The sequence below is a fragment of the Helianthus annuus genome, chromosome 5 (genome assembly GCF_002127325.2).
Source record: "Helianthus annuus cultivar XRQ/B chromosome 5, HanXRQr2.0-SUNRISE, whole genome shotgun sequence".
Taxonomy (NCBI): Eukaryota; Viridiplantae; Streptophyta; class Magnoliopsida; order Asterales; family Asteraceae; genus Helianthus; species Helianthus annuus.
Window position 1 is genome coordinate 33,018,868 of NC_035437.2, and position 72,089 is coordinate 33,090,956.

Below are 72,089 nucleotides of genomic sequence, written 5' to 3' on the forward strand. Positions count from 1 at the left end.
TGTCCCGTTGCATGAGAACACAACCAAGACCAAGGTTCGAGGCATCGCCGTAGACAACGGAGTCATCGTTTTCGTTGGGTAAAACAAGAACGCGTGTATTGCAGAGCATATGCTTGAGAGTTTGAAAGGCAGTCTCTTGTTCAGTTCCCTAAACAAAAGGCTTGTCTTTATGCGTAAGAGAGGTAAGCGGCACAGCGATTTTCGAGAAGTCAGCGATGAACCGACGGTAATAGCCCACCAATCCGAGGAACGAACGAACTTCGGATGGTGATTTTGGAGTAACCCAACTCTTAACAGCTTCGATCTTCTCGGGGTCGACGTGTATACCTTGGCTATTAACGATATGACCGAGGAATTGAACCTCCTTTAGCCAAAATTCACACTTGGATAACTTGGCATAGAGTCGGTTCCCTTGGAGTAACTCGAGAACCAAACGTAGATGTTGCGCGTGTTCGGCTTTCAACTTCAAATAGATAAGGATGTCGTCGATGAATAGATGACGAAACGGTCAAGAAATGGTTTACACATACGATTCATCAAATCCATGAAAACTGCGGGTGCATTGGTTAAACCAAAGGGCATTACGACGAATTCATAATGGTCATATCGGGTTCGGAAAGCGGTTTTCGGTATATCTTCCTCCTGGATTCGTAACTGGTGATTGCCTGAGCGTAAATCGATCTTCGAAAAACACGTAGCACCTTGTAACTAATCAAACAAATCATCGATTCAGGGCAAGGGATAGCGATTCTTGATAGTTAGCATATTCAATTCCCTATAGTCGATGCACATCCGGAACGATTCGTCCTTCTTTTTGACGAAAGGGACAGGTACGCCCTAAGGAGAGGTGCTAGGGCGAATGAAGCCTTTGTTAAGCAATTCTTGGAGCTGACCCGAGAGTTCGCGCATTTCAGACAGAGCGAGGCGATAAGGAGCTTTAGCAACAGGATTGGCTCCAGGAACGAGATCAATATGAAAGTCGATATCACGACTCGGAGGTAAACCAGGTACATCATCAGGAAATACGTTAGGAAATTTTCAAACGACAGGAACATCTTTCACTCGTGTCTTTCCTTCCTTTTCCTTAGCTACTACGATGTTTGCCAAGAAAGCCCTGTATTCCTTGCGGAGATGCTTGCTCACTTGGATACATGACATAAGTTTAAGGCCTTTCGAAGGAGTTTCGCCATATACACAAAGTTGATCACCATTAGCGAGCGAGAAACGAATCATTTTATCAAAGCAAACGACTTCAGCATGATTTTCACGGAGAAAATCCATGCCTACTATGATGTCGAAACTACCAAGTTGCATTGGGATAAGATTGATAGGGAAGACGTGATTGTTGAGTTCAAGCATACAATCACGGAGAATGGAATTGACAGTGACGGTTCTTCCAGTGGCAACTTCAACGTCGAACGTTGTAGGGAGATGGGCGCGTTTATGCTTAAGGAGCTTCTCGAATTCAACCGATACAAAACAGTTATCTGCTCCAGTATCAAACAAACACGAAGCATATATACCATTGGCGAGAAAGGTACCATTAACCACATTGTTGTCTGCTTGAGCCTGGCGAGCGTTGATGTTGAAAGCACGTCCGCGGGCTGCTGTTGCTGTTGATGTTGTTGCGGCCGCTGCTATGGCTCTTGCTTCACCACTCTATTGGGGCACATGTTTGCAAAGTGGTTGGGATCTCCACATGCAAAGCAAGCTCTAGCATGAGCAGCGGGTGAAGGAGTTGCTTGTTGGCCCTGTGGAGCAGGAAGGAGAGCTTGTGGTGCAGGAGCTTGACCTTGAGCTAGAGCTTGGCGGGGACCGGTACAGCAATTAGCAGTAAAGTGGCCGTACAGGTTGCAGTGAACACAGAATCTGCAAGCAATCCCAGTAGGATGATGATAAGTACAGGTAGGGTAGAGCGGGTGAGGACCAATATATGCACGCTTGGCTGGCAGTGCATTGGTCACTGGGGCCGCTACTTGGCGGTTCTAGGGTTGCGATTGAGCAGTGATGGCATTCAATGGCGCGGCAGCTATACCTGCACAGTTCTTGCTACTGTTGTTATTGTTGTTCTTTCTCTTAAGGCGGGAGGACTTTGAAGCTTGCGGTGCGGCGACGGTTTTAGCGGTGGGAGCAGCGGTAACTTGGTGAAGATTCTTGGTGGCTTTATCAAAGTAACCAGCCCAAACTCGCTTTTCATTAATCTCGGCAGCGAGCAGGAAGGTTTCCTCAATAGTTGTCGTCTTCGCAGCTTGCACGAAATCAGCCACACAATCCGGTAAAGCATGGATGTATTTCTTGATTGTTATCTCAGGGGTCGTAACTTGGCCCGAACAAATGATACTCAGCTGCTTAAAACGGGCAGTTACCAGCGTTTTCGTCACGGTCTTGCTTGTTGTGCCAGAACTCGTCCTCTAGCTTCTGAAGCTCGTGGGGAGGGCAGAACTCCTTCATCATGATGTCCTTCAACTCATCCCACGTAAGCCCATAGGCTGCATCATTCCCACGCTTGTTTCTTTCGGCAGTCCACCAGTCCAGAGCCCTGGACTGGAAAACGCCAGTGGCGTTAACAGTGTGTAGGTCTTCAGGACAGCCGCTTTGGCGTAGGGTAACTTCAATAGAATTGAACCATTGAAACATGGCAGTTGGCCCATCTTCTCCAGTGAATTCTTTGGGTCCGCAGGCCTTAATGTCACACCCCTAAAATCCACATGCGAAGTATCACCGCTTGGAGGCGTGACTGACCAGGATCAAGCCACCAATCATATTGAACATAGCATGTAAATAAATATAAATCCAAACATAATATAATTGGTGTCCAAACAAAACGTAGTTTAAGTTGTAAGCGGAAGCAAAATGTTTAAAACCAAAGTAAAAGTTCAAATGTATCAAATGTTTGACATGGTATATGTCTATCCATGTCCCACAACGATCACGCCTCCTCGTGCAAGCTCCATAAGTACCTAACGACATGCAAGGCATGTAACAACGAGTCAACAACAAAGTTGAGCGAGTTCACAGTTGGTGTTCTTTGTTAAGTTGTTTTAAAAACCATAAGTTCGTTCATAAGTTATAGTTATCCCGTTTTTCCCTGTTTCCCAAACACATTCATAACTGGTGGGGGTTTCCCCATGTTAACCACTAGACCCGTTTACCATATCGACCACTGACTAAAATAAGTTGGTGCCCTGACGTCAATGCCTATCATCATTGACTAGTGCCCATATCCATTAGTTCACGCCCGTCCTCTGCGGCACGGTGTGAGGCTTGTCAAACCTAAATAGCGCTATCTAACTAATGACCCGCTCGCCATTGGCCTGAAGATTAAGTCGATATAAAAATGAGGGACTTAATGATAGAGTTTTGGTCTAGAATCCATGTTGTCACCCTTCAGTAAAGAGGGTGTGTACGTGTTCCAAACCAGGAGATCACGCAGTTTCCAATTAAATCCTTATCACATGTTGTCACCCTTCAATTAAGAGGGTGTGTACGTGTTCCAAACCAGGATATCACGCTATGTTAGTTTAAATCCTTTACCCATTCCCAACCCTTGGGAATCCCATGCCTTGTGAAAGTGTGAACTCACCTCGATTTGCTCGGTATGCTAAACTATGTGCTCACAAGTAATCAGTCAAGTCCTATAGTATACACGTATACACAATCAGTTTTCGTTCGTAATGACTCGCACGCAAAATCTAATGTCACATAGTGTGCTTAGGCAAACATTATCAAGTAACACATAACAGTTATCTCATGTTCATACAGTTCGTGTTCCACATAGTTGAGTTTTCAGTCTATTCTAACATGGGTTATCAAGTTAACATATTTAACAGAGTTTACATACTAACCGAATTAACATACTAACAGAGTAAAAGACTTAACAGAGTTAATATATCAGAACACTCACGAAATCACATGTGAAGAAAACACTTAGTGGCGAAAACCCCTTTTCTGGCGAAAACCCTTTGGGCGACGAAATCCCAAGGGTTTTCGTCGACTTGAAGCATGGCGAAAACACCCAGGCGGCGAAATCACTTTGGGTTTTCGTCGACTTGAGATATGGCGAAAACACCTAGTGTTTTCGCCTGGCCTCTGTGTTTTCGTTGGTCTCTGGGATTTCGTCTAACCCTAATCGACATCACAATCATTAACCAGATCAATTCATGAAATCATTCAATCATCATGCAATCATCAGCAAGTTGTTGTGATTATCAAGAACCCTAATCATCACTAATAGTTACTTAATTATATCATCATCTCTATCATACAGGAACATCAACCATAGTCAAATGATTGAATACAAATCATGAATTTATAGATTAACCCTAACTATTAACAGATTCATCATCTCCTCATGACAGAAGATCAGATCATCATCATTACGCTAAACTACATCATATTGCAATCTATCATCTATTCAGATAAATTAACGAAATCATACATATAGTCTTAATAATAACACAAGATCCCACTCTCCAACCATGAACATGCATTCCACAATCCACAAAACTTCTTTAATTGGATTTTCATAAACAAACACGCATCGATCTACCAAGGAATCACGTAACGATTAACAATAGTGCGAACTAACCGAGATGTAATAAGGATTCGGGCAATAGGCTGGGATGTCTCGGGAATGATGATGATGACACTGATTGCCGTCGCACAGAGAATTAAGGAGAGAGACCTTAGGGTTTTGCTAGTTACAGTTTTTGCGTGAAGGTTAATAACAAAACATCGAAATCGATCACTACTGGGCCGAAGCCCATTTGCTTTTCGCCGGCCTGCTCTTGACGAAAACACTAAGGTGTTTTCGTCCAAGAGTGTTTTCGTGGGTGGGAGGGGGGTGGTTTCGTGGGTGGGGATTTCGTCAGGTAGGGTGTTTGGTAAAGGATCCATGTTCTATTACTTATATAAATCATATTATTAATACAAAATATATACACATACACACATATAATGCACACCACGAATCTACAAACAACACTTTGTGAACAGGTATTAAGTCGAGTAGAGACCTTGAAAACTCGGGTTGTCACACTTAAACTGCTTGAAGCTAAAAGTAGCTTTAGGAGAATCAGTCCTAGACTTTTCAGAGGACTTGCTGGTGTTTTCATTCAGCTCGCTGACAATTTGCGGAATAACCTTAGCCACCTGCTTAGCGACTAGCGCAGCAATGCGTTTGTCCTCATGGTTTCGTCGTGCGGTGCGAGAAGTCTGAGAACCGAATGACGACATCGTCTGCAACAGACATCGTCACAGGACTCAAACACAATTTAATCGAATCTCACCTCACACACACTACTACTAAATAAAGCTCAGGAACACATCCAAACATATAAGCACATAGTCATGTAGGCACATAATCACACAGCTCACCGAAACCACATATTTCACTATTTTTTTGCACGTATTCACCTATCTTTCAAAGCTGCATAAAGCCATTTAGAGTAGCGAGTGCGATTAGTGAGTAGCGATTGCGAGGATTCCATGTTTTGTTAACGTTTTGGGATAAATGTGCAGTGCGAGTTGTGTGTGTTGATCAAAGAGAAAATACGCAGTCGTTGGAAACATCCAGCTTTTCGCTTTTTGCTTTTAAATCGTCATCCAAAACACATAAAAATCGAGGAGTATCCGCGTATAATCATGTAAAACCACATAAAACACACATAAAATTTCACGTAAAAGCGATAAATCACAGAGTCAGTGGTGGCGAAAATCCAGAATCGTAACACATAAAATCGAAAGGAGATTGTCTTGGCTGATAGACGTTGACTACCCAAAGTGATCCGACTATTCACAAGGACTTAGAGTGCACGCTTTGGCCTTCTGGACTGTGCTCTCGCCTCAATCCGGGCGATCGGCACGCATCCTTCCAGTTACAGCGTGACTCAAGTCGTTGGAGTCCGTCGAGACTTTGGTGAGAGTTTTGTAAAACCACAATAAAGAGCGGAACAAGTCATCAAGGTTCGGGTTTCACCCCTGTCTTAACAACTTTATTCCTGTTCGTGTGATAGAATCACCAGATAGAGAGAGGAATTGGCGTCGAAGTATGGATTTCACTCCTGATTCTACGCAAATTCTTGTTTTTATAGTCAAAGTCGCATCGAACAAGCGGTCTGATCGGGAGTTTGCGGTTTTCACACCTAGTCTCGATCTAATTACTCGTTCATTTTTGAAAATAGTGCGGTGTTCGTGTGAGAATAAGTTCGAGAAAGCGTAACATAAATAGGCTCGTGCAGAACCCCTACTCGGTTCGCACAAGTCGGTCTATTGGTACCTAGACTATAGACTAGGTCGTTTCAAAGACATCAACCTGGACTAGGTCGAGTCTTGCCTAATTCCCTATAGTTATGGCTCTGATACCAATCTGTCACACCCCAACCAATGGTGGAAACATCGGGGCATGGCACTGAGCGAAACAGATTGTCCAATAGAAATCCATAACTAAAATTACCGGATATTTAGCATTACGTCCCATACCGTAACATACCAAATAACTCAATTATTACACACATAATATACCATGGCAAACGTATTGTTTCGACAACTCAGAATTTAAATTGTTTGTTTCTAAACTCTTCTTAACTCGATTCCACATAGCAAGCATCCTAGCATCTCAAATACCTGTCACATGCGTTAAAATAAAAGTCAATACACATAGTGTAAAGGTGAGTATACAAGTTTAGTAGTATAATAGATAGCGAAATCGTTTACGCATAACCAGCATGTAACATGTAGCAAAGTGAAGCTAGTAGGTTATCGACAATGAAATATGCACAGACGTGACTGCGAGTTGTAGAGTGCGCAACACATATCACCACCGTGACACATGAAGAAATACCCTTAGCAACCCCCGTCCACGACAGGTGTTGAGTCCAAACTATAGTACTATCGTTTCTAAGGTGTCAGGCAACAATCACTGTGTAAACATAACATACAAGCTTTCATCGAGTAACACGTATAACATGCAGTAACGGTTAGCGTATAAAAGTGTTTGCATTGTGTGTCGATTGTGATTTGAATATAGGTAACGTATGTAACACCCAAAAGTACATAAAGCAAAAAGGGATCAAGTATACTCACAGATAGCGTTTAGTAAATAAACATCGTCTTGGATTGAAGGGAGAGCTGGAAAGTTAGCCTGATTACAGAACGATAGCATAATCGAAGAACGGTGCGTTAAATGGTGCGAGTGAACTGAGTGACGAAGGGCCAATCGATCGGATGACAATCCGTATGGATGGTCATTCGATCGGATGACGATCCGTACGGATAGTCATCCAGACGGATGGCCATTCGGTCGGATTGTCCTTCGTTTGGGATGGATGTGTTTGTGTATGATGGCTTTGAAGTTTTTGTTGTAGCATTTTAAAATCAGAGAAGTATCTCTACCTTTCAGGTCGTTCGGTCGAACGGTCGTCCGATCGGATGGTCGTTCGCTCGGATGGCGATCCGTTCCAAGTGAGACATTTTTAGAGAACAAGTTCACAGCAGAATAGTCATTCGACCGGATGGTCATCCGATCGGATGACTATTCGTCAGAAATTGATGATCTTTGATAATTTGTAAAAATGTTTAAGTGTTGAGTTTACAAGTCATCCGATCGGATTGTCATTCGATCGGATGGCAATTTGATCGGACGGCAGTCCGTTAGGTGACTTACTCGTTTTGAAATCTGAAAAATATCGTTAAGTTTAGAAAGTTTGCGGTTTGACCGAGACGGTATGACTACGTGTTAAACAACGGAAACCCCATCAGGTCCAAGTCATTCGATTGGTTGGGAATCACCCCGTTCGCTTAGTTGACTGTTCTTGATGGTTGTTCATGTTCAACCCGTGAATCGGTCGTCTTCTTCGATAGAAGTCCATTCTCAGTCCAACACTTCACAATAGAACGAGTAGAAGGTTTGAACGAGCTCGGATTCCATCGGTTTTTATGTAAAAAGTTGAGAATGATGAAGAAAAGTGGAAATCATTTGGAAAATGTTTAGATTATGGCGAAATCAGTGTTTAAACATGTTGAAATCACTTAGATCTGAGTTGTTCTTGGTGGGATAAGGTCGAATCTTGAAGTTCACAAGAACCCCATGATGACATCATCCTAGAACACCTCAAACCAGCCGAGTTCATGGTGAAAAATGAAGATTTGTTGGTAAAAATGATGAAGAAGTGTGTGTAGATGATAGAAGTACAAGATTTGAGTTGAAAACTTACAAGAATCGCGAGAAATCGAGAGAAAAGAGGGCTGGAACGTGCTGGTCGGACGAGAGAGCGGTCACATCACTGTTTATGATGTGGCAGGAGGTATTTATAGATGCCCAAAAGAGGAAAGCGGTGCAGTGACGGATCAGAGGGCAGTCCGATCGGATGGCCATCCGATCGGATGGTCATCCGGATGGATGACCATTCGATCGAACGTCTCCGGCGAGTTGAGTTTCGATGTTTCGTTTCGTGCGTTGAGCGTTGCGATGCGTTGCGAGTAAGCGATGCGATAGTATTAAACAATAGTTACACAATTATCCTAACTAACACATAACAACATAAGTAACCATACTTCTCGAGTTTGCGATAAGATTACGTTGCGATAGAGTTGCGATTGCGTTTTTGAATATTTACCACAAAACAAATATAAACATGCACAAGTAACACGTAAGTAGCACACACACGTAAAACAATATCCAGAACACATAATTCGGGTTGTGATGCGATAGCGATAAGATAGCGATAAGTCGATTGGCGATAAACTGCGATTGTTACATGTACTCCACATAATACAACCAAAACAACTTAATATAGAGTATCGATTACAAGTCAAGTAGTACAATCAATAATTAAGCAAGGAGTGACAGATCGCATTTAGCAATCTTCTCTTCCTTTGACTTTGACTTTGACTTGTACTTTGACTTTCAAAACACGGGGTGTTACAACAAATGCGTGCACCACTTTATGTATATGCACAAACATAATTGGCTACGATCCTCAAGGCATGTCGCTGTTCCATGCGAATTACCAGATTTGTATGTTGTACCGCTTATGAACTTGAACCAACCTTCATTTGCGATACCTGCACAAAGTTGTAACACACACGCAAATATTGTAGACAACAATTTACATTCAAAGTTAACATATTTATATGCCTCGCAAGGTCAAAAAATATGCGCATAGTACGCCAAATCAGTTTTAACTTACGTAACCAACAAAGGTTGCGGCAGGGTTAGAACTTGTCCATACGCGCAAGGGGCCAAATCCTCGGCACACAGGTCGGGAAAATAAAACTTGTTTAAAACCCTGCTCCAACAAAGGTAACAGGAGGTAGTACTTGTTTTGAAATTCTACAACTATTACAAGGGCCACATGCCCATCCACTTTGGACGCAGACAGGCTGGGTCTTTTCAAGCTCCTGAAGGTGCCTTCATCTTGTCCACCCACATCACTTTGAGTGGTTGGTGGTTCAAATAATGCCTTCAATCACGTAACAAAGACATCATTTTGCAGAGCTTCAACAACAAGATCCATAATCATGAGACGCTGATGGTCTTATGTAGTTTGCGCAACTTCTAATGCTCATTGCATGTTAACACCTTGCATCGCTGAGTATTGGTCATTCCATTCTATGCTCAAAGCTTCCACAACATGTGATACACATTCTTTATAGACTTCTTGGAGACCGTGTGGTGCACGACAATAGTCAACGCCGAGACGACAGTGTCCAATTTTACAGAATTGAGCACCGAGTTGGAAACCTACACATTTACATAAGGAAATTACACACAAGATAAATTATCACACCCGAGTCTAAGTACATTGCGTGATTTATTGGGGGCTGAGCACAAGAGATAAAAGGGATGGTGAAATCATCCAAACCAACCACATTTAGAGTTGCAGTAGATTTAGCCCTCTCTTTAACCGAAGACAACATAAAGTTAAGGGAAATTAGAGTTGATGTTGATGGAAAGAGGAAACGTGAGGATAACTGCTTCAGGGAGTCAAAGAAAGGGAGATTCAATTTGAACAAGAATCAACCTAGGTCTAATGATAATAGAACTGAATGTAAAACCTGTGGAAAAAGGCATTCAGGAAAATGCTGGTTTGAGCAACAAAAACTTGGTGGCATACGCAAGAAAGTTGGCCACAGATTTCACGAATACAAGGACATCAAGAACATTGTGTGCAATGAATGTGGCGAGAAAGGTCACATTAGAAACAACAGCACCAAGCGTACAACTAATAAAGGTCCTAAGACTGGGGAAGCCAAGAAGACAAACGTTAGAGCTTTCCAACTAACCGCAAAGGAGGCGGTAAAGGATGCGAATGTTATAACAGACACGTTTCTCGTTAACAACATTTTCGCATGAGTCTTATTTGATTCTGGAGCTGATAGAAGTTTTGTAGATGATAAATTTGGCAAACTATTAAATCTACCCTTAAGAACTCTAGATCTTTCATACGAGGTTGAAATGGCCGATGATACCATAGAGGTAGCCTCTAAGATTCTAGAGGGATGCGTCATATCCATCAAGGATCAATTCATTCCTATAAATCTTTTACCTATGACTCTTGCGGGATTCAATATAGTTTTAGGCATGAACTGGTTATCCCATAACCAGGCCCGTATTGCATGCGAAAAAAAGCTAATCAAAATTAAATCCCCATCTGGTGAGATACTCACCATTCACGGAGACCAACACTATAGGTTACATGAGAATGCATCACTCCTTAAGGCATATAAGTGTTTGAAAAGAGGATGTGGCATCTACATGGCACAGGTGACCGTGGATACACGAAGCCAAAGATAGAAGATATACCGATTATCTCCGAATATCCCGATGTGTTTCCAGACGATCTACCAGGCTTACCCCCAAAAGGCAAGTCGAGTTCTGAATCGACATCTTGCCTGGGTCAGCTCTTATAGCTAGAGATCCATATCGCCTTGCGCCAACGGAGATACATGAATTAAAGACACAACTCGAGGAGCTGTTAGAGAAAGGTTTTATTCAACCAAGTTCTTTTCCTTGGGGAGCTCCTATCTTGTTTCTCAAGAAGAAAGAGGGTTCAATGTGAATGTACATTGATTACTGTGAGTTAAACAAGATTACAATCAAGAATCGTTATCCCTTGCCAAGAATTGATGACTTATTCGATCAATTGTAGTGAGCAAATTGCTTCTCAAAGATTGACCTTTTGTCTAGTTATCACCAACTGAAGGTCAAAAGTGAAGATGTTCCAAAGACTGCTTTCAGAATAAGGTACGGTCATTATGAGTTCCTAGTTATGCCATTTGGACTCACTAATGCACCAGTAACTTTCATGGATCTTATGAATAGAGTCTTCAAACCATATCTGGATAAGTTTGTCATTGTCTTCATAGACGACATACTTATCTATTCAAGCTGTAGAGATGATCACGAGAAACACCTTAGACGTGTTCTAGAGTTGCTTAAGCAAGAGAAGCTTTATGCAAAATTCTCTAAGTGCGAGTTCTAGCTTAGAGAAGTCCAATTCTTAAGACATGTGATCAAGGAAACGTGGAATCCAAGTAGATCTAACAAAGATTGAAGCAATCATGAATGGGAAGCACCCACGACACCTTCTGAAATCCGGAGTTTTATGGGTTTGGCTGGTTATTATATAAGGTTTATTGAGAACTTCTCTAGAATAGCCGCTCCCCTAACTATGTTGACTCGTAAGAATGCCAAGTTTGATTGGGGATCAAAACAGAAGGAATCCTTTGAGATTCTAAAACAGAAACTATGCAATGCCCCTGTACTATCATTGCCTGATGGAGTCGAAGATTTCATGGTTTACTGTGATGCTTCGCACACATGACTGGGTTGCGTGTTAATGTAAAGAGGTAAGGTGATTGCCTATGCGTCACGACAACTCAAAGTACATGAAAAGAACCACACCACCCGTGACTTGAAATTGGGTGCAGTAGTATTCACATTAAAATTATGGAGGCACTATTTATATGGCACGAAGTGTATTATATACACAGACCATAAAAGCCTCCAACACATATTTAATCAGAAGGGTTTGAATATGCGCCAACGCCGATGGATTGAAACATTATCATCATGGCAAGGCTAATGTTGTTGCTGGCGCCTTGAGCCTTAAAGAAAGAACAAAATCGATAAGGGTTCATGCTAAGAGGATCGAGCTATGGACCAGTTTAAGTGAGAAATTGTTAGAAGCAAATGCTCCTAATAAAGGGTTAGGTGGAACTGTATAACAATTAGCACCTGGTAATGATGGAATTTTAAGGTTTAGTGATAGAATAGGGGTTCCTATTTTTGGGGGACTCAGAGATCTGATTATTGAGGAATCACATAACTCAAAATATTCGATACATCCTTGAGGAGATAAAATGTACCAGGATTTGAAGAGAAATTATTGGTGGATGGGCATGAAGAAGTCCATAGCCACCCACGTAGCTAAATGTTTGACATGTTTGCAAGTTAAAGCCGAACACTAGAAACCGTCAGGTCTGCTACAACAACTTAAAATAGCTATATGGAAATGAGAAATGGTAGCAATGGATAATTGACAGGGTACCATGGCTATTGCACTTGGTTAAGCAAGGAGTTGTTTGAACTAAAGACGAATAGTTGATGGCTCGTGAAACGTTATACCTTACCAAGGGCAGTGAGATGCAGCTAGGCGTCCACCACTATCTGTGTTGAAAAGACTATCGAAACTTGTTCAAGTGGGAGACTGTTGGATCAGTATGCCCAATAGTTGATATCAAACTCACACTCTTTCTCCCTCTTCTCTTTCTGCGCCACCGGCCACCCTAGCCGCCGCCGACCACCATCATCGCCGCCCGCCGTCGTCGCTCCATGTTGCCGTTACAAATCTGTGAAGACCGATTTTTCGGGTTGTATCGCGAGTAAAATTCAAGGGTGTTCGAGTTTCACAGGTGTTTGTGTCATTGGATCAAGCGACCAAAGTGACCTATTCATTAAACTAAGGTGTTACTATTTGGTTAGCCGCGTTCTTGTAAAGGATTTGTATAACACCCAATAGTTTGTGATTTGTTGTTTCTAACTTTCTATTTGTTTTGCATCTAGACTCCTGGTGGGCAATCTAAAGTTCTGTTTGGATTGATTCGTACGCACACTTCCACTATTTTGATTTATATTTTAAAACACGTGTAGAAAATCCTGAGAAAATTCAGAAGTTTCTATTATCAGGATGAATTAGAGAGCAAATGTAACTCAATAAAACAACCTATGGATATAGTATGAAATTTCTTGTTTTACTATAAGAAAACTAACAATTGGTTTTTTATCTTTCACGCATCAACATGTTGTATTATAACCTTCTGGGGTAGCCCAGTTGGCCAGCCTCACCCAGCCTCTTCTTGAGGTCACCGGTTCGATTCCCGGCAATGCCCTAATGGGGTGTTGGGGCTCTTCACCGTGGGTAATCACCGCCAGGCAGCTATGGGGCTAAGCTAGCTTGCGGAGTTGCAATACTCCGGCGGATGGGAGGTCCGTGCAACTACCCCCAGCATCAACATGTTGTATTATGTTAACATGATGAGGTTACATTTTGTTGATGGGGATGTTGATTGAACATATTATGTATTTTAGTAGAGTTTATCTTGTTAAATTCGAAATTTGTGTTACATGTTAAAAATGAAAGCTCGAAATTGTGTTGCATGTAAAAAATGGAAGCAATGATTCTTTTTAAGTTGAGCCAAACCAAACTGATCTAAGTTGGATCGGTTTAAACAAATCCGACTTCAAACCTCACTATTTAGCTCAATTTATAAATTTGAACCGAGCCAAGCTGGTTCATATTTAAACAATGCAAGTACCTATATTATTTTAATTTTGAAAGGTGAACATCCCTACATTATCATTAGTAACATTTATAACATGTGTAATGTATGCAACTATAATTAAACTAATGTATCGTTAGTTACGTGTAATCATCAATGCATACAATAGATTACTTGTATTTAACTTATTTACTCTGAGAAAGTTTATATGTCAAATAATGTAATCACCAATGCATACAATATCATTGAGGTTTCACTTGTTTACGATATCGCTAGTTGCTATCAAGTTGTTTTTCTATGACTTTTAGTAGAACTTGCACTTAATGACAAAATATCAGAGCATATATTTTTTTTTCATCTGGATGAGCGAACAATGTATATTACCAATGGTTCTTATTTGAACCCACTATATACTCACTCACGTATTAGGTCCTAATCAATAATGAGTATTTAACACGGCAACTACGAAAACGTACGCGAATGTGGCCGAGAGATAAAAATGTATTTGGGCCAAAGCATATTATGGGTCAAGAGAATGTTGTGAACGAAGTTAAAGATATGGGTCAGAAAAGAAATACGGTCGATCAAAGAGAAAGTGGGCCAAGGTAACCGGTTTAAAATTATATGTTCAACTGTTAAAGCATAAAAGAAAACCCAAAACTTCAAAATAAAAAAATAAAAAAAAAAGAGAGAGAAAAGAAAAACCAAAAACTTCAAGATTGTTCGTTTGGATTACTGTAGCATCCATCACATCGTTACAAGCTACAATAACTTTTTTTTTTATCTGTTTTTACTTTTGACTCTTTAACTTTTAGTTTTTACATTTTCATCCTAATTTTTCTAAAAACTTCATGAAATGTCATTTTAACCCCGTGTGTACGTGTGTCGGTAAAAATTCAAGTCGGTTTACGTTTTGATGTAAATTTTGTCGAGTAAAATCTAATACATTTTCGCGCATATTTTTATGTACGTTTTCAGTTGGTCTGCGTTTTAACGTAAAAGCTCTTTGGAAACAAGTCGGGTCAAATATAATACGTTTTCATTAAACATTATAAATTCACATTACCTTACGTTTCGACACAACTGCAACGCCCGGGAGAAATTTAATAGTGGGAATAAAAAATTGAACGATTTTCATTCTTTTGTGTGTGTGTTTGAACTAGGGCCGAAAGTTGTTTAAAAGTATAGGCAAAAGATCAAATACAAATAGTCTTATCGCACAAAACGACGAAAGGCATGGAAAGGTAAAAAAACACGGTGTCATTTTCGTAATTATTTACTCGTAGAGTAGTTATCAAAATTAACCTACAAATGATCTTGTATGGTAATTTTGATCTTGTAGGGTATCATAATTACTTTACAAATGATCTTGTAGGGTAATTTTATCTTGTAGGGTAATTTTGTAGAGCATTATAATTAGTCTACAAATGATTTTGTAGAGGAATTTTGATCTTTTAGGGTAATTTTGACCATATAGGGTAATTATGGGTAAAATAATTACGAAAATGACCACATTTTTTTTTACCTTTTTATGCTTTTTGTATGTTTTTTACGATAAGACTATTTGTACCGAAAGTTTACCCTAAAAGTATATAGCTGTACGGACGGTAGATAAGTAAGTCAAATTATTATTTTAAAGAAAAAAAGTTGTAATTTCATGGGAAAAATCTTAAGCCAGATTATAGTTAAAGAAGATTGGGCATATATTTTAATAATGCTTTAGGTTTTCTACGACAAATTTTAATAATTTTACTTTTTCATTCTTAGAGAATTTCAAAACGTTCACACTGATTGTTTCGACTTTGATTTATCATCATAATGACATTGACCAAACCATTAAAAAAATAATTACTAAAACTATATCTAAATTCTCCATAACCTTTTCTTATACTAGCAAAAGATATTCTGTAACACCTCTCCATCCTACATGGTGTAAACATTAGTTCTTTTAGATTAACTTGTTTTAGACTCAGTTCTGTTAGATTAACTTGTTTTAGACTCAAATTGTAGCGAACTTAAATGGGGCTGGACCTAAAAATAAGCTCGCTTAATAAACGAGGGTGGACCGAAGCTTTACCGGCAAGTTTAAAACAAGAATTCAAAACGAGCCGAACTCGAGTCCTCATGAGTTAAACGAGTCGATCTCAACTCGACTCACTTACACTTCTACTCCCCAACAAGGGCGGACCCACTATGGTCCGTGGGGTGGCGGGCACCCATTTTAAAAAAAAAAAAAATTAGTGTATTATTTAGACAAAAATTCTGATCACACCCCTTAATAATATAGTAGAAACCCTCCAATCACACCCTAGATAATAAATCCTGGGTTTGCCAATGCTTCCAACCCTACACTCTTAAGGCATGTAATTGAGGGGTCATGTCCTTGAGATGGGCAAGGGCTAGGGAGGAGGAAGCCTTGGGGGTGAGCCCCTTGGGGAATGGCGAGTCGAACATCTTGGGTCAGCCAGATTAGTTTATCTAGCAATTTATGTGGATTGAGTTTAAATTGGTTCTACCATGTGCGTTATAACTTGTACACGCTTTTAACTTTAAATCATCATAATTTAGTAACAGGGTAAAATAATAAAAAATATGCAATGTTTTAAAAACCGGTTCAAGACGACCGATAGTACTGGTTGAACCGTTCTGTAGAACCGGGCCTGGTACACCCAGTTGAACCGCCTGATACACCCGGTTAAACTGTTTTTGAGCCAAATCCGATATGGTATAAAAAACCGGTTTTAAAATTTTAAATATGTAATTTTTAATTTTAACAATATTATTCTATATATTTTTTACACTATTTTCTATGTCTTAGACCGTGGGGTATGGTGGGGCGGGGGTTTGGGGCATGAGTAGGGCATGGGTTAACACGTGTAATTTCAAAACTCAATTCTCAAACCCACTTTGGATGGGATATGGCAGGGCTTGGGTTGGGGCGTGGCTTGGCAGTTTATTAAAAAAAAATTACAAAAACTTAAAAAAAATACACATGGCCACCAAGCGAATAGGAGCCCGCCACATAGGGCCACTAGCCCGCCCCAAGCCCGGCTTAAAACTCCCGTCCCAAGGGGCCACGCCCAAACCCACACCCCAACCCAAGCCCCCGAGGTGGTGGCTTGGGCGTTTTCAGTCAACCCACGCCCCAACCCAAGCCCCACACCCTATAGTCTTTATATGCAATACTCTATAATTATTTTCCTTATAAGTTTGTTAAATTCATAAAATAACATATATATTCTATGAAAAAATAAATTTAAAATATGGTTATTGTTCTCGTTAGGTCCATTGTCCATGGCATCCATACTGGAGTCATTGGCTAGCCTTGGATCGAGCCTTCGAGCTTGTGTACGACTCTTAAGCGAAATGCATGTCCCCACAAAATCCGAAGAATGAAGCACCAAAGTATCAGTGGAAGGATCTACTAAAAAAATGAATTTTGACTAAATAGATTAAGAAGGATTACGATGATAACATGTGTCATTTTTTATAAGACCATGTGTAGTGGTATAACACTATAATGCCCCCACCATGAGGCGTTTTGCGCCATGTGGCGTCCTAGTCAGCAAGGGGGCATTATAGCAAAAGTGGTGTAGTGGTATAATGCCCCATAATGCCCCATTCAATCATTTTACAATCATTTCACATAAAAAAAAATAATATGATCTAGAGTCCATATTTTTCTTTAATTTTTTGGCGACGCATTTGCGCAAGGATCAACGCATCGCCTTGTAGGTGGTCGATAGGTTTGGACAAAAACTCGATGTCCTTTTCCATTTGCCTCGCCTCTTGCATCTCGTTAAATTTTTTTGTTTCGGTCATTCGTTCCTTCATAATTTCATAACGTTGGTGGCCGAGATCTCGAATGTCTTGGAGACGACGGTTCATCTCCTCGAAATCATCCTTTAACTCGAGATCGGAAGACGACTCGAGCGTTTTTTTCCCGACTCCCTTTCTTCTACCTCCGGGTCGGGCCAACTCTTCTTGAATGCCCTCGTCCACCGCCTCGTTTAAATCAACATTGCGGGCATCCGATGTCGGAGTTGACGGGTCAACGGAGGATGATGTTTTTGACCTTTTAGCCCGACGTCTACTACTAGACGTCATTGGGTTAACTACCGCCCACTTTGGACTTTTTCGAAGTAGCTCCCAACACTTGTAGTACGTGAAAGGGCCTTTTGTCCTCTCGAACTCCTCCAAACTCTTCGTTAAAACCCCCACGTCACCTTCACCGCTCGGGCGATTATCGTAGTTACGTTGGAAGACTTCTTGAAACCCATGACACTTGTTGTTGATGTCGGTCCATTTGCTAGAAATTGAGTCTTTGTCCCGATGTTCGCCTTGACCCCACGTGCTAAAGAAGAGTGCACGAACCCTATCCCAAAAAACCGGGCCCGTTTGAAAGTTTGCTACAAAAAAAAAATAATAAGTTGTTTGTTAAAAAATAAAATAACAAAGTAAGTAAAATAATATTTATATAAAATAGTTACCGGTCTCTTCGTCCTCCGAAATGTCGACATACGCCCGAGTCAACGCGTATTCCTCTTCCTTCGTCCATTTGATTATATTTTTTGTACGCCTCGGTGCGTCCTTATCTTTCTTCTTATGCGACCTTTTGTCGCGTTTCGATGTTTCTTGCACCGGTTCGGGTTGCGTCTCCGGTACGACTTCCACATCGGGTTCGGCTTCGGGTTGTGACGGTTGAGACCCGCCGGCTTGACCATAGCCGAAAGTTGGAGGAACAAACGGAGGGGCGCCACTTAAGTAAGCCGCGTAAGTTAAAAAGCTCGGGTCCATTTCTTGAAGGTTGAATGGGGTTTGCGGTTGGGTTGTGTTCGGGTTTGCGGGTCTAGCGGGGACACCAAAAGGAGGGCGGAAAGGATGCATGATTGTATAAAAATAAGAAGAAAGTGGGTTTTTTTTATAAAAGTTGGAAGAAAGTGGGAGAGATAGTGAGTTTTTGTATAAAAAATGGTGTGAATGTGGGGTAAATATATATAGTGGGAATTATTTTAAATTAAAAAAAAATAATAAAAGAATATTACCGTTTGAACAACGGTCGGATTTTTGGTGGCCCCACATGTTTAAGCGTTATTTTTAAAACGCCGGCCCCCTTTTTTTTCGAAAATAACGCCTGAAAACGCCCCCTGTAATGGGGGGTTGGGCGTTATAGGGCGTTTTCGGGCAATTTTAAAAAAAAAAAACGCCCCATTACGCTTGGTCTAAGTAGAAAGAAAAAACATTTTTTGTACTAAAACATTTTGTTCCTTATAAGTAAGAGTGTGAAAATAACATGTGACATCAATTTTATTTTCTAAAAAATACGTAAAAAAATTGAGTACAAAAAAATATAACACAAAAAATCTAGTACAAATAATATAACACAAAAAATATAGTACAAAAAATTCAGAAAAAAAAATTTTGAGACAAAAAATTTACAAAAAAAAATGTAGTATAAAAATCCAGCACAAAAAATGCTATACAACATAAAAATACAATACATTTTTGTGGGTTTTTTTAGTCGTCATATTTTATACAGCAATATGGTACTCAAATTAAAAATAAAAAGATGCTCGATTTTATTATGAAAATTTTATGAAAAATAATGTCGTATAAAAAAGTTATTAACTTTTAAAAAATGAGGATAAAGTATGCATGTTGAGTGAGAAAGTCAATAAATAGGATTTTCGCAAGATACTCTTAAACTATTCACATCCATTCTATCATTTTTTACCCTGTATTACACTAAAAAATACTACATTTTTCCCTCTCTCTTTTAATTAAATAATAATTTTTTATAATTTTATCATTACCTTTTCTCCAATCCACTCACAACCACTTTTAAAATATATTAATAAATTATAGGGGGTGAACAATGTCCCCTAAAATATACAGATGAATAGTAATATTTTCTCTCTCCTCCATTCACAATCACCTTTTATACTCTTTATATTATGAAAACTACACTCCTCTTTTTTCCTACATTTTCATCTTAACCATTGATTTAAAAAAATGAATGGTTAAGATTTCTTCTCATCCTACATAGGCAAAATAAACTTTTTATTTGATCTTACCTCTCACTATAAGATTGTTTCCGTGAAACTAGACCCATAAAATAAAGCGTCTTATATAAATATTGTAATATGTATTTAAATATAATAAACGGTTATAAAGTCGTGCATTACATGGGGTAGTATATAGAAATGATATAACTATATAGTTTTTAAAAAACTTTATACAACTGACGTATTTTTATTAGCATATGGCAATTCCAACAATTAACTTGAATTTTATCACATAACCCGATCTATATTAATAAGTAACACCCAAAATACCATAATAATTTGTGTATCACAAGCATTGAGTACTATATATATATATATATATATATATATATATATATAGAGGTTGGTTAACGTACGTTGCGTACAAGATTGAGTTACAACATGCGGGTTTTTTATAACATGCAATTTCATTTTTAATAGAACATGCGATTTTGTTTTAATACACCACGCGACTTTTTTCTATACCATGTGATTGTAGTTTATAACGTGCGAACTTCAAATCTCGTACACTCGTACGATAAGGCATATTGTACATTACACTTTAACTATATATACATATACATATACATATACATATACATATATATATACACACACACACATATATATAGGATCAAGATAAATTGAAAACCCTACGAGTTGTGAGAACTTAGAGAACTCGGTCTTCATGTGCGACTTTTGACCCCATTTTTATACCCCTAGTTTAAGATGTTACAAAGCCAGCTGTAAAAAATCGAAGTGGTGTTTTTGGCCCCTCACATCAGCTGTTAAAAACTGATAACATAAGCATGCCATCACCTTTATATATATATATATATATATATATATATATATATATATATGATTAGGTTCAAACGTGAACATTTTCTACAGCGTGAACTGCGTGAACTGATCTGGGCCCTTGATTTTTATGAACTTGAGATTTTAAGTCAATGGCATGATGGTAATTATTTGATTAATTGTTACTATTTAATTAAATCAATAAGGGTATATGTGTAATTTCCATTTTAAACTAATTCCATAAATCTCGTTCTCTCTCCTATTCAATCTTTCTTCATCATCAATCTTTCTCTCTCACCTCCATCAACCAGATCTGAGAAAATCAACATATTCCAACTTTCTTCAACCTCCAACTCTCTCTCACCTTCATCGGAATCGAAGAACTCGCCGGCATCAGAACAACCATCGTTTCTCCTCATCACAACTCTCAGATCTCGCTTTTTTTATCGTCGTCTCCATAAACACCATAGATCTGGACGGAACCCTAACTTCTCCTCCGCCGCCGGTAGTCACGTCTTCAACAACAAAACCCACCGCCGGTAGTCACGTCTTCAACAACAAAACATCAGTAATCAGACTGTTCTTTTGACTCTCAGATCTCGCCGTTTTTCTCATTCTTTTGACTGTTCTTTTGTTCTGATCCAACTTTAATTCATCTTTATGTGTTGAAGTATGATGTTTAGTATATTAGATGTTGGTTTCTTGATCTGATTCTTGAGTTATATAGATTCTTTATGATGTTTTTGATCTGGGTTTTGTGTGATTATTTGTTTGAAGTCACCAGAGTTGATGTTTTGATTAGTTTAATCTCATTTGTATTTGTTGAATTATGGTGCTGGTTGTATTAGATGTTGTTTTCTTGATCTAATTTTTTGAGTTTTGAAGATTCTTTATGTTGTTTTTTTATCTCGGTTTGGGGTATTATTTGATTTAAAGTGACCAAAGTTGATATTTTGGTTGTCAGTTGAAATTTTCTTGATGATCTGATTATGTATTTAGTTAATAAATTATCTTTTTTATGTTGTTTATGATCTGTGTATTCTGTGATTCTTGGTTTGAAGTAACTACAATTAATCTGTTTGTTTATCTATTATAAATCTAGTAACAATTTGAGGTTTTTTGTTACTTTTAGTGAATCTTTTTGCCATGTTATGTTCTAGTGTTGTATGATTCTTGATTTGTGGTAACAAAGTTAAATATTTCTTAATAAGTTTAGAGTTCTTTTGTTGGCTTTAATGATTTGTTTGACAATTATAATCTGTGTTTTGGCTTTAATGATTTGTTTTACAATTATAATCCGGCTTTAATGTTTTTGATCTGTTTTTAATTCGATGTACACTTGTGTATTAGGATTTTCCTCTGTTTTTAACGCGATGTACACATGTGTATTCTGATTTTGCTCTGTTTTTAAGGCGCTGTACACATGTGTATTCTGGCTTTGCTATGTTTTTAATGCGATGTACACATGTGTATAGCGTCTGTTTTTGTGATATCTCATATTTTTTTTTTGTATTGAATGTGTAAAGTTGATGTACACTTGTGAATTATGTGAAGTACTAATTGCTGAGTTTTTTGTATTATTATAGGAGACGTCGTAAACGAGGAAAATGGAGATGGAAGGTCGATAAGGATGATTCACGTATGAGGTCAATAAGGATGATTCACGTATGTTTGTTTGCTTGGTCGATAAGGATGATTCAGCATACAACGCGACGAATAGTTGTAAAAGACTATGTCTTTTTTATTTTTCCGATTATGTTGCGTTTATTGTTTTCACGAAACTGGAACTTGTAATTGTATGTTTTTTTGGTTTGGCAAACATTATGGAAATTGTTATTTGCTTAATATAAAATAGGTTTACAAGTTTTGTTTATATGTATGTACTAGGTTATCACCCGGAAATTTTCCGGGTAGGAAAATTTAATTTACAACAAATAAAAGTATAAAAATAACACTTTTAACCTCAAAGGGGCTTCCTTTTGGATCTGCCAATCTAAAAACAAATTATACAAATATGTTACAAATCAATCAGTTTCCATTGTTGTCTATCGTCTAATCCTATATAAAATTCTCTCTCACATATTCATTGCAATAAGTTAAAACTATTTTGAGTCTTATTTCTAGATTGAAAATACTAAATGAAATCACCAAGTGAGTTTCTATTTGACCAACCACATGTGGAGAGTGACATATGCTCAAAATGAAAGTGTAGTCTTTCTTTCTTCTAGATAACAACCGACATTTCTCCAAAAAGACCAACATTAATAAACCACAAAACTTATGTCATAACAAAGGCATTAGATGATTGTATCTCAAAGGAAGTACCAATTTGAAACCTAAATCTAGACCTTTTAGTACAAAGTATAAATTAATTCTTAGAGGCTTAATAACTATGTATTATTATCGAGCTATCTATAATACTAACATGAACCTGTTCACACCTAAGCAATTTGAAATCACCAAATTCAATTGCATAAAAACCAAACATTACACCAATTTAAGAAACACAAAGTATTAACAGGAACCTAATTATCAATTGAAACTCAAATAACATTATCCATCATCTCACTCTCAGTAATGTAATATAATTACTTGTTTTGGTGGTTGTAAAAACATTCATTCTATTCTCCTTCCAGCCAGCCAGCTGCTTGCTTGCAATTTGCACCTTCACCATCAATCATCTTTCACCATTCATTTGCCAACTCAATCTCCCTGTCACACCCCAACCATTTTTATATATCTTCTTTCTTTTTCCTTTTTAATAATAATAAAAAAAACAAAAACAAATGAATAATTGAATATACCTCCTCCAGGTTTGCCATCTTTCTCTTCTTTTTCAAAACTTCTTTTACTTTGTGTGTCCTTTTCCTCTTTTCTGTGTGCTTCTTCTGAACCGATCTCCCCACCAGTGACGGACGGCTGCTCCTTCAGTGCAAAACTTTTCGCCACGTGTCTCAAATGAAGCTTTTCACAATGAATATACTCTTCAACTCCGCGCGATGCACGCTGTACGCCCTCACCCATGAGCACAATGCATTCTGCGCTCACTTCTTTATCTTCACCTATTTAAATAAATACGCTCCTTGCTTATCAAAATCAATTTGTTTCCATCTTTCATCGTCTGCAACCAAAAGATCAAACATGAACACTTTTCAAAAATTCAAAACAACATATATAATCACATAGACCTGTACAATGTACCATCATCATACTGAACCACTCTTGAAGGGGTAACCATAGAAGACTGAAGTCGAATAGTTACTATATAAACCATCCATGTTGCAAATTAGTAATTATATAAACCATCCAAGATAAACTATATAATAAACACAAAAAAAAAAGCAAATTTGAAAGCATGGTGCCAAAGTAAAGAATTGATGAAGTAGAACTCACATAAATCATAAATGAACCCATGGTGCCAAAGTAAAGAATTACTGAAAGAAGCAAATCTAAAATAAATGATCTGTTAGTTATCATTTGTCAACCTGATGAACACAAAGAAAGAAAAAAATAAATAAATGCGTAATGGGATCTTGTGAGTATTCTGGTAACAGGTTCTCATGGTTACCAAAAAACAAAACCACCATATACATAATGAGAATACACACCCTAACCTAGTGGGCTTGACCTTTTTCCTTCAAAAATACACTTGGGTAGGGGGGGGGATCGAACCAGAACTCAATGGCCGTTTCCAATGTACTTCTGACTCTGAGGCTCAATTAAGCTATGACCCATTTACCACATGCATCAATAAATTGCATAGATCTTTAACCAATATATTTTTTTATTACTTCTATTGACTTTTCGGTCAACTCTAACAAAAAAAGCCAACTTTTATTTTTGACCCTACATTCTTATAATATAAAACTCAAATCAACTTTTGGGCCATCATTAGTTCTCATTTTGGGTCTGTTTATAAAATTTAGAAGCCAAACCCAATTGTACATCTTCATATCAAGTTTAGAGCTATAAAAGCCTTATGATCCATAAGTTGTACCCATGCTGTAAACATTGATTCTTCACACTTTTCCATTCATGCAACATACATACTCCTCATTCCCTTGTTTTCAACAACCCAACTCACTAAACCATTGCATTGACCCACTTTTTTGAACGACGAAGAAATTCAAAAGTACGCCAACCATTAGACATTTGGTATCTGGACGACGTCTATCTCACAACAACAGTCCAAAGGTCACCTTCGTCTGTTTTAAGAACAACAGACCAACAACATATCCATGTGGATCATTCTCCATAGTATTAGATGGTGTCAATGGCTGTAAATGTAATTAATATTAGTAAAATTTGAAATAAAGTTAAGACAATATATAAAAGTAATAACTAAAACTAATTTGTGTAACATGAAATACACCAGGTAAGACGTTGAAGCGTCCATAATAATATTGACAAATCCAGGAACCATTGCTGTTAACAAATGCAAACAATACATACTAATGAATTATTATAATGAATATTATTCATGGCATAATCACAAAATAACAATCAACGAACTAATACAATACATAATAATGTATTATTAGGCTAAATATCATAGATTGAATAATCACAAAATACAACTTAACAAATAAAGAGAATACATAATACAAAAATTAACAATCTGTACATAATTTTTACTACATTAGGCTTTAATCAAATTTGATAAAGTTCAACAATATACACAACATTTCAACTGAAAAACATGAATATTATGTAACAAATATATACCTGATAATTGCAAGTCGGATAAAAGTCTAACGCCCTTTCGAGTCCAATTCTCCATTAGCAAGTTGATCCAACTCAACATCATTTCACAATGCCACATCATCATGATTAACTTTATTTAGTTAAAATCCTAACATGACATAAACACAAACTATAAAAAATATTTAGACACCTATTAATCAATATTGAAACCTTATATTAACAACCCTACTGTTCAACTTGGTGACTCAATTAGTAATATTGTTCAACTTAGTGACTTTATTAGTAAGTTACCCTTACTTTGTTTTCTTTACTTCATTTATCAAAAAAGTTACACTTACTTTGATAAGCACAACTGTTGAATGATGATCTGTTGGATTAAAGGGACCAAATTTTAAGTTGGTAAAAAGTCAATTTAAGATCGAATACCATATATTTTTTTTCTTTTCATGGTAGAATATGCAACAACTTAAGCAATGGAAACAACATACCTCATTTCTCAACCGGCTCAATTGGAGCTTCGGGCTGACGTCGCAAGAAAACCCCAGCACCCGTCAATTCTAGTTTCTTCCTAGAGCTTTGAAGAGAAACATCTCGCATACTGGATATTGGAATCAATCTTAGGGATATAGTAAAGCACACATATTTTACTGATGCTATGTTCTTCATGTGAACAAAACCATTACCTAACCACTTCTACCCGAATTCCATATTTTACATACCAATAGAAGACCCAGTCTTCTTTGGTAACTCCAAAAATAATGTCTGTGTGTGACTAATTACCAGAAATGCTAAGATTAAATTAGAAACTTAGTTACTCACTCCTTAGCTTGTGATATTAAAGCATACACGATTACCAGAAATACATGGATTAGAAAACTTACTATTTTTTTTTCTAATTTTTAAGCATACATGTAATACATGTCATGGCAGACCCGAACCACCATACATTAGCATCAGGTATAATAGATCAAAATAGGTCAGTATATCAATAACTTAATCTAAATACATGAATATATAACTTAAACATAATGTCATTCAACTTATAGCTCTAGTAACTGAAGACGCCTTTTCACTGTGAATTACGGATGAGAAAATAGTATCGGGTACCGGTTCAAAACCGATATCAAATTTCCGAACGGACTTGATTTTTGGTACCGATTCGGTACCAACATTTTACGTTTTCGGTACCGGTTTTTACCTTCAAATACCGGTCCGTACCGGTTGGTGCCAAGCTCATCCCTTATGTGAATGTATCAAATACACCTGATAACCAACAACATTCAATTTTTTTAGTAAAAATCATATTTAATATCACAACGGTGTGGCTTTAAATTAGTGCTAAAAAAGGTATAAAATGGTCGTATGTTTCACCTAAGTATAATTCCCATGTAGGCTAGGTTTCATCTCTTTAATTTGTATTGACCGAAAAAAATCTTGTGGGTCAACCTTTTTAAGTATGCCCATTAAGTATGAGAGGTTATCTGATTCTTAATCAAACATGACTTGTCCACTTAAAAAATAGATCACATGATTCACATAATGTTCATGTGGAATAACATAACTTTTCTTTCCAAGTAATTGGTTCCCTTTCGGGTTAATATATGTATTTCAACTAAACCAAATTTTCAACATGCCTCAAATGTTGTGAAATAACATGAAGAAATCAGTATTAAGTTCAAGTTTACTTCAATTGATAAAAAAATAAGTGCCTCTTTCAATACTCTCATCGTGTATAATATATAAAAGATTAGCATGAACTGGTTTCACACTTTCACTAAAGAATATACAATGGATGCTGGGCATAAATAAAAGCATACCTCCACATTGGGAGATTGTAACAGAGACAACAGTTGCTGTGTAAATGATTCCACTTGCATCCTGCAGGTACATTAAGAGAAAGATCAGTTTTAAATGAAGGAAAAAAAAAGAATGAATGTGGCAAGAATTTTTTTTAATTAAAATTGGCATTGTGAACTGTATCATAAACAAACCTTTACACCACTGGGAAAAATTGAGTATCTTGACCATTAAAACCAGCAACCCCCATACGTCTATCTACGAACTAATTATCCAACGAGTGATGCGATGGTTAACTATTGCTACAGCCACGACCTTTCTATAGAATCACAATGTAAGTTCGTTAACTACCCGATAAATACATGGTGGTTGAGATTAGCATCACTCATTAACGCATTCTCATTAGTCACGAATTTTTTTTAAAGCAAACACCATCTTTTTAAGCTAAAAAAGCTGGACATTTTTTTTCCTCAAATTTGAGCCAACAATTCAATTCTTCATGAAAACTCGTATACGCAAGAAAATTAAAAAAAACTCAAAATGTGTACTCTTGCCAATAGTTTCGCCATCTTTTAACCTTCGGACCTCTGTTTTAGATGATTTTGGTGGTACAATCTCCACTATAATCCCCTCTTTTAGTTTTCCTTCCCACATCTGGGAAAAAACAAAAGTAAAAATCAATACTTAGATCTTTATCAAATTTGATCCGTTTTATTCAATTAAATAAGGTTTCAAAAGTATCAACTGTAACAAATATCCTTTAGAAATCATATAAAACAAAAACTATTAAATAAATAAAGTCGAGCATTCTTCATAATCAATATATATTATAATTAATCAAAAGGCACCAAGAATGGCAGTGAATAAAATCTGATAATCTTACAATAAACTCTTGAATTGCAAAGAACTTGTCTCCAAATCTATCATATTTTACCTAAAACAAACATGTAAATTTGTGTTAGTGAAGGAAAGGCACTCTAGTCAACCCACAATCAAGAACAAAGGCATGAATAAAAAAGGTTGAAACATTAAAATAAATGAATAAGACTTATGAACAATTAAAATAACCAATATACAATCGTCAATTCCAGTGTTGTAATCGGTCCTCTCATGGTTAAATAAGACTTAAGAACGATTAAAATAACCAATATACAATCAAACTACGCAATAATTTAGTACCAAAATCAGACTACGTCAATTCCAAATGGAATTAGGATTTGATGATTACCTTCATCGCAAAACCAAGTAGATGCCGACCTGCAATTTGTGAAAAAAAATATAACATATTAACAAAACCATTAACAATTAGCCAAAAAATTATTTATTACATGATTGAAGAATAGAATGGCGAAGGCATGTTAAAATCCCTCATTACGATATAATCGAGTATACATCTATAGAAAATACAAACAAAATCTATTAGATGAACATACTAATTTGAATAATATGTGAGAATTTCGAAATCATACCGTGTTTTGCACAGCAGCGTTGTTGAATGAGGCGAATGAGTAATTAGGTTAATTAAGGAGTTTATGTAGTCGGGTCAAAATCCGGGTATGGTAAAACAATAACAATGAGAGTGAAGTGTCAGCTTTATGTGGTGGTGGAACCCTAGCCGCCGCCCTGTGCCTTGAACCACAACCATCAAAAGTAAAATCAAATCAATGAAAACAATTGATCAAAAATCCTAATCTTAACAAAAAATTTGATGGAGAGGAATCGAACGGTAAGATAAACATCAAAAGTAAAATCAAATCAATGAAAACAATTGATAAAAAACAAACCCTAGTCTGAACAAATCAATGTAATAAATCTGGAAAAAAAAGCCATAACTGAAACTAATTCGTAAAAAAACGAAATCTGAATAAAAATAAATCCTAATCAAACCCGAAAATGTGAAATGGATTATGAAGACATCAAACTACATATATGAAGAAACTAATGAGAAAGAACAACCAACGTTTAAGAAACCAAGAGAGAACGATTAAGTAGATACCTGTTTAGATCGAAGAACACACCAGATTTTAGGCAAGATTGATGGAATCAGAATCGCTTTTTGATAGTTACGGTTTCAATTACAAATAGCGATTGATATACTCATCAATTCTATAACATAGCAAGCAACATGCAAAACAATGAACCAAAAATTTCCTGATGAAGAAGGTGAAGTTAGGGTTTCAATAGAGATGGTGTCACGAAGAAGAATCCTCAAATTTCTTGATGAAGAATATGAAATAGGAGATGATGTCGGCAGAGCAGTGGCATCAATTGTTGGAGGAGGAAATTAGGGTTAGGAATGGCAAAGGAAAAGAGACTATATATTCGGGTGACTCAAATCCAGATTCTGACCCGAAAAAAGAAACGGATCCCGCGTGCAAAAGAAAAAGGGAGTATTTAGAGTTGTTTCCCTCCCAAAATCACATTCTACTCAAGCAATGGTTGCCACATCATCAATTTGGCTTCACCATTCAAGGACAAATAGCCCAAATCATCTCCTTTATTAATATATATAGATTATGTAGCTAATTACACATATGTACCATGCTGAGTACACATGTGTACTGTTCAATTCATATCAAAGTACACATGTGTATACCGTTGAAATATGAAGGTTACGTGAATCTTAAAAATTATAATCCGAATTCTGGTGGTGAAATCTAAAAAATAAAAATGAAATAAAAGATAATGTGGATAATGAATTTAAAATAGGAAAGATGTAACTTAATTCAATTATTAAAATAATGATTTAAATCTAATTTTTATATAACTACAATCATACCCTTAACAACTAAAAAGGAAATCAATGGTCCAGATTAGTTCACGCATGGGATTAGGTTCACGTTGGAACCCTACCCTATATATATATATATATATATATATATATATATATATATATATATATATATATATATATAGGGAGAAGATCATGCGAGAACCACCTCTTATTGTGAGAACCGCGAGAACCAATGTGAACACACCAAAAATGCCTAAAAATAGCTAAAAATCACATAAAAAAATTTTTTTTGATTTTTTTAATATTTTTTAGGTTAAAATCGCTACTTTTCGAAGCAAAAAAAAAAAAATTTTTTTTTTAATTTTTTTTTTTTTTTTAAAAAGAAATTTTTTTTTTGCTTCGAAAAGTAGCGATTTTAACCTAAAAAATATTAAAAAAATCAAAAAAAATTTTTTAGATTTTTTTTTTGATTTTTTTAGATTTTTTTAGAATTTTTTTAGATTTTTTTAGGTTTTTTGGGGGTTTAGTTTTTAGCATTTTAGCTTGGGTGGGGGGGGGGGGGGGTTAGGTTTTTGGGGGGTGGGGGAGGGGGGTTTAGGTTTTTGGGGGGGGGGGTGGGGGTTAGGTTTTTTTTAGTTTTTTTTAGGTTTTTTAGGTTTTTTTTAGCTTGGGGGGGGGTTTAGGTTTTTGGGGGGGGGGTTAGGTTTTTTTTTGGGGGGGGTTTAGGTTTTGGGGGGGGGGTGGGGGTTAGGTTTTTTTAGGTTTTTTTAGGTTTTTTTTAGGTTTTTTTAGCTTGGGGGGGGGGGGGTTAGGTTTTGGGGGGGGGGTTAGGTTTTTTTGGGTGGGGGGGGGGTGGGGGGTTTAGGTTTTTGGGGGGGGGTTGGGGGTTAGGTTTTTTTAGGTTTTTTTTAGGTTTTTTAGCTATTTTAGGTTGTGTTCACATTGGTTCTCAAGGTTCTCACAATAAGGGTGGTTCTCGCATGAGCTCCTCCCTATATATATATATATATATATATATATATATATATATATATATATATATATATATATATATATATATATATATATATATATGTTGGGGTTTCTCTACAAAGTGTGTTTTTCCTACAAAGCATGGTAAGTGATCTTGACCATTGGATGAGTGTGATTGATGGTTGAGATCATCTTGGTGACATTTTGATAATATGCGTGTCTTAAAATAGGCCAATTTAATAAATTGAGGGTAAATGTGTCATTTAACTTGTTTTAAATAAATAAAAAACTAACATACTATAGCTTCCCTACATTTCTCACGAGTTTCTCTTTCTCCCTTCTCTCCTCCAAAACTATTGTGTTTTAAATAAGAAAGTAATTGTAATACCATAAACCTCCACAGATATGAACCTGGTGTTTTTATATTGTGTATTCCAAACACTGGTATGTTTTATATTGTGTATTTAAGACACTAGTATGTCTACATCGAATCAGACACTACTGTGTTTTATATTCTATATTTCTTACACTAGTGTGTTTTATTTGTAAGAGGTTTGTTTAATTGTGAAAACTGTTGTAACACAATGTGAAGAGTCCATAAACTGATAGTACTATGTTTTACTAAACTTGATGTTAGATACTAGATGTGTTCATAGTGTGTTTTAGTGATAAAACACAATGCGAGGAACTAGTTACTGATAAAACACAATGTGACGAACTAGTTACTGATAAAACACAATGTGACGAAACAATTACTGATAAAACACAATGTTGCAGCGATCGTATTATAATAATTGATAATCGTCTATTTGAATCAAAGAGATATTTAATTTCCTCAAAAATCTCGTTAGTTATTTTTAGAAGATAATACATTCCATAATTAAATTAATTATCAAATTACCATCATGCCGTTTTGGTAAACATAACTATTTGCCACATGTCACAAAAAGATTGCTTCCTACACTTTGTAGAAAAAGTTAGCTTTGTAGTCAACTCCTACCATATACATACATACATACATACATACATACATACATATATATATATATTCTTTATAGGACTGAAATTATTTATTACATTATATATAATAGGTTCAATAAATGATATTATTTTTATTAGTAATGTTAATAACTAATTTGAATTTATCATAATAATAGGCTTATGTTAATGAATAACACAAAATTACCATATTAGCATGTGTATTACACATATTGAACACTTACAAAATTATCATAATAGCTTGTGTATTACACGATGAGAACTTAGAGAACTTGGCATTCCCGTGCGAGTTTCGACTCCATGTTTTTACTCCCCTAGTTTAAGATGTTCCAAAGTCGGCTGTAAAAAAAATTCGAAGTGTTGTTTTCGGCTCGTTACAGCAACTGTAAAAAAAACTGATGACATAAGCATGAAATCACCTTTTTACAGCATTTACGGCTCTTATAAATTAAAAAAAATGAATTCTTGTTTTATTTAAAAGTTGAGTATTTTAGGATTTTTGGTAATTTTTTTTGAAAAAACCTTTTGTGAGACCGAGTTTTCTAAGTTCTCACAACTCATATGAGTTTTCATTTGACCGTGATCATATATATAGATTGAGGTTCCTGTAAAAGAGACCAAAAGTGTGAGAATGGTAAGAAAGAATCTCAACCATTAGATCTTTGATCTAATAGTTGAGATCAATAGGGACCAAATTGTAAAATGTGTTTTATTTTTGTGGACTGATTTGAAAATTCTAGGGGTAATAGAGTCTTTTATATCCACCTGAAATAGGAAACTGTAAATCAAATCCCTACATTTTCGAATTCTCTTTCTTCTCCAAATCTTCGAAATCCTCTTTCTTCTCTAGATTATCGAATCCTCCTTATTCTCCAGATCAGTCCATCTCGAATTATCATCATCTTCAGTGGTGGTGCTGGCAGTGGAAGGACGGCAAGGTGGTGTCGGGGTGTGTTAGGATCTGAGTTTGGATTGATTGTGATTTGTGTTTGAATTAAGATGAATTGATGAATGAGTTGTGCAACGGAAATTAAATGGAAGCAAACTTTTCACAATCAAACAGAAGAAATGCTTTCAAATATACATTTTCAACAAAGAATCAAATGCTTAAATTTATTTCAAACTTTGATTACAATTGCATGTATGCTTTGCAAACTCCCCCTCAGCCCGAGCTCAGTATTTGTTCGTGCAGGAAGAAGATGGTGAAAGAGCTAAACAGAACAGTACAGAGCACTGTTCTATTTATAGGCACTAGCAAACCACTGAGCATCTAATGCTGACGTCACCATGAAAGTGACATCTAACCTCCTAACAAACTCTTAACAACTGACCTATACAAACACTGTTATGCTAACTACTGATGTTACAATTCATTACAAAAAGTAAACATAGACAGCTGCTGCATCCTTCCACTGCTGTGAACCCAGCAGTACTTGTCATGATCAGCAGTGCTTGAAACAAGGCAGTAGATTGAGCAGCAGAGCTTTAGTTCTTCAACAGTCTTTAACTTGATCAGCAGTTGTAGGTCAGCAGTTTGCATGATCAGCAGATAGGAGGTCAACAGATGTTGAAACCACTTTCAAGGGGAGAGATTTGCATGCATAACATCTGCTTATTCTGGATTCACTGCTCTGATCCAGTTTTTGCTTTTATTATCTGTTACTTTGGCAGGGTTCAATCCCCAATATCTCCCCCGGAACAGATAATGCCAAAACTCTCCATTATTGGTAGATCTTTATTGCCTCAACAACAGTTCCCTTATTTGCCCTTTGAGTTGTAATTCAAAGGTTAAGGCATCTACATCATCATCATCCCTTCTAAGTGGAAGATCAAGGAGATCCTGCAAATCTTCAAGACTCTGGCTAAGAGCTTGTTCCCTTGTTAATTTCTTCACTTCTCCACTAGACTTGAACACTGTCAGTACGTGGGTCTGTTTATCAGTTTTCCACTTTAGTACTTTTGAGCCTGGTGGGTTTCTTGGGAGATTTTTATTGGTTAAGGTATTTGGTAATGCAGGCCTGTTCATGACTGGCAGAGCAGTACTTGCAGATTGTTCCAATTCAGATTCTTCTTTCATCATTAACCTAATGCCTTCTTTTACAAGGTCATTACCAGCTTTTAGATCTTGAATTGTTTCAGCACCTGACTGGTTTTTACTCCTTCTTTTGTAGATGACAGCACCAGCTGGAGCAGTGTTTCTTTTAACTTGCAGCTTTGGTGGTCTTTTTGAGACCTCTGCTTTGGAGTAGTCAGGCTTTTATGGAGCTGTTGGATCTTTCTTTCTAAGTTCCTCGAACCTTTTGTAGGTGGCCCTGACCCTAGCTTCTCCCCACTTTGACACAGAATTCTTTGACCCATAATCAGCTGCTACCAGCTCCTCTTTCATTCTCTTCAACTCTAAGGCTTTGTTAGCTTCAAATTGTTTGAATTTTTCAGGAGGAGTCTGCTTGACCTTATTTTTTATTATTTCATAAACCCTGGCTACTTCTTTTTCAAGCTCAGGAATGGTCTAGTTTTTGTACATGTGTTTCTCCCCCTTGTATTTCTTGTAGGTCATGATGTTTTCAATGTAGTCTTTTCTCAAGGACTCATCTGCCCTTTCAGAGATTTGCTGACATACATTTTTGGCAAATTGCTCCATAGATCTGACCTGTGTGAGTAGAAACTGGTAGTTTTGCTGAAATTCTCTATCAGATTTTCCTTGTTTATTTTTGATTGAGATATCCTCTGCTTGCTTGGCCTTGATTTTCAAATATTCTTCAATATTATTTGACCTGGGATATCCTTCAACCGATGGCAAACTCCTTCTGGCAGGGTCATCCTCATAATAGAAAGATTTGACTTCTTCCCTAACTGCTATGAGTTCCAAAGGAAATACAACAGCCGCAGGAGGTAATGGCTTTTGGATTTGAGCTGAAGAGAGAGGAATGGGTTTTGGAATTTTGACAAGTGCTTGGGATTTTGAAGCTGTTGGTGGTGGTGATGGAGAATCATCATCTGATATGATAATCCTTCTCCTTTTTATTTTAGGAGAGGCAAATGATGTTTTGGGTAGAACAGTGGTGGTAGTTTGAGTAGGCAGTGGTTTGTGACTAACTATCAGTTGTTGAAACAACTGGTGTTTCAACCACTGTTGTCATTACAACAGATGTTGTAACATCTGCTGTCTTCTGCTTTATGGCAGGAAGTGATGGTGGAGATGTTGTTTTTGGTGGTGATAAGGCAGTGATAGTGGTGTGTGTTGAAGTGGTGTGTGTTGAAGTGAGAGCAGTTGTTGTAACAACTGAAGTACCAGCAGATGTTGATACAACAGAAGTTTCGGCAACTGTTTGGGTGGAGGTTTGATGTTGGTGGCTTTTGGATGGTGGTTTTGAAGTATGCTTAGGAAGACTGGATGGTATGGACTTGGGCTTCCTTACTTTTCTAGTAAGATTTCTTTTTGGTACAGGATTTTGAACATCCTTTACACCAGAACAACCCTGCGCATTCAGCTTCATGAAAGCTCTCTTCTCCTCATTCCACCTTGACAAGTCCTTTGCCGCTCTATCCCTTTTTACACTTATGACACCATCATCAAGTGCATTCTGGGTCACATCAACCTTCTTGCTACCATCTGGCAAGGGAATGTTTCTGAGCATTGCATCCTTTTCTAGATCAAGATACAACCCATTATCAATCCCTTTCTTTATCCACTCCTTAATTTTCTCCCACTTTTTGGCATTATCTGGGGGGAGTTCATTAATAAAAAGAACTGTTGGAGGAGCAGTGTCAGTGGTTGTCAACAGATGTGCTTTTAGAGCCTTGATGTCTGCTTGTGTGGTTTTGAAACTAGACTCCATTGCTTTTCTGAGCTCTTGAACATGTTTTTCATGCTGCTGCTCAGCCATCTGTTGTTGTTGTTGGAGAAATGGTTGAAAAAGGTTCCAGAGCTCATTTGTAGCGTCTGCTGGTGGAGGAGCAGATACTTGAGGTGGAACAGCAGTGGATTGTACCATTTGAACTGTCAACAACTGTTGCAACATTTCTTTGATTTCTGCAACAGAGGTATCCAGTTTTTCAACTATTTACGTCAATTCCTGGTACTTTAAACCATCACCCAACTTAATGGGATCATCTGATTTCTCACTAGCAGTGGTTTTATCAGAGGTTGAGGTAGGAAGTGTACTCCAAACATCAACAACTGATGCCACTTTTTCTTGGTACTGGGGTCTTCTTCCTTCAACACTTGATAATCTTTTGATGGAACCAGTGGTTAATACAAACTCACTAGCAGATAACAGAGGTGTTATGGAAGGAATTGCCTCCAAGGAAGTCTTATTGATGTAACCACTATCCAAGTGTAAACCTGTAGGCTCAACACTTGTAGTGGCTGCTTCACTTGGATTACCACCAAGAGTTACTTGTAACTCAAGGGGTGTAACCTCCTCAGGTTGTGTTGGTGGGTTAGCAAAGATTGATACATCAGGCCCAGTCTCATGTTGAGGTATATTCTCATGAACAGGTGATTGAGAAGGACTGGTTTGTGCCAGGTTCAAATCAATTGCATCCAACAGTAGTTTGGTGTTTGGGGGAATTGGGAATGTGATTTTGGGTGTAGAAAGAGGATTTGCCCCGGGTATTGGGCTGTGGATGATGGAAACAAGTGCTTCCAGAGCATCATGATGTGGTGACCCTTGTTGTACAACCTGTTCTTTTTGTGAAGAGACAGGAGGAGTTTCAGTTATGGTGTGAGATATTTTTACCAACTGCTGTGAGGAAGAAGCAGCAGTGGTTTGTTGTGACTTTTGTGTTGTCACAGGCAGTTGCTCTGGTATCTCATCCTCCAGAGTTGCCTTTTTGGTAGGTTTGGGGGGGGGTTTTTGAGTTTTCTTTTTCTGTGGCTTTTTGGTGATTTTAGGTGTGGGTTTCAAGGCAGTTGTTTTGCTACCTTGATCACCTTGAGCAGTGGGCTCTGCAGCAGATACCTGAGGAGTAGTGTTTGCTGCTAAATTCTGCTCAGGCACCTCTGCTTGTGTTTTGCAAGGTGTTGACATTCTTGTAAAAGTTTCAGCAGTTAAGCTGTGCATTTGTAGAGATTCACCTTGGTTTATTACAGCAATATCATCCTTACTGATTTTTTTCTCAAAATAATAACTTTAAAATCTTGGAAACAGTAAGAATGATTTTGTTTCAACATTTTTAACCAAATCATTGAAGATTACCTTGGAATAGTTAAAATTTTCTTCTTGTAGAATAGCATATCCCAAGTTTTGAATCTTCATTGGTATTTCATTAAAAGAAGTGGTTTTATTTGAAACACACATAAGGAGGGTATGGAATAAAAATCTTGTTGCAGGAGGGAAGAAACCTTTTTGTAAGGTATCCCTCTTCATCATTGTGTCTGCATATCCGCTCTCAATGAAGTCAATTTTTAACTCGTTTTTAGGGAAAGAATCTTTACCTTCCTGATCATCGAGCTGAAAGACCTCTGATATGGATTGCGGTGTTATTTGAATTGCTTTTTCCTGTAGAGTAGAGTTAATGGCTATGACATCTTCACCTTGTTTGTCAAGGGTACAATTTTTCCAAAACTCTCTCTGGGTTTGCAGGTAGATAGGAGTATCTGCTGTAAGCAAAGTTTTGTACTTTGACGCAATGATCATATCGAGGATGGAATCAAATGTATCGATGGTGCCGGGTTTTGTGAGAAGACCCAGAAGATTGTGAGAAGTTTTGTGTGGAATTTCTGTGGGTTTTGCCTTTTGAGAGGCCCCTTTTGAAGATGATTTTGTGGAAGGCTCTGATTTAGTCATTTTGAAGAGGACGATCGAAGAAATTTGATGAAATGTGAAGAAACTGCTTTGAGAAGAGAATTTTTGAGAATTCAATTCCATAGTAAGACCCTGTTTGGGGTTTTGAAGGGGGTTTTATAGAAGAGAAAGTGAATGCTGATGTGGCAGCGGTTACAAAAGGTCTGACCACTATGTACTGTCCACGTACCATCCCCTGATGAAGCGAAGGACAGTACTTTTGTGAAAACTACTGGTGAAGGCAGTGGTTGCAACGGTAATGGAGGCAGTGGATGATTTTCACTATCAGTGGATAGCATATCAGTGGATACAACACTGATTTTGAACATCAGTGCTTATAAGAGGAAAATGAGAACAGAGGATGATTTTTAGCAGTGGACAGACTTTTGAAGTAGAGCAGACTTTTGAACCCATCAGTGGTTATGGCAGACTTTTAGGATTTTAATGAAAAATTCATGTTTAGCTATTTTTAAGGATGGATTTTTGATTTTCTGAAAACATTTTAATGCTTTTATTCATAGAAAAACAGGATTTTGCCTGTTATTCCATGTTTAGCATGCCAATCCTAGAGATCAAGCTTTCAAAGGTGGATGTGTCTAATGCTTTGGTTAGCACATCTGCCAGCTGATCCTTAGTTTTGGAACATGATGCAGAGAAATCAAACCTTTTTCATAGCAATCCCTCACAAAGTGATATCTGATGTCGATGTGTTTTGTGGTTGAATGAGAAACTGGATTTTAATGACATTTTCTGCTGCCTGGCTATCCAACATGAGTGGAGTCTTCAAGGCAGTGATACAAAATCCATCAACTGATTTTGAAGCCAGAGCAGTTGGGCTGTACAGCTTGCAGCAGCTATATATTCTGCCTCAGCAGTGGATGCGGAAACAGCTGCTTGCTTTTTGCTTTGCCAAGACACTAAGCAATTGCCTAGGAATTGGCACCCTCCTGAAGTAGACTTCCTTGTCTTGTCACATCCAGCAAACTCACTATCTGAGAAACCTGAAAGCTCAATTTTACCATCAGCTGGATACCAGATACCAAGTGTGGGAGCACCTTTTAGGTATCTGAATATCCTTTTTATAGCAATAAGGTTTGACTTTCTAGGGGCTGACTGGGATCTTGCACAGAAACATGTTGCAAACATGATATCTGGTCTAGATGCAGTTAGGTACAATAAAGACCCAATCATGCTTCTATATAAGGTCTGATCAACCAAATCATCCTTTTCATCAGACATGACCAGTTTATTGGTCGCAATGGGTGTACTGCATGGCTTACAATCATCCATATCAAATTTCTTTAAAAGTTCTTTGGCATATTTGCCTTGATGGATGAAAGTGCCATTTTGTAGCTGCTTTACTTGGAGACCAAGAAAGCACTGGAGTTCACCCATTGCACTCATTTCAAACTCAGCTGTCATGAGTTGCCTGAACTCTTCACACATTTTTATTACATGTGCTTCCAAAAATGATGTCATCCACATAAATTTGGACAATCATCAAATCCTTCCCTCTCCATCTTAAAAACAGTGTTTTGTCAGTTCTGCCTCTGGTGAAACTAATGGAAAGTAGAAAGGTGGAAAGAGTTTCATACCAGGCTCTTGGTGCTTGTTTCAAGCCATACAAAGCTTTATTTAGCTTGTAGACATGATCTGGATTAAAAGGATCCTCAAAACCTGGAGGTTGACAAACATATACCTCTTCTTGAATCTTACCATAGAGGAACGCACATTTTATATCCATTTGGTACACCTTGATGTTGTGGTTGACAGCAAAGGCCAGAAAGAGTCTGATTGCTTCAAGTCTAGCAACAGGGTAAAAGTTTCATCATAGTCAATGCCTTCTTCTTGTCTGTAACCTTGAACCACAAGCCTGGCTTTATTCTTGACAACAATACCCCTTTCATCAGTTTTGTTTTTGAAGACCCATTTTGTGCCAATAGGACTTACATTCTCTGAACTGTTGGAGCTCCTCTTGCATGGCTTCTACCCAGCTGTTGTCTTTCAGTGCCTCTTGGTACTTGACTGGCTGATGGAGTGATAGGAAACCAGCAAAAAGACAAATGTTTTGGGATTGACTTCTTGTGAGCACCCCTTCATTGATGTTGCCAATAATTTGATCTGGTGGATGAGATTTCAAGAAGATGAGCTCTCCTTGGTATGGAACAATGGCATTGAGTGGTGAGGGCTGCAGATGTGTATCATATGAGCTAACCACTGCTGGTGACTTTGATGACCCAGCAGTGGCTTCAAAAGGTGGTGATATAGGGGGTAAAGATGTGGACACCTGCTGACTTTGATCCACTATTTGAGGACTTTTGTCAGCAGTGTTTGATGAGGTGCAAGCAGGGGTTAAAGGGCTACTTTGGTCAACAACTGTTGAGGTAGCAGTGGTTGAGCTTTGACAACTGTTTTGGACATCTGCTGCTCTTCCCATTGTGGCAGACTTTTGTTGTGGAATGATGATCTCATACCCATAGTCTGGTGATGTATTTTCTGATGGACCTGCATTGTTAGTCTTGACAGCAGTATTTTCAAACTGAATTTTTCAAGATCAAACAATTCTGCAGGATTTGCAGGGATTTTCATTGATGAAAGTTCATTGAACTTTACATTCAAAGTCTCTTCCATTGCTTTGGTCCTTGTGTTGAACACTTTGTAGGCCTTAGCAGTGGTTGAGTATCCCAGGTGGTATCCCATATCAATTTTGGCTGCAAACTTTGAGATAGAATCTTTTATGTTTAGAATGAAACATGGGCAACCAAAAACTTTGAAATATGAGATTAATGGCTTTATTTTATACAGAATTTCATAAGCAGTCTTTTTGTGCCTGGGTTGATTAAGACTCTGTTTTGGACATAGCAAGCAGTGTTTACTACCTCTGCCCAAAAAAGTTAATGGCAAACCTGAATCTGCAAGCATGGTTCTGGCAGCCTCAAACAATGTTCTGTTCTTCCTTTCAACAACCCCATTTTGCTCTGGTGTTCTAGGGATGCTGTACTGCCTTACAATCCCTTTCTTCACACAGAAGGCATCCAACTCCTTATTTTTGAATTCTGTGCCATTGTCACTCCTGAAGACTTTCACTGGAAGGTCAAATTGCTTTTCAACCTGTGTCACAAAGTCTTGCAAAATGCCTGCAGTCTCATCTTTTGAGGGTAAAAAGAAGGTCCATGTAAACGTAGAGAAGTCATCAACAATAACCAAACAATATCTCTTCTTTTTGAGACTCATGACTTGCACTGGGCCAAACAAATCCATGTGCAGCATTTGCAAACACTGGGTTGTTTTGGACTCTTCAATGGGCTTGAAAGAGCTTTTATGCTGTTTGCCTTTTAAACAGGAAACACAATGCTCAGGACATGAAAACATTTTTTGTGGTAAGCCTCTCACTAAGCCATTTTTTGAAATTTCATTGATTGTCTTGAGATTTGTGTGCCCCAGTCTTTTGTGCCAAAGCTCTGTCTCTTTGTTAGAGGCAGCTGAGAATAGACAGGCATCAGTTCTGGGACACTCTTTTGACACATCAACAACATAAACATTGCCACTTCTTTGAGCAACAAGTTTTGTTTTTCCTGATTTTATTATTGCTTCAATCTTTTTAACCATTTCTGGTCCAACAATCCTACAACACTCCTTTGTGAAGAATGTCCCATACCCCTTGTCACTCATTTGTGAGACACTCAGGAGGTTGAATTTCAGATTGTCTATTAGATTGACATTTTCAAATTTTATATTTCCAGACTGAACTGTACCAGACCCCAGAACTTTCCCTTTACTATTATTCCCAAAGGATATATCACCCCCTCCATGGATTTTGAAATCTTTGAGTAGGGCTTTACATCCTGTCATGTGCCTGGAGCCTCCACTATCTACATACCAAAGACTATCTAAGCATGCGGAAGCTCCCAGCACATGAATTAAAAGGATTAGTTCATTAAGGTCTCCAAAGCCAATAAGGCTTTGGATGGGGTCTCAACAGTGTCTAGGATGATGATAGATGCATGGACAGTGGTTAGCTCAGGGGTTTGAACATTTTTGGGAATGTTTTTCTCTAACCACTGTTGGGGGTCTTGGCCAATCACCTGTTGATAACCAAAAAGATGCCTGTTCACTCTTGGTTTAGAGGGCTTTTTGTAAGCCTCATAAACATGTGGAATCCTTTGGTATGATGGTTTTCCTTTGCCTCTCCTGAATTGATTGGCAGGGGGTGCATCAGTCACTTGAACATCCCTTTGAACAGATGTTTGGTTCAGCTGTTTTGTGACAGCTGTTTGGACTGGGACAAACAGTGGTTGTTTCTTGGTGAATTTAACAGATGATGTTGATGAACTTAAGGATGTTTTTGCTGTGTACTCCTTCTTTTTCTCATCAAAGTTTTTGAGATACACACATTCCTTAGTTTTATGGTTATCTTTACCACAGATGGTGCAGCTCTCAGCAGGTACAATGATACTTGTTTTGTTTAGATCATGTGCTTTTACATGAAAACAGTCTTTTGTTAGATGATTCCTTTTTCCACAAAAATCACAAAACAAGTTTTTAATCTTTTCTCTTTTCTTCCTTTTCTCAGATTCCTTTGCAACAGAGTTTTGAACCACTGTTGGGATATCTTTGATTGGAATGATCTTTGCTTTTGGAGCTTTTACACCATCAGTGGTTGTAAAATCCATTGGTTTGAAGTTTTCCAGGATATCACACTCATCAGACCATGTGGGTTTAAATTGATATTTCTCAATCTCCTCAAAAGTTGAGGATCCCACAGATCTTTCCAGAGTAATTTTGTTACCAAGTTTGTCGGTTATTTTAACCTATTGGCCATTTTTGTTGGTTGGTATTATCTCAGTTGAACCAGCTTGTTTTTCAGCAGTGTTTACAAGTTCATCATATTTTCTATGTCCTATTCCAAACTTGACATTGCTTTCAAGCTGTTTTGCAAGCATAACCTCATACCCTTTACAAGACTCCACCTATCTTTCACAGGTGATCTGGGTAGACTCCAACTCCTTTTTGCAAACTTGGTATTTTTTACCATAGTTTGGAGTTGAGTTTTGGTTATGCTATGCTCTTCTTTTAAACTGCTGATCTCTTTATCTTTTTCAGCCACTTTGTTTCTAAGTTCTTTTAATGACTTTTCAAATTTGACTTCATCAGACAAGACTTTATCCCTAAGGTTTTCATTTACCTCTTTGATGTTAGCAAATGCAATGATACATTTGTCTGAACACAGTTTTTCAAGAACTTGAGGAGTTACCTTGGCAGCAGCCATCATGGCACAATTACAATGATGATCATCTTCTTCATCAGCTCTCCCTTCTCCCTCACCAGCTTTCTTCAACTCTTCTTTCTCTTTGTCATCTTTGGACCAAGGGTCGGACAGTGGTTCAATCAGGGTTTCTGAATTTTCTCCCAGCAGTAGTTCACCAGCAACTGCAGTAACCACTGCTTCAGCAACTTCATCCACTGTTTCAGTACTTAGCTGTTCACCTTCAGTTTCAACCCCTTCTGGTATTGACTCTAATGCCATCAAACAAAATTCATCATCAAAAGTATCATTAGAAGCATAGAGAGCAAAATTTTCATCACCAAGTTCATCAGGCATGCTGCTCCAATCAACAAAGCCTTGTGTGAAAAAGATTTGCTGATCTGGTTATGTCACTGTTGGAGCAGCTTGTTGAGGTGCAACAGGTTGCACTTGTGCCCGAGGAACAGGGGCTTGAACATACTGAATTTGTGGAACACTGGTTTGAACATAATGCACAGGCACAGGGGTTGCAGCATAATGAGCAGTGTTAACATGTGCTGCAGGGGCATATTGGGCATAGTGCATAGTGTTTTGCTGTTGTGGTCTAGGGTTTGAACTAGGATGAGTAATTATTAGACCAGTGGTTTGACTCCTACATTCCCTAGCAAAATGACCTAGCCTATTACACTTGTAACACTTGATTTTCGACTTATCCAACCCCACCCTTAAATTCCCATGAAGCCCTGGGAATTTTCTCCCTGTTCTTTTGTAGAATTTGCTTGTTCTAACACTAAGCAAAGCCAATTGATGCAATATGTCCATCTCTTCTAAGTCAGTGGGATCAAAATGTTGCAAATCATTGAGTTCAAAGCACAAGTTATCTGACATCTGGTTTTCATTATTTGCAGTGTAAGCATAATTTGCAGAGTGAGAATCAGAGTTGTTAAAATTACCACCAGCAGTTATGTCAATAAAATGATCATAACTTTGATCCTTACTGCTGCTACCAGATTCTTCCTGACCAAACAGAGCTGTGCTGCCAAATGAATAGTCATCAGCAACTTTACCAGACTCTTGCAACTTCCTTTTCTGGTTTAACTCCCTTTCATAGGTCAGGAGTCTACCATGGAGTTGGGTTAGGGTCAGATCTTTGAACTCAGCTGAATTCCTGGTGACAAAAGCAATTGTGTCCCATTTTTCGGGCAATGATCTAAGGAACCTGCTATTTTGAGTTGCATTTGGAAATGTAACTTTAACAAGCTTTAGTTCACTGATGAGACAGCTGAAACGCTCAAATTGTTGGTTAGTGATTCCCCTTTGATGTGACAAAATGTTTCATACTGCTGATTCAGAATTTCCCTGTTGTTTTCAATAACCTCTTCCGTCCCCCCAAATTGTTCCTTCAATGCATCCCACAATTCTTTGGCACTGTTACAGTGTAACAGCCCAGCATAGATTTCGTTGGGTAATGCAGAAGCTATGATGCTAAATGCTTTGGCATCGAGTTCGAACTTTTGAAAATCAGTTTCAGTATAGTTTTCAGTTGGTTTTGGAACGAACTTCTTTGCATCCTCAGCACTTGGCACCATAGGAACATGAGGACCAAAAACAACAGACCTCCAACATCCAGTGTTCTGTTGAGCATGGATGTGACCCATCCTTCTCTCCCAGATGTTGTACTCATTACGTTTAAGCATGGGTGGTTTGAAAAGAGAACCGATGTTATTCTTATCATCTTGTGATTGTGATGTCATCCTGGTTGTTTTACAGGCACTGATTAATCAACTTTAATGGTGATTAAACCTTGCTCTGTTTTTCAACAAAACGAACAAACTATCAGTATCAACGATTGTGAGCTGAACTATTTATGCCAAAATGATTGTTAAATCAAATTTGACTGTCCAAGCTCTGATACCAATTGTTAGGATCTGAGTTTGGATTGATTGTGATTTGTGTTTGAATTAAGATGAATTGATGAATGAGTTGTGCAGCGGAAATTAAATGGAAGCAAACTTTTCACAATCAAACAGAAGAAATGCTTTCAAACATACATTTTCAACAAAGAATCAAATGCTTAAATTTATTTCAAACTTTGATTACAATTGCATGTATGCTTTGCAAATTCAGGAAGAAGATGTTTAAAGAGCTAAACAGAACAGTACAGAGCACTGTTCTATTTGTAGGCACTAGCAAACCACTGAGCATCTAATGCTGACGTCACCATGAAAGTGACATCTAACCTCCTAACAAACTCTTAACAACTGACCTATACAAACACTGCTATGCTAACTACTGATGTTACAATTCATTACAAAAAGTAAACATAGACAGCTGCTGCATCCTTCCACTGCTGTAAACCCAGCAGTACTTGTCATGATCAGCAGTGCTTGAAACAAGGCAGTAGATTGAGCAGTAGAGCTTTACTTCTTCAACAGTCTTTGACTTGATCAGCAGCTGTAGGTCAGCAGTTTGCATGATCAGCAGATAGGAGGTCAGCAGATGTTGAAACCACTTTCAAGGGGATAGATTTGCATGCATAACATCTACTTATTCCGGATCCACTGCTCTGATCCAGTTTTGGCTTTTATTATCTGTTCCTTTGGCAGGGTTCAATCCCAACAGGGTGGTTGGGTTCGAGCGAGAGAAAGAGAAGAGAGACTGTAGAGAGGTGACGACGGCCACCTCCCCACGACGGCGGGCGGCAGTGGTGGTGCCGGCAACGGAACGACGGGGTTGTAGTGTTATACAGAGTTATAATAGGGTAATATGGTGTTATATACTATTCATACTGTTTTTATAGTGATTTGTAGTGTTATATCTTGTTTTGTAGTGTTAAATACTTATTACAGTGTTATGAACTGTTAAATGGTGTTTTGTAGTGTCTTTAATAGTGTTATATACTTATTGAATGGTGTTATCTAATTACTGAATGGTGTTATATATGTGCTGAATGGTGGTTGCAATGTTATTCGTCCTGTTTTTGTAGAGATCTTTAAAATGATGTTATATACTTATTGAATGGTGTTATACAATTATTGAATGGTATTATATATGTGCTGAATGGTGGTTGCAGTGTTATTCGTAGTGTTTTTATAGAGATCTTTAAAATGGTGTTATATACTTACTGAATGGTGTTATATACTTATTGAATGGTGTTATCTAATTACTGAATGATGTTATATATGTGCTGAATGGTGGTTGCAATGTTATTCGTCCTGTTTTTGTAGAGATCTTTAAAATGATGTTATATACTTATTGAATGGTGTTATACAATTATTGAATGGTGTTATATATGTGCTGAATGGTGGTTGCAATGTTATTCGTCCTGTTTTTGTAGAGATCTTTAAAATGATGTTATATACTTATTGAATGGTGTTATACAATTATTGAATGGTATTATATATGTGCTGAATGGTGGTTGCAGTGTTATTCGTAGTGTTTTTATAGAGATCTTTAAAATGGTGTTATATACTTACTGAATGGTGTTATATACTTATTGAATGGTGTTATATAATTATTGAATGATGTTATATATGTGCTGAATGATGGTTGCAGTGTTATTCGTAGTGTTTTTATAGAGATCTTTAAAAAAATCATGTTCCTATAAATAAGGGTGGCGGTTATGGAAAGTTATCAATTAATTAAATCAATGATAAAATCACTTGTTTACCCTTTTGAATTAATTTAGAATGAGGACACATGTCATCTCCACAATATTTCTCACACTTCTCACACTTTTAACCTTTTTTACAATAACCTTACCCTATATATATATATATATATATATATATATATATATATATATATAGGGTTAGGTTCATTTGTTAACAACCCTATTGATTGTGAACTGTGTGAACTAATCCTAGCCCTTGATTATCAATACATAAGTGTAAATCAATGATCAGGATTTGATGATGAGAACACACTAGTGTATTTTACGATTTGATTATGTAAATCAATGACCTAGATTTGTTCACTCATTTCATAAATACACTAATGTTCACTCTAGAACCCCACCATATGTGTGTGAGTGTATATATATTCTTCATATATTTATCATAAAATTCGGCTTATGTTAATGAATAACACAAAATTACCATAATAGTCTGTGTATTACACGGGTTGAACACTTGAATATCTAACACATAAATGTATATAGATTCTTCATAACACTAACTGGAATTATGTATTACATTATGTTTAATGATGTTAATGAATAATATTATTTTTATTATTGTGTATTTTTTAAATAAATTAAATGAAAATAACTTTATCGGTATATCATAAATATTTTTTATTCGTATTAATTATTGTTATTCAGATTTAATTAATGATTAGTTATTATAAAGTTAAGATCTAAGTTAATAATTTGCATATGATGAATAAAATATTTTCATAATTAATGATAAATTTATTATGTTATAAATGGATAAAAAATAATAATATTAAAATAGGAGTAAGTTATTCTTACCTACTTTATAAAATATTTCTTCATTAAAAGTAATGGAGAAATCTAAGAGGGATAAAATTGGTGAAAATAACGATAAAATTTTAATTATCATTTTGTTGTAAAGTATTTGATATTAAACAATTATTTACCATTTAAATATATATATATATATATATATATATATATATATATATATATATATATATATATAGGGCAAGGATAAATTGAAAACCCATTGAGTTAAAGAAACCCTAGAAACCCAATAGTAGCCATTGATTACAATGAATGGATGGCTAGGATGAGTTTTTGGATCTCTGTTACTTTTTCTCCTTTTTTTCTCATTATTAAATACATATTTTGTACTTTAAGGGTAAATATGGAACAATGTTACACTTAATTTTTTAGAAACAAACAAAAGTTCTGCATTTGTAAGAGTTAACTGGCTTCATCATCCACACTATCTCTCTCTCTCTCTCTCTCTCTCTCTCTCTCACACACACACACACAATCTTCATCTTCACAAAAAAAAAATCGCCGGACATTTTCATCCAGAGCAACAATCCACACCAGAAGTCCGACAAATATTGTGTTAAATGGAGAATTTCATCTGCGTCGATGCTTTCATCCGCGCCGTCCATCTGACTAACAACATGTCTCCATTGGCGCGTTCTACACAGATCTATGACTAACAACAGTATCTAAAAGCACGTGCATCTTGAAAAATTCAAGGATCTTGCTGGAGATTTAGAGTGGTGAGGCGGTGCACGGTGGTGGGTTTGATGGAGTCTTTGAGAAGAAAGGTTCAAGCTTTGAGAATGATGGGGTTTTTTTGTTTCTTCTGGTTTCATCAAGCTTCTACCTTTTGGAGAATTGTGATGATGGTGAGTACTCAGTAGTGTGTTATTATTTTTTAAAACCTAACCCTTTTGTACAACTTTTACTCCATACTGTACAACATCACAAGTCGGTTCTTGAGTTGGGGAAAAGGATTTATTTTGTAATCATGTTTCTTGATTTCAAGCTATTTGTTTACTAAGATTTTCAAAAATTTAGAACCCTTATATAATATTCATTTTGACATGAGTTAATTATTGATTGGGAAAAAAGTGTTTTTTTTTTGTATTCATGTTTGTTGATTTTAAACTATTTGTTCACTGACATTTTCAACAATTTAGAATACCCTTTAACTTGTATTATATATTCAAGTACTGTTTATTTTAGGTTAATTAAAAATTATTTTATACACTTGAGACATGTGCTTTTGAGTTTATATTTTAATTAATATAATCTTGAATTTTTAATATTGAAGGAGGGATATTGTTGGAGATTAAAAAGTCATTTAGAGATGTGAACAATGTGCTCTATGACTGGACTGATTCACCTTCTTCAGACTATTGATCGTTTAATATTAAATGTATGTTACATTAACACATTAACTAATGATATGGAAAAGTGTTATATTAAACAAAAACATATTTTATCGTGTAAACATTTACATGATACTAGATTAACGGTATGTTACATTGACATATTACTCAAGATGTGAAAAAGTGTTACATGAACAAAACATAATTTATCGTGTAACAATGTTTGAGTAAAAAGTTATCGCTTATTACATGAATATTGTTAGAAAGGGTTTGTGTAACAAAAAATGCATAACATGTTAAAAATGTAAAGCAACAACTTGTTACATTATTATTGTTAAAAAAATGTATGTAACAACGTGTTAAGCAAATGAGTGTAACCATTGATAATGACTAAAAAAGTTGAATCTAGAGGTCTGTATCCTAGTACAGTGGGTCCCACTAGTACAAATATCTCTTTTTAGGTTGTACTTTGAGATATAAAAACCACTAGCTATAAGAGGGTAAAGTCAACACCTACTTCTATAACATGATACATAACACATCTCAACTACATCAAAACATATATAATTTGAAATTAAAAAAAAAATCTTTCTAGGTGGGACTTATGTACCTTCAAAACCCCCATGCATATCTGAAAAAAATACATCTAATGTCTCAGAACTCTCATTTAGTGTATGGTGACATCTATCAAGAAAGAGTAGGCGTCTACAGTAACACTTCATCATTATCTCTAAAAACCCTACAACCTATTAAAGCATGTTTTAAAAAAGAACTATAAATTAATAATAGAAATGACCAATTACAATCATTGGATTAGTTTTAAATAGAGAGAACCAATTATAACCATTAGATTAATTTAAAAGTCAAACACATGTGGTGTAAAAGGTTTGTAAGATGTGATGTAAAGTACAATAGGCTCATTACATTATCACGTGGATTGTCAGAGACATCAAAAAACTAATTTTGTAAATATAAACAATATAATGGCTACTATTTTGTATCAACCGTCAAAATAAATCCATGGGCTATGTATGACTTGAATTTTAATTAAAAAGACTTTTGTGACAATTGGTTACATAAACTGTAGGATGGATTATTAATGTGTGATATAAAAGAAATGTTAGTTGTAACCTATCCCCTATATTATCATCAGATTGTTTCACCTCTCTAAAGGTAATAGATAACTTATGTTAGAGAAGAAAGTACAAAAATGTCAACTTGTTCTGATGGTGACCTCTTTTGAGAAATAAAATAATGCATTCCACAAAAGGGGGTTATTAGTGAGTGGTTAAAGCCATGTGATTTAATTTCTTTTTTTTTGCAAAAAAAATGTGACATACTAAAAAATTATAAACTTTCACATATAGTTGCAACATCGGCTAGTTTTTTTTTTAAGTTGACCAATCATCTTGTTTTACCTTCTATGTACCATCTTACAATAGGCAAAAAAAATGTTACATTATCTGTACCCATCTTATTAAAGGCTATATTTTACGATGAGCATTCAAAGAAAATGTTACATTATATGTACCATTTTAAAAGAAAAAAATAAAACAAAAAAACTTTATATTTTCTGTATAATGTTGAGAAATGTAAACACCCAGTAAGATTCACATAAATGGTATTTATATATTCATCAAACCTCAGACATCTACATCAGATGTAATTCTCCTTTTTCCATGCTTTTACTTTTGATGTAATTCTCCTTTTTTCGTTTTTTATATACATCAGATGTTTTGTTTCTTTTTTATATTTAGATGTAACTAACACAAAAATTGTTACCTAAATTTACGCCACATTTGTAATAACGCACTTTATTTCTGTAACAAATGTTACATATAAACGTAATAAATTTTATGTCACATATGTAACAACCACTTTTTTGTAACAAAAAAAATGTAACACATCTTTGTTTCTGTAAGAGGCACTTTATTTTTACAATAATCTGGAAAAAAATAACAACACACTTTATTTTTACAATAATCTAAAAAACTGTAACAATGCACTCTATTTTCAGTAACGTACATTATTTCTGTAACACAAAAAAAGTAACAGCCATTTTTGCCATGATTGTTACGTTTCTAACACAAAAAAAAAAAAATGTAACAACACACTTTATTTTTACAATAATCTAAAAAAGTGTAACAATGCACTTTATACCCAGTAACACACATTATTTATGTAACACGAAAAAATGTAACATGCATTTTTTCTTCGATTGTTACATTTGTTCGTCGACCAACTCGACCTCTGCCAACGGGTCTTGGCATTGGATACAAATGCCCGCGGACCACTGGGCTGGCGGTAGGTGATTTTGGTGCCTGAACTTTGCCTCATCGGGTCCCGCTTCAAGGAGTTAGGGCTAAAAGAGGTGTTGCGTTGTCATCAACGTTCTTATTATTACCTTTTTTGGTTTGACGAACTCCACATCTCAAATCTGGCATCTTCATACATCATCCAACCTCCACGAAAGATATACCTATAAAGAAAATCAAGAAATCACCTTCATACATGCACAAGTTCATAAACTAATTCAAGAAAAAGGTAATATCTTTTTATGCATCCTACCATTTACTCTAAAACGTAAATTTACACTGATAAAATAACTAAAGTGGTCCTGCAAGAAAAACCATTAGGATGCTTTTGAACAAATCTTTAAAATGAAAGCGTTTGCCCTAATATAAAACATCATCATAAATCCATAGTTTTGTTTCTATACATGTTTAATATTCTTTTTAAACGGCCATTTATTGTGTAGTGTTAAGTTGCAATGTTGACATTATCTCGTAAAATAAAATATACTTCCATTTCCAAGACTTTTACCATCTTAGAGACGGTGTGCGCCACCACCAACTCCTACGGTCAAAATGGGGGAGTAACCAACCACATGTCCTAAAGTAAGCGGGTGGTACCCGAAATCTCCACTAGAGATTCCAGCCTCCTTATCATTAAGCCATAGTGTGGGGACTACCATCTTGAACCAATATTGACCAGAGTGAAAGGCACACAAAGAAATGAACTATCTTGAATCAAATTCATGTATAAAACTTGATTAATCAAACACAACATAGTGGATTATAACAATACAAAGAAGCATACACGAACGTATGCAAATGTCGAAATAAATTTTAGAACAAAATTGGATCCAAACCCATTTCAAAACTGGAACCAAACCTAGTTTGCAACAAAACTGGATCCAAACCCATTTCAAAACAAGAAACAAACAACCTAATATGCTGGTACATTTTTTAAATATGACCAAAAAGTGTAACCTTGAATATATTTACCTTTCAAAAAATATAAAAACTTATTTCATAAAAAACAATTTGTGTCAGAATACAAAAAAATGGTATTGTTAATGCAAGTGTAACCTCACATATTGTTACCTTCTAAAAAGTATAAAAACTTATTTCATAAAAAAAATTGGGTCAGAATAAAAAAATAATATTGTTAATACAAGTTTAACACGTTTGCTACCAAACAAACCACAATATCATCTGTGGGTTTTTCCCCTCTACCACCAAAGAAAAGAATTCTAATAACAAACTACAAGCATTATAACTGGGGTGTCATAATACCTAAAAAAAATACATACTTCCAGATAAAACTGATCTGTGGATATCAACTCTGTAAAAGTACAATTCTGAACACCATCGTCATCATCGTTGATGCCGTTTGGATGCAGATCTGAGTCTCCATAGAAAAAAAAACAAAAAAAAGTCAAAAAGATCCCATAAAAATCTAAACGTCAAAAAGGTAATATGCTCATGTGCTCGTATGCATCTGGGCTCAGCAGAATCGTCCACGTTTTCGTTGAAAACCTTCAATTGCTGAATAACACACAAATGTCAGAAAAAGGTAAATATCAAACACTTACGAAAAAAAAGTAAAAATCTATGTGATCTATAATGATAATGTTCTCGCTACAACTGAAAAATTGTACATTTCATAAAACTAAATAAAAAATGTATGACTCACCTGGAAACTCTGTAGAAATAGGTTTCGGATCTTCAACAACTCTGCTCTCAGCCAATGCATCTTCATTAAGTGCAAAATTAGGTAAAATATTATGTGGGATAACATTTAAGGGTGAACCCGTTAAAGAAGCTTCTGGATCTTCATTGAATGACGCCGTACCACCGGCAACACTCCGTGGTGGTTGGATATTCAAGTCAACCATGCTTAATGCAAATTTTTTGTGAATGGTGTTTCTGGGTGTTCACTCTCATCCACTCTCTGTTTGGAGAAAATCAAATGTGGGAGAGGAGAAAATAAACAAAAAGTTACATACATAAAATAAACAAAAAGTTGTCATAGTACAAAGTACACATCACATTAAATGTGGGAGAGGAGAACAAGCAAAGCAGGCATCGTCTCTCTCTCTCTGATACATATTCAGACAAAAATGAGTAAATGACAAAGTTGCCCTTGGTTGCATCTTTATACATATGGTGATGTGGCTAAATCCTAGCCACACAACAGGGTTTACTGAGTTTTCTTAACTGGGGTGAGTTTTCTCATTATAATTAGCCTATATATATATATATATATATATATATATATATATATATATATATAGGGGAGAAAGAGAGAGAATAAAGAGCAAATACAAATAAATTTATCATAGTACAAATGGTACGAAGTGAAGAAAACTCAAATAAAGCACGGCAACATTTTTGTAAATATATGTTTGAATACTTTAGAATAATTATATAATTACTTTTGGATATGTTTGAGTTGGATCAGATTTACTATAAGGATCGAGTACTATACAATTCATTCGCTTAACGTGTTCGGAGTGCGGAATCCAAGGAACACGGTGTAGTGAATCAAAACATACAATAAAAAAACACATCTAAATAAAATCAAGCTTGAATTATGATGGGTGTTTATATGCAATTCCCCACAATTTCTCTCTGTAGAATGTAATAAATGAAACCCTAGAAAGTGTTTAACAAGTCTTACAAACACAAGCTTGATCACTCTATTATATCTATAGTAGTTATATAGGTAATAATTACTTTAGAGTGATTATATGTAAAGTAATTATACTCGTAGTGTTAATTATACCAAAAGCTTCTGAATTATTTTTAGTGTATGGATTTTTAAGGGTCCGATCCCATCAATTTGGATTTTGAGAGTCCGGCCCTACCAAATTTTCGTTCAAGCTCGACCACTAAAGCCGTCCTCTGTTAAAGTAATCAAATAGACTCTTTAAGTTAAAATTTAAATCCTGCTAATGGTTGTTCTTTTAAACTTCCCACTAAATTCTTTAGATGGAGACCATGTTCGTGAGTTATGTTCCCCTAAACCTTTTTGAAATTAAACCTAACTAGCCGATTTAAAATTGTATCCTTTTTTTTTAACGGCAAATGTTACACATCAATAATTTTTAAATACTTCCTTTACTCAGGTTTGAACACGAGACCTCCCTTTTAAGAGACAAATGCCTCTACCAAATGAGCTATCCCACATTAGCATTTAAAACTATATCCACCAAATTACATTTTAGTTAAAGCATGACGAGTATATAAAATGTCAATAATTGTAATGTTAATTATGGTTTGATGTGAAGACAATATGATTTATGATTTATGTATCACTCGGTTTGTTTGCATCCATATATTATACATATCAATTGAAAGTGTTCATGAATGGTGTTTCAATATTTTATTTTAAAATGTTGATTTTTTTAAATTTTATTTTCAAGTATTTATTTATTTTTAAATACTATTTTATTCAATCATTTAGTTTAACTTTTCTAATAACTTGCGTTTATTAGTTTAGAAAAAAATGCGCAATCATGTTTTTTTAACATTGCAGTATAACTTTCATTGAAAATGGATATTGTGCTGGAGGTGTACCAGACGGAACCGAAAGCGACAATGAATGGTAATTATTATTTTGAAGTACTTTTAAAAAAATTATTATTTATCATTTATTTTGATTTTTTTTCTAATAATCTGTGTTTATTTTTTCCGATATTGTGATAAAGTTTTTTTTTTTTTTAAATAGATAATGTGCCGCTAACGTACCAAAACGTACCGAATCAATTGAACAACATTTGTATCGATACCGCTATTAATTTTTTTTATTGTTTTACTTTTGATAAACTGGCACCATATCGTTATTATACCATAAGAAACCAAACGAACAACATTTGTACCGGTTTATACAACTTTGTCTGCAATGATATATGAATAATGATATCAATACTGTGACGATCTGAATCAATCAATATCGTTTGAACATTGGTCTCGGTACCCATGTTCATTTTTGTCGTTTTCAGTCTACTGAGTTCTATACGAAGTACATGTATCATACCGGTATTGTAGCGAACCAAACCAAACCGACACCAGTCCAATTCTTGCGGTAATGTATCGCCGCAACGCGCGGTCAAATGACCTAGTTCTTGTAATTATGATTTGTGTCGAAACATGCCTTCATAGATGGATTTTTGAAGAATTAGTCGGTCAGTGATGACTTGTAAATTTGTCTCGTTTTTAATATCGTCTTTAACACTACAATGTCACTCTATTGTCACAACCAATAATTTGTTCACATGAGACTTTGTAGTCTTGACACATGTTAGTTTCATGACTTGTAAACAAGTCTTTATCTTCATCACCAACTTTGACGATGTTTCAACTAACTTGCTACTAGTTGGGTTTGACGTTAACAGGAATATAATACTGAAATAGCATGACTTGATATAAGTGTTGCAAAACATCCAACCAAACAGAATATTAAAAGAATACACTCACAACTGCTACCAAAATAAATCTAACAACAAAATTTTCGTGTATCTAGAAGTACGAGGCCAGGAAGAGGACAAGTGTCGTAAAGATTCTAAGCCCCTGAGGTTGCCTGTACGAATATTTTTCGACGATGATAGGTTGAGTTCAAGTTCGGCTTTGATGTCATTTGCATTAATACTATTGATCCGTATACGTTGAGTTTTAAGTTGCTGGCCATCGCAAGCGTATTACTTGGCCCTCGTGCTATAATGAAAGGGGCTATGCTATATGACATAAATATTGAGACAGGTAAGAATGATTATCTATAGAAGATGATTGATATATTTTATATGAAACCTTTTCTTGAGGGTTTTATGGAAGTTTAGATGCAATTATGGATGCCTCATGAAACTTCAAAGTTACAATTGGATCTTTTCTTTTCTTGATAAAGAAACTTGCTAGCTAATTTAGTTCAATTGGATTTGACAATTCACAATTAATTATGAATTTTTTCTTTCTCTTTTTGCTAGTTTTATGCTACCATAATGAAAATCGAAAGTTGCATGCACGCATATTTTACAATTTGAAACGATGTGAATTATGAAATCATTGTGCATGACTCTCTTTGGAGTATACTGAAATAATATGGCCGAGTTAATTTTTTTCTATTTGTTTAATAGAAAAGGGGAACCCAAGTTGTGTTTGATCACAAGAGTAGATGGATTCAGCGAAAAGAAGAGTCAACTTACTGGTTCAATTAGCATAATGTGTTATCATAATTCATAACTAGAAAATCAGCAGGTTTAGAAAGCAAGAAACATCAAAGTGATTTTGGTCTAGCGGAATTAAGATGTGTAAAATGGTGTCCCTTCCAATAACGTCGAGGTTTCGAGTCCCGCTGTGGAAAATGATATGAATTAGAAGTAACTTCGATTGTGGTTAACAAACAAGGAAAATGAGAAATGTAAAGCCAAAGTAATGAGAGTACTATAAGCTTTGATAACCAAGCCCTTGGAGCCTGCTTAAGACCATAAATGGTCCTTTTAAGTAGGCAAAAATGACGCAGATGAGTCTTGTAAACAAAGTCGGGGGTTGTGCCATATACATTCTTTGAGAGATCACTACAAAGTCGGGAGGTTGTTCCCAATACCCCACCTTTTAAAGAAAGCCACTAATAAAGTTAATCGAATAGTAGGTGTTTAACAACTGGCCTAAATGTCTCAGCCTAATGAACATCTTCAATTTGATGAAAACCCTTATCAACCAGTAAGTTACGTGTGACTCTTTGTATTTTCAACTGACCTAACTTCTCGACACGTGTCCAAACTCGATCGGGATTTAACTTGTGAAAAGTTAGGGGACTAGAATTGTCATTGTGCAACATGTAAGTTCAGGGACTAAATGTGCAAATTTAGAAAAGTTATACATTACGAACTGTAATGTCTTCGTCTTCCAGTCAATAATGCAACGTGGACGGAGCTGTAGTAGCTTAACAACGTGGAGGCAACTACAGTTTTGATAGCCAAAAGACAAGGGGGTACGTGCACCAGTGTCTCAATTGTTGAGTGTTATGTGCCTTATGTCAAAGGCTTGATGCAAAACTACTATTGAGCCGGGGATCTCACTGGAAGCAGCCTCTCTATTCCTACGGGGAAGAGGTAAGGCTATCTACATCCTACCCTCCTCAGATCGTACCTTAGCTTTGCTATTCATAACACAGCTTAACATAACCCAACTCAACAAATGTGGGATGGCCTTTTCACAGGCTATGGATTTGGAAATCAACATGTCATGAAACAAGAAGAAGAACCATCAAAGAATTTAGCTAACTGGAATCAAGTAAAGAGGCCACGATCAAGACTACCATTATAACTTGAGTGGTGATTCGGGACATGGAATGCAATATCAAGGCATTGAGCAAGATCCAATCGTGATATTTAGCAGTGGTACTTCTATGCATAACACACCTCAACATAGACTAACTCAACAAATGTGGGATGACCTTTTCACAGGCTATAGATTCAGAAATCAACATGTGCTGAAACAAGAAAAAGAACCATTAGAGCATTCAACTTAGTAGAATCAAGTAGAGAGGCCAGCGTCACCACCATAATTTATCACCTTAGTTGTTGGCAAAGATGTCGTTACTATGCATAGACCTTGAAAAACTATGTAGAAATCAGGATCACGTTCTGAATGCCCTCAAATCATCACTACCCTAACATTCCAGATGATGAAGGTGAAGAATATGAACCCATGGAACTCGAGCATCCATTAGGATCCACTGAAACTTATGACGCTATCGAAGTAGAGATAGATAATCCCTTACCACCTTATAATCAATTAGTGACAGAAGAAGCGTGTTATCAAGCTTATATATACAAAAGAATTTTTTTGATGTGAGACTTCATTTGTGCCAAACAATCCTCATCTTAGACCCAACACCATGTGATGTGAGTTTGAATTTACACCATATAATCCTCATCTTAGACCCAATATAGTGTGATGTTAGTTTGAACTTGCAATAAAAAATCCTCATATTAGACCTATTACTATGCAATTAAGCCTCCTCTTTAATGGTAGTTCACCAACTATACCTGATTTGCGTTTAGTAGTGGAACTGAAACTTATTTATCGCGAGTTATAATAAGGTTCTCTTCTCTACAATCTTTACCATCTAGAATTAAATGGTTGATGTGGCATCAGTTATACATATTTTTAGTGCATAATTACCCCCATTTAAGTTACTCTTTATGACTTTATAGTTGAAAATACTACCTAAATCGTTCCTATTTGGTAATTATAGAATTGTAAGGTTTGTGGATAAAAAGAAGCGAAACACGAGGCAAAAATCCAAGATTCCAAGAAAATCAGCTAAGTGCTAGAAAAGCACAACCATGCTAGGCTATGGGTACGACCGTGCAAAGCAACCCAACAACACAATTCCATCCAAGTTTGGTAACATAAGTCTATGGATGAGGAGGCACAACAATGCAACACTTTGACACACTCGTGCATGAATAAGACAAGGAGTAGAAGCTTCGAGACCCGACAAGACTGATATCTTTTCAAGCCTTGTCTGAACACTTGCCCATGCATGACCGTGCATAACCTAGGTACGACCGTGCCTATAATGAAATGCAACAGAAAGGACGGGAAAGGACGAGAAGGGCAACCAACTGTAGGGGAAAATATGAAGCATGACCATGCCAAACCATGCACGGTCGTGCGCCCCTTTACTCTGCCAGCCTATAAACAGAGTCCTTGGTTGCCCATTTTCCTCATCCCATTCCAGTCATTCCGCTCTCATTTTTCACACTGATGGGTGGTTGAAAAGCCGTTGCTTTATCGCTTTAAAGTATATGTTTTACATGAATTTGAACTTTGAATAGCCTACTTTGATTGGAATTGTGTTTTGCAAGTCTGACAGTGTTTAAGGAGCTAATTGGAAGCTTTACGGAGCATCAGGAAGCATTTGGGATCAACCAGGTGCAAGATATGAACAAAATGAGAAACTGGGATTGCACATCGCGTCGCCGACGCACTCCGTCACCAAATGAATCCCATATCTAGTAGAATAGCGCGTCGACAGAAAACCAGCTTAGGACATCACGCTGTCGACGCGCTCCTTGGCCGTCGGCGACGCATGCTGGTTTTTGTTGACGCTGAATTTCACATTTTGGCTAGTTTGACCTGGTTTGGACCAATCTTTTGGGGTTTATACTAGGAGTTATGAATTTTGAAAATATTCTATTGTTCTTGGACCCATCATACACCTATTCCTTCATCTCCAATTATCAACAATTATCCACCATCATCAACCACTACAATCCTAACCCTAATCCACCATCACCATCATCATCATCTCTCCATCCAATCCACTATCACCATCAAACCCAAAACCCTAACCATCATCCATCATCATTTCCAAGATTTAAGATTATGTCCAAGTTCATGTGCTCCTCATCCGGTGATCACATTCCATCATCCATGAGCGGCTAATCTCTCGGGTTTCACCCAGGTGTAGATTTTTGTAAGAATTCTAGTGTTTCAACATTTTATATTTAATTTATTTTGTGAGAACTTGCGTTCGAATATTTGAAGTTTATTATAATTGTCTTACGTTTGTATTGAGTTTATGAATTGTTGAATGAGTTATGAAAATTAACTTCGTGAAATGAATATGCGTAATCATGCCTCATCATAGAATAGGATTTATATGTTCTTGGTAGAGAAGTGCACTTCAGTCCGTTCTTGTAACATTGATAACTTTGGCACCTAAGCCACGTGACATTAAATGCGTTAATAATCAAATTCAACTGAATCAAGTTAAAACGTGTAGGATCCCTAGGTCTTGCGATTATCGAACCGGGTGTGAACTTTGTTCTATATTATTGTTCTAAGTCAAGTAATCAAGTTTTCGTCTAATTCCAAGTAATCATAGTTTTGTAGTTAATATCAAATACGTCGGTTCATTTCGACACCTTTTCAAAACAAACAAAATAATTAATCCAAATAGCAAGTTTCATAATCATGACAAAACCTTCATAATCGATCAAGTCCATACACAATCCACAAACTCTTCGTGGATCGACCCCTTACTACCACTAATGCATAGTTAAGGGTAATCTGGGTATATAAATATTATCTTTGACCGGACCACGACACTCTAATCACATTTGAGAGTTCACTAGGAGTTTGTGATCACTCCAAGAAAACACTTAATAGCTTAGTTTAAGAGAGAGAGAGAGAGAGAGAGAGAGAGAGAGAGAGACTTGTAATGAACAACCTTCATTTAATTGTTTGATTCTTACACTTGATTCACCATGGTTTTTCCTATGATCATTATTTGTGAAGAAGTTACTATGGCCATTCTTGGCTAAACTATCTGTGCTGCTTGAGTTGTAGATGAAACTTAGTATGAATTAAATGTTTAACTTAAGCAAAGTGGTGTGTTATGTCCCTGATAATTCTTTCTACCATTCTTCTTCTTGAATGAGGCTTGTGATCCGGTTTTGGTCTTTGATCTTGTGGGTGTTCTTAATAAACTTAGTGGTGTGAAGCCGATTAGTACACCTATGGTGTGTGACAACCCATAAACTAGTAGTGGGTCTCATTTTGGTAGTGGTTAGCTTATTTGTGGAAACACATCTTGTGATCCACCCTCACTTATCAAGGATATCATTATTGGCCTACACGGTCTATATGCTATGCTTTAATGACAAGCCAAAACTTGGTTATGCCACTTGTCTAGCACGTTGTATATGTTAAATTTGGTGCGGGCCAAGAGTTGGTGAACCCATGTTAAAATCTATATGTCTTTATATATGTTTTATTATTATAACGCCACCCATTAAATAAAGATCAATTACCTCAATCAATTAATCTCAAGTGTCATTAGCACCTGTACGGAGCACCATAACATATCTTTGAAGGATGGAACCCATAAGTAGGGACTATCATTAAGGATCGCAAAATATAGTATTATGGAAGAAGAATAAGAAGAAGGATCGCAAAATATAGTGTTATGGAAGAAAAATAAGAAGAAGAGTAATTGGATGTATTAAACCCATACTAAGTTGATTTGTCTTTAAAAGAAGTCTTCTTCTAAGCAAAGGCAATGAATTAACTTTAAATCAGCTATAATTCTATTTTAACCACAAATTCATAGTCTGTAAATTTAATGGAAAGACTTAATAGGGTCTTTTTCTTAAAACCACCACATCATTTTGCCAATATTCTAACTATAATTCATCCCAAGTGGAGTCGAGAACTCAGAGCGGCACTCTTCGTGCTCTTGATATTCTCTACTAATTCTCTATTATTTGCTTTTATTTTCTGGTTTTAATATTAAATTGACAAAAAAAAAAAAAAAAAACTAACTAACTAGTCGGTAATTTAAAGTTGAGTAGTTAAAGTCGTGTTCTTTGGATTTGATCATTGGTTCTTACATAAACTTTACCACAAACGATAGGTACACTTGATTATTGTGTGTATCTAGTCTAAGTAATAATCGTTTCTTGTAAATTTAAAACTACATAAAGGTATTTAAAAGTTTTTAAGTTAACTCCTCTAGTCGTGTTAAAAGTTACTAAAACTAACTACTAATTAACACACATCAATGGTCTAAATCATTTTTTCTTAGAAGATACTCTGATTTTATACATAAAAATCTAACAATTTTCTATGGTCATGTGTGAGCAACTTCTGTTGACTCCTCTTGGTTCTCCCTCTAAGGCAATGTTTGAGCATGCCTCTAATCATGTTGTTCTGCCTCTAAGGCCATGTGTGAGCATGCCTCAAAATCGTGTTACCTAGGGAACATTATCCACATAGTAAGTGAGTTGTGGCTCAAATATAACAAGTTTGGTATGTATATTTAACTACGTACTAAACGTATGGAAGAGAATTGAGAAGTGACCGAGATTATGCGGGATAGACAATGGGCTCAAGACTTTGAATTCTACTCGAAACCGCACGACCACCTAACCGGAAAAACGTTGAAGATAGCGTTACAACAAAAGGAGCGAATCGAAAAAAATATAATCTTTGAGTTTTTTATTTTATTCTATTATAATGTTTTTTAATTTTAGTGTAATGCTTTTTAATTTAATGAAGTGGTTTTTGAAATTAATTATAAAAAATTGCAAAATTAATAATTGAGTAATGATGAGGTGGGTGCTTTATGACTACACTCTCTTGTGATATAATGCCCCATAAAGCCCCTTTATAACGTGTTTCGTCACTTGTCACATAACACTCTTAAAGGGGCTTTATGAGTACAAGTTTAGAATTATGTTAGTTAAATATTTTAAAAATAATGAAGAATAAAGATAGTTCTTTTTTATTAGTGATTTCTAATTTTTTTTATTATTTAATGTGATTTGATGTAAATAAAGTTAATACTCAAAACAAATACCATAAATTAAGCACATGGTACAACCCTATACAACATAAACAAACTAATAAACATGTGGTACAAACCACATATACACTAACATGTTTCAAATTGATAGTTTTGAAGCCAAATAAAAAAAAAACCCAAAGTTAATACCCAAAATAAATACTACAAATTAAGCATATGGTACAACCCAATACAACATAAACAAACTAATAAACATGTGGTACAAACCACATATACACTAACATGTTTGAAATTAATAGTATATAATTATAACGATTAAGTGTATTCGCAATTGATTTTTCATCTTAATCTATATAATTATACAAAAAATCACTACTTTTTCTCTCTACTTTTTAACTAAATATTATTTTTTTATACTTTTATCATTATTTTTTTTATCTCTCTTTCAATCACAATCACTTCAAAAATATTAAAAAGTTATAGAAAGATTAATAGTGTTTTCTCTAAATTTAATCATGAACAAAAACATTTTCTTTCTCCTTCACTCATAATGACTAACAATCACTCTATACAGGATACACTCACATAATTATGAAGGATCAGATGTGAATGCTTTAAAAAAACTAATAAAGTAGTATAACTATTATGTAACCCTAAACTAACCAAAGCAAATGAAACCCGTAAGACCAAGCGGTATGGGGGCCGGCTTAGGCCCAGCGAGGCCCGGCGCCGGTCCCCCACACCGCCCCCTCGCCCTGTCCCGTCCTTTCCGGCTCCCTCTAGACGATCTCGACGGGCCTTGTTTTTGAAAATATAGCCGTTGAACGGCTATAACATTTAATAAAAAAAAATTCCCTTTTTCTATAAAACCATCTCATTTTATACCATTTTTCACCATTTTCTCCTCACTTTCAACCCAAAACACTCTCATTTTTATACCATTCTTTTATAAAAAAATATCTTTTCATCCACAATGACATCTAATTCTTGGTAGTCCTCGTCTTCTTCGGACGAAGAGGAGATGTTTTTCGCAAACGCTGTGGTAAAGGCGGCGCAGATTCTTATGGAGGAGGAAGAGGAAGAGGAAGACGTCTCGTCTGAAAGCGTTATTACCAGACGAATACAAATTAACAGAGACCGCCAAGGTTTGTCATTAATAAATTTTATTATCCTTATTCCTTATTTCCTCGTATTTATATATTTTTTACGACAGGAGCGCATGAGAAATTGGTGAACGATTATTTTTCGGATGTACCCCTTTACAATGCGAACATTTTCAGACGAAGGTTCCGAATGAGTCGCTGGTTATACAAACGGATTGCTGATGATTTGGCGGGGCTAGACCCGTTTTTCACGCAACGACCCGATGCTCGGAATTATGAAGGGTTCAACACGTTAAAAAAGTGTATTGCGGCCATTCGCCAACTGGCGTACGGGACAGTGGCCGACGCTTTGGACGAGTACTTACAGATGTCGGCAAGAACTACGCGGGAATGTTTGTATCGGTTTTGCCATAATGTTGTGAAACTGTATAGGAAACAATATTTGCGGAAACCAAACGCGTATAATGTTCAACAGTTGTACCAAACTCATGAAGCACGGCACAAGTTCCCAGGAATGCTTGGTAGCATTGATTGTATGCATTGGGCGTGGCATAACTGCCCGAATGCGTGGCTAGGCCAATACACGCGAGGTGATCACGGCCATCCAACCTTAATACTTGAGGCCGTGGCGTCACAAGATTTGTGGATCTGGCATTCTTTCTTTGGTCTCCCTGGTTCACTCAACGACCTCAACGTGCTATACCAATCGGCGATCTTTAGCGATGTCGTTAATGGAACCGGTCCGGACACCCGTTTTACAGTTTCTGGGGTTGAGTATAGACGTGGGTATTATCTTGCTGACGGAATATATCCGTCTTGGTCTACAATTGTCAAGACTATTCCATTTCTAGAGGACGAAAAAAGGAAAAAATTCGCTAAGCGTCAAGAAGCTGCAAGAAAAGACATCGAACTTTGTTTTGGTGTTTTACAAAAAAAATGGGCCATCATTCAACAACCGGCACGTGCGTTCACACCGAAAAGATTGTGCCTTTGTATGTACGCTTGCATTTTGCTCCATAACACGATTATTGAAGACGAAGGTCGGGCGATCTGTGAGTATGATGAGAATGCATCTTACGGGAATACTTTCCCGGTAGATCTGACGCAACAGGATTTAAACTCGTGCACGCTAACCAACGACTACATGCATGCAAACCTTCAACAGGATTTGGTAGAACATATATGGAACAACGCGAACGACGGGGACGGTGACGAAGACGAAGACGAAGACGAAGACAAGTAGTGTAATTTTTATAAATTTTTAAATGTTGTCTTTTTTTAATTAATTTTAGGTAGTGTAATTTTTTTTAGGTTATGTAATTTTTATTTATGTTATGTAGTGGATTTTATTATCTTCCTTTATGTCTTATTTTTATTTAAATTTTGAATTATTTTTATAAAGTTAGACAAATAAAAACGTTAAACAATAAAAAATAAACAATAAAAGTTAAAGAAATAAAATAAATTAAACAATAAAAAATTATGTGGGGTAGCCTCATCTTCCACCCCCCTCAAAAAGCAAGGAGGCCCATCCTCCATGGGATGGTGGGTGATGTTACGCCTACGTGACGGCCCATCCTTATGGGGATGAACCTCCCCACACCCACTATTCTAATTGAGATGATATCAGTGATTTTAGAAACTCCATTTGGTTGACAAATCTTGATCGATGATATCACTTACTATAGAAACTCAACTTGGTTGAAAAAATGCAATTAGCACTACTGCACTAGTACACAAAACACCAAAAGGTGCGGTGAATTTTTGTGTACTTGTGTAGGTTCGGCACAAATGCACAAAGTCAGGTCTATAATTTGAAAAGAAAACAATACTTTGAGAAGTCACAGAAATTTTGAGATTTTTATTTGGAAAACTATAATATATGCATAAAAGTAAACTAAAAAGTATATTGGTGGGTTGGTTATGTATAGTGAGTGCCATGTAAATTTGGTGGTTCCTTTTAACCTGTGCAGTTGACCTAATTCATGACCAAAGGTCAATCGATGATGCAATAATTTGGTTTCATTACATCTGTCCATTTTATTTTTATAATAAAGTTAAGTTTTACTTAATTAAACCATATGATACAAATCTAGAAATGCGAAGGTCCGTTATTGAAATTTACATATGTTATTATATTTTTAACCAGAAAGGCTCATACACGTACACATTAAATAAATCTAATACATTCACATTTAAAAAGAGACATGATATGAACATAAAATCTTTTGGAGTTTTGTTTGTTGGATCATATAGATTTCACTACACTGAAGGTAAAGGGTTGTCATCATCATCATCATACTCAGTAAATCCCATCAATAGCAAAGCTAAGGTAGGGTCTGAGGAGGGTAAGATGTAGACAGCCTTACCTCTACCCCGTAGGAATAGAGAGGCTGCTTCCAGTGAGACCCTCGGCTCGACTGAAGGTTAAAGGGTAGAGGTACTAAATTAGAGCCATGAGAGCTGTCAATTAAAATTACTAATTTTTATTTTCATTGGTTGTAACACACTGTACCCTCTTCTAAATTCTTCATAAATGTTTATAATTATTATAAGAGCCAAAATAACTATGAAACATAATTATCTTTTTTATTAGCTTTTTTCGTATAATTGAAAGATGTTATAACGGAAAAAAATTCAAATAATAATATTGTTACGTAAAAAGCTCATAATAATTAAACATTATTAAACCTTAACTTGTTTTAGAGTATCAACAACACACGAAATCACAACCACCCAAAAGTCTACCCTCCCCATGGAAGTTTGCAACCCCCTCCTCCACCACCACCTATGGACAACTCGTGGCTACGAACCACACCCTCCCTCGATCAACCTTTGTCGACCTTGTCATAAAAACCACCCATTGTACATGTTTTTATATATATAGTTGAAACAAAAAAAATTAACTTTGTAAAACAATATTAAAACTTAATTTTTACTTAGTATTTTAACTCACACAAACATTGGTGAGAAAAATTCGATTTGTTTTCATAATAGTAAGTTGACAATTTTAGTATATAACTAACCCTTAATAAAATTATGTTAATCTATCTATCCATTTACCATCTAGTAGAAAAACTAGGCTAAAGGTGGTTGGTGAAATGAAGAAAAATGTTAAAAAAACATTTTTAAAAGGCAGCTTCAACCAACTTTTTCCCCATGATTTATAGTAATTCTTTAACACAATAACACACCCATTTTCCTATATAAATCTCCCCTTTTCTCTCTACTTTCCCACACATAATTCCTAATCAACTTTCAAATAATCAAACACTTTTTCTAAACAAACCTTTGGTTCCAAAGACCAAACCACTTGTTGTAAGTGTCAATTTTTTTTCACTTGTAGCGCACAAGCTCAAACAATGGGTTCGTGTGGAACAACTTTCTCAGTTAGTGTAAAGAAGCGAGACATCATCGCCGCCGCGTTGCCCGTCCAGGACCACTGGCTACCAATGTCTAACCTAGACCTACTCCTTCCACCACTCGATGTCGGGGTTTTCTTTTGCTACAAGAACTCTCTTCCACTTGATGAGAGCGTGGCGGTAGTGAAGAAATCACTGGCACAAGCGCTAGCGCAGTTTTACCCGCTGGCGGGTGAAGTTGTCCAAAACAACCTCGGTGAACCCGAGCTGCTTTGTAACAACCGTGGTGTGGATTTTATTCATGCACATGCTGATATGGAGCTTAAGAACATTGATCTCCACCACCCTGATGAATCTGTAGAGAGAAAGCTTGTTCCACTTAAAAAACAAGGTGTTCTTGTTGTTCAGGTATATATTTATGAATATCACATATCAGTTCATTAATTAGTTAGTTCTCAGTGAATATACAAAAAAAATATTATGCCGAGCGAAGGATTTGTTATTAGTTAATAACTTTAATGAGGTTCTTTTTTTTATCATTATAAAAAAAAGAATTATGAATTTACATCGAGATAGTTGGTAAACGGGCAATAAGATGCGCCGCTACCCTTTTTTGAATAGCAAAACTAAGCCTTTTAAAAACTATGTCCATAGATCTCGGGGTAATAATATTACTATGAGGTTTTGAATGAAATAAAAATAACCACCGGAATCATTGATTAAATCCTAACATTTTAACTTTATATTCAAAAGACCAAACTTAATTCTAGTTTTCTTCAATTAGTTAAAAAGGTACTAAATGAACTATGACTTATTATTTTCATGATTTGATATTTCATGAACCCTGAAAAGAAAAAAAAACTAATTGATATTGATATTTCATAAATATGAAAAGGACTCGGACAATATAACTTTGCAATAAGGGTGAAGGGGGTGCTCACCTAATAGGTGAGTCCCCTCTCTTACGTCAAACCAATCCCCGTGTGCCACGTCAACTCCCCTCTTAAACTCCCCTAACACCCCCATTTGATGGCGCCACTCCCCTATTAGGTGAATTGGGTTTTTTAAAAAAAAAAAAAAAAAAAAAAAAAAAAGGAAAGCATTGATTGGTTGAAAGTGGGCTGGCCCCACCACCTTTCCCCTCTCTCCTTCGGTGAGCCGCCACCCAATTCTCTCCCTCTCTCTTGTTCACCGAAGCAATGGCGCCACCCCCCGATTCGGGATTTCCCCTCCCCGATACCCTTTACCGATTGTGCCCCGCCCTCCCTAAATGCTAAAGTTCTTTCGTCTCTTTTGTTCGGACTTTTAATTAATGCTAAGGACAAGTAGACTATATGCAGTGACAACTGACACGTGTTTATATACTTTCAAGTGTCATGTCGTATTATAAGATTACCTATTTGTAAATAAAAATTAATACACTACAGTAAATTGTATCATAACTTTTTCATTAATAGTATAAAAACAATTATACCGATGGTATTATAGTCTCTTGGTATCTTGGTGGTGGGATAAGGTTTATGACCATTAGGTCATGAGTTTGATTCCCACAAAGAGGTTTTTCCCAGATTTATTGGGTTTCCTTCTTAATTGGTGTATAAACATTATTGCCTAGTGGAGATGGATATGATCGGGTGGTTCTGATGGTGGCACGATGATACTCCAGTGATCCGTCAGTGATCCAAATTTGCCGTTAAAAAAAAAGTATAAAAACAATTATATAATTCAAAAAAGGAAAAATTACAGTTTTCGTCCTTTATGTTTGTATTGGATTACAATGGATAACCTTTAACTTCAATAATTACAGTCACAGTCCTTTATTTAAAAAACTCGTTACACCGTAGGTCCTTTAATACTAACTAGGTTAAAATTTTAAGTTAAGTTAGCACATGTTCCTTACACATGAGGGTAAATCAGTAATTTCACTCGTTTATCTAAAATATATTTAACAAAAAGATAAAAATAATTTACAACAATAAAAAATTACATATAAATATAATAATCATCCCTCTTCAAACTCTGTATCTGAAACTTCAGAAAACCCCCAAGTTTCACCTTCATCTTCATAGCACAGCCTTATTCCGCCGCACCTCCATCTTCATCGCACAACCCTATTCCGCCGGAGATATAGTTCTTCATCGCATGCCACCCCTTCTCGTCGTTTAGAGTTCGTTTTTGTGGCTGGAGATCTGTTCTTCATCGCACACCGCTATGGTGGTATGGCGAAGACGAGCGGGACGATGGCGGAAGGAACGGCGGTGACGGCGGAAGGAGTGGGCTTCTGTTTTGGTCGGAGATCTTGTTGATTTGGGTCTCAACATCGGTAACGATAACAATAGAAGGGTCTAAACCCTAGCAATGGTGGCGGTTCCAGAACAGATCCGATGAGCAGGTATGTTTCGACCCTTAGATGGTGGTGATGGTTGTTAGTTTGGTGACAGTGGGTGGTTTTCTGTCAATGGTTAACTCTCTTAAGTGATTTGTTTGAAAATCTTATACACTCTGTTTTTAGATAGTTAATTATTTGTTGTTTAATGTGGAAAAAGATAATTTGTAAAAAGTAATGTGGAAAATTTTGTTATTATCATTGTTTTAGTGGCCACAATGAGACTGTATCCAATTTTGTATGCTTGTCTGTATCCACCATGCCTAATTACTAATAAAGTGGTGTTATGAGTTTAGGAGAAAGAGAGAGTGGTGGACGAGGCGGTTGTGGTGTTATGAGTTTAGAGAGAAAGAGAGATTGGCAGTGGTGGTGTTATGAGTTTAGAGAGAGAGAGAGAGTGACGGTGGAGTAGCTCCGATGATGGTGGTGGTCATGTCTTAGGCGGTGGCAGTGGTGGACTTGGGCAGTGGTTGACTGGTTTTATTTTAGAAAGAGAAAAAGAGAATGAAACAAGCAGCATTATTTATATACATGTTATTTTTTGGTTTTATTTATTAAATACCATTTAAATAAAATAGGAAATGACCAGACTACCCTTATGTAATTAGATTTGACTCAAAATTTTAACCTGGTTAGTGCTAAAGGACCTACGGTGTAACGAGTTTTTCAAATAAAGGACTTTGACTGTAGTTATTAAAGTTAAAGGTTATCCATTGTAATTTGATACAAACATAAAGGACAAAAACTGTAATTTACCCTTCAAAAAACTATTTTTTTTCTGTAAATTAATTATCTTATAAATAAGAGGACCACATCAACATTCTTGGATATCTGTTATCACGCATCCCATGTTTTTGTAATGCGCATGTGATACAACGAAAAAATTAGACATTGGTAATGACATAACACATGTTGATTTTTTAAAGTTAAAAAAATATAGTAATGTCATACGCAAATTAAAGGCCATACTAAAATCATAGCTAAAATCATAGATAATAAATGCCTGCGTTTATGATCTACTTTTTTTTAAAATAATAATAATAATAAACGATGCCATGAGGAAATCAACGCGTGCGCGTGCATGAGTTTTTAAGGGCGAAAATATTTATATTCGTATACGTGCACATGTTTCTTGTACACACCTTGAAAAATAAGGTAAATGAACTATGTTAAACTCTTTACACACTTGAGCACACATATGAACTTGTAAATGCATTATGTACATATTCGTATTGTGTAAAATGAGATAAAGCACCTTTTAAAATAATATTGTTTTATTTAAATAGTTGGAAAGAGAGAAGTTTACGCCTTTAAAAAGAGAGAAAGAATTGAAGCTTACGATTTATTTAGAACTGATACTCACTGTTGTTTTTCTACCATTCATTAATGCATTCTGATTTCATTTCAAATGTTTTATCCTTGTCCCAAAATAGGTCACCGAGCTAAGGTGTGGAGGTTTGGTAATTGGATGCTCATTTGATCACCGAGTAGCCGATGCATACTCGATAAACATATTCTTGACTGCATGGGCTGAAATTGCTCAATCCAAACCAATATCCAGTCTTCCATCTTTCAGGCGTTCCATGCTTATCCCTAGACACCCACCCATCATGAACACCTTCTACGACAAGTTGTTCCTACCCTTATCATCTCTCCCTCCACCGCGGTCCTTTTCGCCTATCAATCCCCTCATCAGCCGAATATACTACATGGAAGCCAAAGATATCAGTCTCCTTCAATCAAAATCAAGCTTCAATGGAAACCCAAAAAGAAGCAAGCTTGTATCATTTACTGCATTTCTTTGGAAGATAATGGCAGAGTGTGAAGATGGGCTCAACACATGCAAAATGGGCGTTGTGGTAAATGGGAGAGAAAGGCTAGATAAGGTCAACTTTGACAAACTCTCTTTGTCTAGTACCATGCCATGTTCAATGCAAAACTACTTTGGAAATGTACTTTCTATACCTTATGGTGAGGCAAGTTCGAGTGAGCTTAAGGAGATGCCTCTTAGTCGAGTAGCTGATATGGTCCATGAGTTTGTGTGTCCTGCAATGACTGAGGAACATTTTCTGGGACTTATTGATTGGGTTGAGTTGCACCGACCTGAGCCAGCAGTTGCAAAGATATATGTCAAAATGGACGAGAATGATGGTGAAGCCATAGTGGTGTCTTCAGGGCAACGTTTTCCGGTTGATAGTATCGACTTTGGATGGGGTAAGCCACAGTTTGGGTCATATCATTTCCCATGGGGTGGGCAAACAGGATATGTAATGCCTATGCCAAGTACAAGAAAGAATGGGGATTGGATAGTTTATATGCATCTTCTTGAAAAGCATTTGGACTTGGTCGAGACCAAGGGAATGAATGTGTTTAAACCATTAACTCCATCATACCTAGACCTCTAAATTTCTAGTGGCCATCTTCTACTATGTTAACACAACATTGTAATATATTTAAATTTGTGTACCACTCGATCTATCTTTTTAGTGAAACAATATACGTGTATAATCAGTTATCTTTCCATAATGGAATTATCCAAGGTTTGGGATTAGATATAAGTTTTATGACATAATTTAATTGCTTAGGTTTTTGCTCAGCAACCAAGTAAAAATTGAATTCGATTCTAACTCTATGATATATCATAGCTGGACACATAAAATATATGTGTAATATATAAAGGAATGATGTTTTGAGAACAAACTTTAGTTAAGAAGAGAAACAACATAATGTATAATGGTAAAACACTTTAATAAATTATAACTCATCTTTTTAATTAGGCAAAAACGTTTTATTCTATACATTTATAAATTTATTCTACACATTCAAATATATCCTATATATATCCTACAATATCAAAAATTTATCCTATATTTTATTCTACACTTATCTTCACCAAAAGTTAGGTTTGTTTGAAAGAACATATTTTATACATGAGTTATTAGTTTGATATAT

At 36.3% G+C, this 72,089-nt stretch overlaps 3 protein-coding genes and 3 long non-coding RNA genes across 8 annotated transcripts; 3 read left to right on the forward strand and 3 right to left on the reverse strand.

The window, feature by feature from the left end:
- Window positions 1-15,667: 15,667 nt before the first annotated feature.
- On the reverse strand, window positions 15,668-18,669 carry LOC118492091 (glutathione S-transferase T3-like). Its single transcript, XM_035989871.1, has 4 exons — window positions 18,491-18,669; window positions 18,273-18,394; window positions 17,745-18,191; window positions 15,668-15,705 (listed from the first exon to the last, which is right to left on the reverse strand). The coding sequence occupies exons 1-4, from the start codon at window positions 18,667-18,669 to the stop codon at window positions 15,668-15,670; spliced, it is 786 nt and encodes a 261-aa protein (XP_035845764.1).
- A 5,938-nt stretch (window positions 18,670-24,607) lies between these two features.
- On the reverse strand, window positions 24,608-29,240 carry LOC118492463. Of its 3 annotated transcripts, XR_004893880.1 has the most exons (11): window positions 29,125-29,240; window positions 28,598-28,757; window positions 28,357-28,385; window positions 28,012-28,062; window positions 27,677-27,782; window positions 27,323-27,447; window positions 27,149-27,209; window positions 26,530-26,594; window positions 25,820-25,929; window positions 25,353-25,479; window positions 24,608-24,904 (listed from the first exon to the last, which is right to left on the reverse strand). It is a non-coding gene; the product is annotated as an uncharacterized LOC118492463 (long non-coding RNA). The 3 variants fall into 3 exon arrangements; XR_004893879.1 differs by lacking the exon at window positions 26,530-26,594; XR_004893881.1 differs by lacking the exons at window positions 26,530-26,594; window positions 28,012-28,062.
- A 21,599-nt stretch (window positions 29,241-50,839) lies between these two features.
- Window positions 50,840-52,989, reverse strand: LOC118492464. The gene is made up of 3 exons (XR_004893882.1): window positions 52,663-52,989; window positions 52,263-52,514; window positions 50,840-51,163 (listed from the first exon to the last, which is right to left on the reverse strand). It is a non-coding gene; the product is annotated as an uncharacterized LOC118492464 (long non-coding RNA).
- Window positions 52,990-63,307: 10,318 nt separating this feature from the next.
- Window positions 63,308-64,632, forward strand: LOC110943278. Its single transcript, XM_022185026.1, has 3 exons — window positions 63,308-63,431; window positions 63,500-64,171; window positions 64,424-64,632. Exons 1-3 carry the CDS (start codon window positions 63,308-63,310, stop codon window positions 64,630-64,632), a joined length of 1,005 nt encoding a protein of 334 aa, XP_022040718.1.
- A 1,984-nt stretch (window positions 64,633-66,616) lies between these two features.
- Window positions 66,617-71,688, forward strand: LOC110940715 (shikimate O-hydroxycinnamoyltransferase). Its single transcript, XM_022182274.2, has 2 exons — window positions 66,617-67,159; window positions 70,571-71,688. The coding sequence occupies exons 1-2, from the start codon at window positions 66,752-66,754 to the stop codon at window positions 71,540-71,542; spliced, it is 1,380 nt and encodes a 459-aa protein (XP_022037966.1). The 5' UTR covers window positions 66,617-66,751; the 3' UTR covers window positions 71,543-71,688.
- LOC118492465 lies at window positions 68,473-69,667 on the forward strand. The gene is made up of 2 exons (XR_004893883.1): window positions 68,473-69,143; window positions 69,434-69,667. It is a non-coding gene; the product is annotated as an uncharacterized LOC118492465 (long non-coding RNA).
- Window positions 71,689-72,089: the final 401 nt, after the last annotated feature.

What these genes read in the sequence shown, in the direction of transcription:
- LOC118492091 (XM_035989871.1), bottom strand. Translation starts at nt 18,669, where the DNA reads ATGCATCCTTTCCGCCCTCCTTTTGGTGTCCCCGCTAGACCCGCAAAC. An exon ending in GGCTATGGTCAAGCCGGCGG is followed by an intron (nt 18,395 to 18,490) that starts GTCTCAACCGTC and finishes ACGCGACAAAAG; the next exon opens with GTCGCATAAGAAGAAAGATA. An exon ending in TTCGGAGGACGAAGAGACCG is followed by an intron (nt 18,192 to 18,272) that starts GTAACTATTTTA and finishes TTTTTTTTGTAG; the next exon opens with CAAACTTTCAAACGGGCCCG.
- LOC110943278 (XM_022185026.1), top strand. Translation starts at nt 63,308, where the DNA reads ATGTTTTTCGCAAACGCTGTGGTAAAGGCGGCGCAGATTCTTATGGAG. An exon ending in AATTAACAGAGACCGCCAAG is followed by an intron (nt 63,432 to 63,499) that starts GTTTGTCATTAA and finishes TTTTTACGACAG; the next exon opens with GAGCGCATGAGAAATTGGTG. An exon ending in TTCTGGGGTTGAGTATAGAC is followed by an intron (nt 64,172 to 64,423) that starts GTGGGTATTATC and finishes CGATTATTGAAG; the next exon opens with ACGAAGGTCGGGCGATCTGT.
- LOC110940715 (XM_022182274.2), top strand. Translation starts at nt 66,752, where the DNA reads ATGGGTTCGTGTGGAACAACTTTCTCAGTTAGTGTAAAGAAGCGAGAC. An exon ending in AAGGTGTTCTTGTTGTTCAG is followed by an intron (nt 67,160 to 70,570) that starts GTATATATTTAT and finishes GTCCCAAAATAG; the next exon opens with GTCACCGAGCTAAGGTGTGG.